The sequence below is a fragment of the Rhyacophila brunnea genome, unplaced genomic scaffold (genome assembly GCF_057557595.1).
Source record: "Rhyacophila brunnea isolate RB1 unplaced genomic scaffold, BYU_Rbru_1.0 scaffold_13, whole genome shotgun sequence".
Taxonomy (NCBI): domain Eukaryota; kingdom Metazoa; phylum Arthropoda; class Insecta; order Trichoptera; family Rhyacophilidae; genus Rhyacophila; species Rhyacophila brunnea.
Genome location: NW_028232785.1, coordinates 5,104,373 through 5,176,461, shown reverse-complemented (window position 1 = coordinate 5,176,461; position 72,089 = coordinate 5,104,373). Strand labels below are relative to the sequence as shown.

Sequence of the window (72,089 nt, the reverse complement as noted above, 5' to 3'; positions counted from 1 at the left end):
ACGGTATAGCTGTAATAAGCCAACACGCGCCCGTTGTCATGAGGTAACTGAATGTTATTCAATATCTGACAATAGCTGGGATTTGAGGTGGAGGGAAGTATAGGGAAACATAGAGCCACCATAATTGGCCCAACTAATTAATTTACATGGTAATCACCATATCAGTCATAAACAGCATTGAGCAGTGACATCCCTAGACAAAATGCCGCCCCTAGGCAGCGTCAAAATGCCGCCCCATTTTTTTATCATCCTTTCATTACTCCAGTATCTAAGAAATGTGTTGTATGAAGCATGGCCCCCTCATCCTGAAGCGGGCCCCATGTTAGGATCTTTGTCCCCCTCCCTACCTATTGTTAAGGATAAAAGCAGTGTGACGCTCTACAGTAATGTTTTCCAAATGGTGTACGCGTTAAAATTGATGTGTATATTTAGTGTTTTTTTGTATATTTTAATACATACACTTGAATTATGGAGTTTTTGAGTATCGCTACACAATTATAAATTGTATTGTGTAACTACATAATTTTAAATAATATCATTATTGAAGGAAAATAGACCCGCAGGCGAATTTTTTGCTTTTAGAGCAAATTTGTGATAAGTGTTTATCTCACTTATCGAGCCCGAGCCCCAGGTTAGAGCCCTGTCAGCCCCCCTCTTATGGGGGCCATGGTTTGGATACATTACTAATAAAATATATACCTACCACTAAGCTGAAACATACAAAATTAAATTTAGATATCAATAAATAAATAAGCGAATAAAAATAATATTAGTTAGACACTTACCCAAATCACCAGAGTCTGATATGCCATTTGGTTGATATGTCTGACACATTTGGTTTATATCATTTAGTAATACCTACGCAGATGTATTATTTTCACACCATTTTTTCTATACTATTATTGTACCCTACAACATGTAAACAAAATAATTTTCCTCATTATTTTTTAATATAAACCTAAATATAATCATAAATACACTATTAATTAATAGTCTCAACATTCAACCGTTGATGATTGAAATAAACTACAAATCCACACTATTATCAGCACAAAATATGTTTACAAAAAAACCGACTTAAAAGAAGGTATTGCACAGTATTGTATTCACAGCACGATAAATATGATATAATCTAGGTAGATACCTACTAGTGTACATTTTTATTACAATTAGCTGGTACTTAACGTAAATACCTATTATATGCACGAATACTAATTGATTATGTCAAATGTCAATAAGGATTAATAATCATTATGAATAGGTATCTATTTGCAATAAGTACATCCGGCAACTATTAAATCTCGCGAATGACTGGCAAAAATATTTGGATAAATTTAAAAATACGGTATGTACCTACCTATACCTATACCTGTAAATTCTCCTTGTTTCGTTACCAACGTTGATATATATAATATTATTTTCTTTTAATAACTATGGCGCGACATAATTATTGGCTTTTGCGCAGTATACCTACCACTGTTATGAAAGGAACTCTTTAATCTGAGTAAATGACATTATATTATTATGACTGATTTATTATTCGTTTGTGATGTTTTACATTTATAAAAATATTCACAATGTGTATAGGCGCCAAGTTTATTAGCATTTGTATACGAAACCGAGCAGTCAAAAATAAAATAAAAAAATCTCTAGCTGAGCGTGGTGACATCATACTAAAATCGCTGCGAGTACCGACAGGATAATAATAAAAAAAAGCATCCGGAACAAAACATCTCCAAAGCTCTGGTTATAATATAACTAAGTTTAGGTAGCTATTTCTATATAATACCAAATGATTCTCCTCGATTTGCCGCCCTTCGAGTATCTGCCGCCCCCAAGCGACGCTCAATCTGCCTACCCCCACGGGACGTCACTGGCATTGAGTGACCAAGGAACATATAATTAATGGGAACTGAAATGCCTAACGGGTGTGGAATAATAGGCAACCTATCTTGGATGTAGAGGAATATGGGATAAAGTTAAACACGTGTCAAGAATACGTAATTTTAAGCTTTTCCGTCGTTCTGACAACTGCTCTCGGTTTATGCACTGACGCTCATTCAAATTGCAACACACACTAAGTTTTCTCCACTTAGAGGTGTCCTGTCCTTATGGCGTCATCTGCATAAATATATTCATAATAATATTTTGTTCTATTTAAAATTAATTTATAATACGTATGAATTGAATTGACATTGAGAGTTCAAACATTAGCAGATTAGTATTGTTTGTAATATGCTTGTTACCATTATATTTTAATGAAGTTTGCCGTCAGATAACGACAGAAACCATGCCCACATGTCGATAAATATTGAATAGACCTACATGTCCTCATTGCAGAGTGTAAGTGCCGAGCACCCTCAAGTGTGTGGTCGAGCTTCACACGATTGTCGATCTTCTTAAAAATATTCTTGATTTTATAACATAATGTTTTGTTTTCAGAATATTGTTTCAGACCCGACAATAATAACTTCGATGACAGATACTCAGCTAATTGACATCAAGACTGAGCTTATTGAAGTCAATTATGAAGATCCGCAACAGGGTTGTTCTTATTCGGAACAAGTGAATCGGGTAAGTTCCTACTTTTATTTTAATTAATACTGATCGTGTGATGGGATGGAATGATTACCTATAGTGACGGAATGAACTGTAAAACATTCGAATATTTTGATATTGTTAGCTGTCACCAGTAGGTACCATAGAAATAATAAAACAATTTGCATTGGTACCTACTTAATAATTTTTAGATTTTTCGTGTCTTTTCTGCAATTAAGAGCAATACAATATCAACACCTATTTAGTATAGGTACTATTCGTAAAACATACCTGTTGTTGAAGTAGGCACCTACTTTACCAATAGGTATGTACTGGGTAAACTACCAGTGTACCGTTTTTAAAAAAATAATTTCTTTTTTGGTTTGGAACATGTTCAAACACGCGCGTTAACATGATCTTATTCCCTACTTCAATTATCGTTTGTCAAGTTATGGCTACGGCCTTGTTGTAGCTTACTCACTGGGTAATGCCAATAGAAATGGCGTATTTCAAAAAAATACTACCTTATTCTTAGGTAAATAATTATTGTAATGCAAACATTATTCGTAGGATGTTTATCACATTTGAATGGTCAAAGACATAGCTTATAATCAGTATCTTTAGAGTTATCTTCAAATGTGTTAATCGTGCTCATTTTTTGTATAAGGGCATTTTCGCCAAAGTTTGTACATTGCGTTTTTGGCATGTCCCATGACTTTGATTGATTTTTTCATAGTTATTATATTATAAAATGTTGGAAAGTTATGTACTTTTAACATGCAAATTTATTAATTTACTCTATTCAATCAGTTAAATACAACTATCTGACCTGTATATATTTTTAATTGATTATTTAGATCGAAAGGTAGTGCGTTTTTACCATGTCCCACCCATAAATTCAAATAAACAAAGTCTGATTTCGTCATTAATTTTGAGTGTGTAAAATTAAATTCGTAGTGTTTTCAACAGCTTACATTATATATTTTTGGAAAATATATAGTTTTTTCGTAAATTTGTACCAATATTGAAAAAAAATCACGTTTAAAGTGTGTCCCAGGATATTTGAAAAAGTGGAACTCCACATTCCGTTACCACGATTTTAGCATGAAGGCGAAAAATTTTCACTATAAATATGCTTTTTTTTAATGTAGCAACATTTTTGTATAACACTGATCGCCATGTACACTTTAAATTGTTGGTGTGTGTCGGTATCGCTATCGGAACAGGTTGCTTTCTGGGTTGGTCATTTAAGAAGTTCCACTACTGTTACCACGATTTATAAGGTAAGAAAACACATATTTCTATTTCACATACTACACATATGGAGCTTATCTTTCATACTACAGATATAATAAAACATATCGCAGGTTTAACAATAAAACTAAGCTAAATTTTGGCTTCAAACACTTCTGAAACAGAATCCGTTACTTCCACTCCGAAACTATATTGGTGGTAACGTATATGTGGAATGTAAAAGTAACGAAATGGCATGCATAAAGTTGGGTTTACAGTGTGTGTTTAGTTCTTCATAGATTATAAAAAAAATTATTTTGTCTGTTCGTATGAAAAACAAAAATATTTTCATTAAAAAATATAAAAAATAACCTGACTATAATATAATAATATAATAAAGATTAAAAAAGTATGTGATATGTCTGAATACGCAAAAATAGCGCACATAAAAGTATGGAGATAAAAAAAAAACAACAGAAGGAAAAGAAAAAACACCAGACTGAAATAATTGCGAGACAGGCACTGGCTCTGTCATACTCTTTCTGTTATACGCCACCAAAATTTTAAAACTTCTCCATACATTTTAGGCATAGAAATTTATAAAAATGTATGAAAAAGTATTTTTTTGTCACGTTTAACAGAAATGTGTACTCGATTAGATTTAATACCTAGAACTGTAGGTATTCACGAAATGTCAGAAAAGTACGTCTTGATTACAATCAACCTGTATAGCTACATTTTATGTTGATGAATACAATTAAATTTCAAGACAACATAAAGTCGAACTTGGTTATTACGAGGAAGATGGGACCGACTGAATTTGCTTGTTATAAGCGTTACTCGTTATATCAGAGAATAGGTATTTTTAAATGAGCATGTCACATTACACAAAAAGCCGAAAATAAAAAATTTGGAAACCATCGTAAAAATCCCCGAAACGAGCATGGCATTCATAAACTACAAAAGAAGTTGTTTATTGTAATTAACGCTGGTAGGTACCTACGGACTTCACAAACCTTGGATTTTTCAACCATATGCGTGGATACTTTTTTATTATTGTCGGTGAAACACCAATAAGGTAGGTACTTAGACACTTTACTAGTGTCATAAACGTAATCCGACCCCGGCGGCATCCTGTCCAATCGGATTTTATTGCTTAGGGTCGAAATGTTTTAAAACGGTCGACACATTAACAGTATTTTAGCTCGGTATATCCGATAAGTTGCTCGTTATAACAGTGAAAGAATTAAATGTATGGCGAAAATCATAAACCAATTGTCAACAAATGTTTCGTTATTACATCCGAGATCTCGCTATGTCAGAGATCGTAATAACCGAGTTTGACTATAATTATTTTCGTAAAAGTTATATACTCCGTGCCGCGCTAGGAACTCGCGTCTGAATCCCTTGCTGATTTTTTTTTTCATATATTGTTAATTTGCTTAAAAATATTTTTTATCTGAGTTACAAATAATATAAATGCCAAATAAAGTTATGGTAATGTATAGTGTGTCAAAATTATTACCTACCTTATTTTACAAGTATTGTGAAATTTATTATAAAATATGTCTATTTTAGTGATTAAGTTTGATTTGTTTTGTTATTTTGACGCACGTTGAATATTTATCTGTCTATCAAAAAATTCAAATAAATTTCATAAAACAAAAATTTGTTTTTATGGTAACATGTAACTTAAGCTTTACAAATTACACTCCGTTACCATTTCGTTCCATTCCGAAAATGTCCCCAAAAAAGTTGAACGTTAACTATTTTTCATTTGATTATTAAATAACGAAACTTATTTATTTTTCCAATAAAATTTAGTAAAAGTGATTATTGTCTTTAAAAAAATAGCAGAACGAACATTGATTGGTTTTTTCAAATACTAAAGGAAAAATGCTCTGCCATTATAGACATAGGGTAACGGAGGGGAACGAAATGTGCCCAAGAATTAAAATTCAATAATATTTTTTGACTATTTGTAGTTTTATTTTGAAGTGTATGGTTTTTTTAATCTAATAGAGCTCTTTTAAGTGATAAAAAGTGTTTCATTCATGTTTTAAAAGCTAAGTTTCGTAGTCACGGAACGGAAACTTATTATGCCCAATTTCATAATAAAAATGATATAAATATTGTATTAATCAATATTTTGCTGAAAAATTGCTATCACCAATTCAGCAATAGAACAAGGAATCTGCTAGCTATATAAAAATGGTTAATTTGAGTGAAAAAATAATATTACCCAAATTTCAAACATGTACAAACTTTGGCGAAAATGCCCATAATAAAATGCCTAATTCTTAACAAATTTGGGATCACAAAGAATATAAAATATAATTTTTTATCGTAAATATTTCACTAAGTAGGTATATACTGTTAACATTAATTTTACTAATGGTTTTGTAAATGCGTTTAAAAATTAATAAATATAAAAAATCTTAACATCACTTCACATGGACTTAATGAAATATGACTATATTCTAAAACGTTAGAGTGAGAGATTTAAAAGAATACTATTTTATGAAAAATACTTTATACAGTCATCAAATGCCTCAAATAAATATAAAGGATAATAAGGCTTCAGAATTATATAAATAGATTATCTACAACGTTTAAGATAGGGTTTTGCTCTGAACATCACATAAAAGCTCCATTTTGACCTACGCTGAACATGTGGGCTATTAAGTGATATTATTAATTATTATTTAATAGGCAGGTGATGTAGTATATATCAAACGTGGTACATAAGACTATTAAATTTTACTAATTTTCAATTGAGATGCTTTTAACTGAAAGCGGAATTATAACACACTTCAAACAACTCATCATTACGAAGTCAAATAACAGGTTGAAAAGGTGCGGGTAAAAGGTTGCGTACTAATTCGTATACTTAATTTAAAGAAGTTGATTTAACGAAAAGTATGTAGCTGATACAAAACCTCTAAGCAAACATAAGAATTTAAATCCCGGTTTCTCTTTTTTTATGATGTATACCTGTAATTCAATAACTAACAAAATATTCCATAAATTTAAACGAGATAGTGTGACATACACTCAAGCAAAGTACCTACTAGTCTGCTGCTTAAATAATCTATAGGTCGGCAGCGAATATATTTAGCTAGGAATAGGATGCTCTGATAAACATATGGACGACTAATGTTTTTTTTTATATATCCTCACAAGCTGAAATCAATATATTATCTTGTCAGATTCCCTATTATTATATTTATATTTTAAGTCTTAATAATATATTTAAATCCCATGCGAATTGACTTGAAATAAAAATACTGATCAACATAAGTACCCATTTTCCTCTAAATTTTATTCACCATGCTTGTCAAGATTCCTATGTGTATTATTAGGATGTTTGATTTTTTCTATATTATTCTCTCATACAGCTAAGTCATTTGCTTACATGTTAATGCGATATTTCATCTTCTTTTAGTTGATTTCTGCAACCACTGCCGTGACCTATTCCGGTAGTCTCGGATTGTCAGAGAGAGACGCACAAGAGCCATACGACGAAATACAGATTGACTATCAAAACATTAAAAAAGAATTGGGCATAAATGAAACGATTACTAATATAGTCAGTCACACTGCTAAACGTAAGCATATCCAATCTTACGTCACAGATCCCAAATTATTAGTAGCTGTTATAAAGTTGGAGAAAAAATTATTTAATAAGGAAAATTTTGTGTGCAGTTTTTGTTTTGATATTTTTGCTTCGCTATCTCAATTGAAGCTTCACAAAACGTGTCGTAAAAAATCAAAGGCGGAGACCGTTAATTATGTAAGCATGCGATCCGAATTCAAAAATCAAAACAAAATGGCTCAATCTGGTAAAAAAGCATTTAAATGTAATCAATGTGATTACTACAGCATTCATTCTCGCAATTTTCAACTACACAAAATGAATCACTCCCGTGTAAGGCCATTTAAGTGTGACCAATGTAACCACTCGTCTAAAACATCTAGTGGAATGAAAATGCACAAAATGACTCATTCTGGTGAAAAGCCATTAAAATGTGACCAATGTAATTACTCATGTATAAGATCTAGTAGCATGAAATTACACAAAATGACTCACACTCGTGTAAGGCCATTTAAGTGTGACAAATGTAACCACTCTTCTAAAACATCTGCTGGAATGAAAATACACAAAATGACTCATTCTTGTGAAAAGCCATTTAAATGTGACCAATGCAATTATTCTTGTGTCACATCTAGTGTTTTGAAAAAACACAAAATGACTCATTCTTGTGAAAGGCCATTGAAATGTGATCAATGTAATTACTCTTGTATAACATCTAGTAATATGAAAATACACAAAATGGCCCATTCCGATGAAAAGCCATTACAATGTGACCAATGTTATTACTCTTGTAGAACATCTAATAAAATGAAAAGACACAAAATGACTCATTCTGGTATAAAGCCCTTGAAATGTGACCAATGTAATTACTCGTGTTTAAGATCTGATAGTATGAAAATACATAAAATGACTCATTCTGGTGAAAAGCCATTTAAATGTGACCAATGCAATTTTTCTTGTGTCACATCTAGTGTTTTGAAAAGACACAAAATGGCGCATTCTGTTGAAAAGCCATTTAAATGTGACCAATGCAATTATTCTTGTGTCACATCTAGTGTTTTGAAAAGACACAAAATGGCTCATTCTGTTGAAAAGCCATTTAAATGTGACCAATGCAATTATTCTTGTGTCACATCTAGTGTTTTGAAAAACCACAAAATGATTCATTCCACTGAAAGGCTAATTAAATGTGATCAATGTAAGTACTCTTGTATAAGATCTAGTAATATGAAATTTCACAAAATGACTCATTCTGGTGAAAAACCATTTAAATGTGTCTTCTGTGAATACTCTTGTATACAATCTGGTGATATGAAAAAACACAAAATGACTCATTCTGGTGAAAAGCCACTGAAATGTGACCAATGCAATTACTCATGTATAAGGTCTGGTAGTATGAAAATACACAAAATGACTCATACTGGTGAAAAGCCGTTTAAATGTAACCAATGTGAATACTCTTGTAAAGAATCTGGTAATATGAAAAAACACAAAATTACTCATTCTGGTGAAAAGCTATTTAAATGTGACAAATGTAACCACTCTTCTAAAACATCTGCTGGAATGAAAATACACAAAATGACTCATTCTTGTGAAAAGCCATTTAAATGTGACCAATGCAATTATTCTTGTGTCACATCTAGTGTTTTGAAAAAACACAAAATGACTCATTCTTGTGAAAGGCCATTGAAATGTGATCAATGTAATTACTCTTGTATAACATCTAGTAATATGAAAATACACAAAATGACCCATTCCGATGAAAAGCCATTACAATGTGACCAATGTTATTACTCTTGTAGAACATCTAATAAAATGAAAAGACACAAAATGACTCATTCTGGTATAAAGCCCTTGAAATGTGACCAATGTAATTACTCGTGTTTAAGATCTGATAGTATGAAAATACATAAAATGACTCATTCTGGTGAAAAGCCATTTAAATGTGACCAATGCAATTTTTCTTGTGTCACATCTAGTGTTATGAAAAGACACAAAATGGCTCATTCTGTTGAAAAGCCATTTAAATGTGACCAATGCAATTATTCTTGTGTCACATCTAGTGTTTTGAAAAGACACAAAATGGCTCATTCTGTTGAAAATCCATTTAAATGTGACCAATGCAATTATTCTTGTGTCACATCTAGTGTTTTGAAAAACCACAAAATGATTCATTCTTGTGAAAGGCTATTTAAATGTGATCAATGTAAGTACTCTTGTATAAGATCTAGTAATATGAAATTTCACAAAATGACTCATTCTGGTGAAAAACCATTTAAATGTGTCTTCTGTGAATACTCTTGTATACAATCTGGTGATATGAAAAAACACAAAATGACTCATTCTGGTGAAAAGCCACTGAAATGTGACCAATGCAATTACTCATGTATAAGGTCTGGTAGTATGAAAATACACAAAATGACTCATACTGGTGAAAAGCCGTTTAAATGTAACCAATGTGAATACTCTTGTAAAGAATCTGGTAATATGAAAAAACACAAAATTACTCATTCTGGTGAAAAGCTATTTAAATGTGACAAATGTAACCACTCTTCTAAAACATCTGCTGAAATGAAAATACACAAAATGACTCATTCTGGTGAAAAGCCATTTAAATGTGACCAATGCAATTACTCATGTATAAGGTCTGGTAGTATGAAAATACACAAAATGACTCATTTTGGTGAAAAACCATTTAAATGTGACCAATGCAATTATTCTTGTGTCACATCTAGTGTTTTGAAAAAACACAAAATGACTCATTTCGATAAAAGGATTTGATTAAGGGGTACATGGGCAAAACAGAAATTTTCACACTTATCTGAAAAATGAATTAAGTCAGCGCCATCTTTAGATTAATAAAGCCAGAGCATAACATTTTGCAGAAGCAACGAGTTATCCACTGTTTAGATGTCAACATGAGATCCCAAATTGCTTGACATATTAATTCGCCCTTTCTCGTTTCAAGTTGAATTATAAAATATCTTGAATCTAATATATTAATTAGGTATCAGTGTTATTAATAAATAAAAAAACATTCCTGTATTCATCAGCTGTCAATGTCAGACTAGTATTTTACACAAAAACTGGTGGTTATATCGATTTTCAAAAAATATGTAGCATTGATATATGCATTACATTTGTAGAAGATGTATTAATTCCAATGTATTATTTATCATTTAACTCATCTATCCAACCCAAACCATTCCCTGTGGAAAGACAGCTGGTACTATCGATTTGTAATAGCATACAAATGTGTTCATAGTTAAACAAGTTGGTAATTGTAACATCCCTAGAGTTCATTGGGATTTTTACTAAAATCTTGAGGCTGAATAAAAGAAAGTTTGATGGTTTTATAAATGTTTGATTACCTATTATGTATTTTTCATATACACACATTATTGTGTTATTAATCTTACAGTTCCAAGGTTTTATTGTTCATTTTATTTTCTGTTGTGATAATCACAGGCTTAAGCGTGCCTAAGCTTTTGTAAATATTTGTTTTCTCACTGTAGTAAATTCTAGTCAAGTTGTCGTCTGATTGACATGTTTCTAATTTATTAAAACTACCATGAAAAAAGGTGCTGAACTCCGTCCCACCGCGTTAATTGACAAATAAGCCATGCCACTACCTACCTATAATTTATAATTACATGCCAATAAAATTGAGCTCACGCTCCCTACCTATAACAACATGTACCGTGGAACGCTCATTTAGCAAGCTAAGGACATGGACAATGTTAACTATGCGCGAAGTTCGACTAGCTGGCTTGTGTATGATGAGTTTACATAGAAAAAGAAATATTATGGACAACGAAGACGCAGCTATATGTAAGTTCGCACAGCAGCCCCATAGATTGCAATTATTATTTAATAATGAATAAATAAATGAATTATAAATACATAAGTACTTATAATATTCTGAAAAATGTTTTAATTAAAATTGTTTTTCTACTCGTAAAATGTTTTTTTATGTGTAGAACTTGCTCCGATAAGTACAATTGTAATATTTACATATTATTCAATAATTATTTAAAAAAAAAAACAACTCTGAACCAAAGGTGGTGCATTTGCTCCACGCTGCCGGCGCCCATGGCTGTGTTACCCTGTTGTTTAAGAAGGCCCGATCTTTGTGTGATTGAACTGACTGTTATCACATAGCTTTTTGTACGAGGTTTAATAGTCAGTTAAAAGCTAAGAATTAAGTATAGGTGCCGGCTATCAGGTATTAGAAGGACTCAAACCCCCAGGCCGTAGGTGCTTTGAGTGTCATACGGCCGCCTTAAAGCCCCGCTCCTCCGAAACCTCCTCCCACAAGTCGAAACATAATTTAATAAATGATGTACTGGGCGCCAGCTCCTAGGTCTAATAAGGAAGGAATTTGGATACTAGGAGCGAAATAAAAGTAAAGGTTAAATTCAATTAAAGAAGTTATATTATCGCCGGAGTTGGACATTGGATTTTACAGGTTAGAAAAAGAACTTTACGTAACGGATCAAACTGACTGGCAAGAAACAAAGAAAACCTGGCAATCTTGCGATAGGTCTAATAAATATTAGGACAAAACATGGAACGATACAGCTTACTATTGTCCGATGGCTAATGTCGATGGAATCTCTCCTATTTAGTTACGCGAACGCCATTTCTTCTTGCGGCGGACCGTCATTGTTAACGGCCCCCCAAGACGTCCGTCCTCCACCGTGGTCACTAACGTAAGCCCCCCCACACCAGCCTCTCTTCGTCTTAATTGATTATTGATTGTCCATTTCCGCACAAATTCGCTTGTCATCCACAAAACAATCACAAACATCCGTCGCCAGCCGCCATCTTGCTCACCCCTCCTTCTCGGTGTTGCCAGCGTAAAAACTTCGCTTGGCTTAGTGTGTCGTGTTAAAATAACATGACATTGTCCCCTTGGTTGGGAAAAAGAAATCCAGACCAAGGTTTGGATTTCGCCTCGCGGCCTGCGATGGACTATGGGCAGCCAGGAGCGGTATGTCGAGGGTCGAAAAAGACGGAGAAATGGGGCTCGCACTCTGATTTTATAGCGGCAGAGTCGGCGTTGAGTAGACGTAGTGGTGCATAGGTAAGGCGGTCCGGTACTAGTCGTGAAGGTCTAGTAGTCATCACTGGTCTTCCCTACCTACTTCGTTCCACTAGCTACCGCGAAAAGGCGATATGAAGATACAATAAATTTTGAGTTTGATCCGTGCAAAAAAAAAATAATAGAATATCCACATTCAACATTACAAAATCATTACATAATCATATACAAATAAATAAACATAAAACTGAAACGAGACTAATAACAACAATAAAAGACAAATACAACCCCTATTATTTAAATTATAATCCAAGCTGAGGGCTTAGGCGTGTAGCAAAAAAACAGATTTAGCAAATTTTGAAAGAAAAAGGAATGAATTTAAATTGATTAATTAATTTTGAATGAATTTTCATTTGATCGATTTTTAAGAAAGGATAAATTTTAAATCATTTATTAGCATTGACCATAAAAAGTTGGTAGATTAATAATGCACATGGGATAATAATAATATAATAATATACACTGGGGTGAGCTATATATCACCACAACATTTTATGTATAAAAGAGACAGTATGTAAAAATAGAGCATTCTACCAACCTGGTTCAATCACAGAATAATAATGTATAAACAATAATTGCCAATTTGGTTTTGCGTGAGGGCTGGTCTGTCGGAAAGTAATAAATACTGTGCGTCAAGCGCCGTCCGAATATTTAAAGGAAAACTACTAAAACATGACTACAAAATACTAGGCAGATGACCAATCCGACCGAACTGACAACGTGGTTAATAACCAATCGCTGTGACGTGGTTTCTCTGTTGAGCCTGTAAAAAAACAAATGACGTGAGATGGAATTCCAAGCCACGATCCGGGTCCCAAGCAGCGCTCCAAAAAATAAAATGACGCGAACAAGGAGAAAACTAAGCTAGAAAGAAATTCCTAGTACAAAATGTAAAATTAAAAATTAATCGACGACTTTAGTATACTAATTTAAAATCTACAATGGTGTAGCAAAACATCGTCCGTTCCAGAATATACGGCTCCGCTTCAAACTACTCTACTATATTACATTATGTACAATATATCACACTTATAACTACTTAGAAATACTCCGCCGCAGATTCTGGACTAACTCAATCCCGCCAAACCCGAGACCTCCGGTGATATACGTTTCTTCCGGTGGCGTGTTCCAGCCCCAGGTACGCGAGTTCTGAGTCCGGAACCCATCAGAAACGGACCTCCCAGATACAGAAAAAAAAACAATTCTACGGAGCACCACAAGAAAGCGAACAAAGGCAAGGAACCCATGATCACATCGGAAGCTAAATGTAATTAAAATGAACCACACACAGGTTGCAAAAAAATAAAAAATTGATTAAAAGGCTAACGAGTACGTATTACAACGACCACTTTCCTGTAATAGGAAATAAAAAAAACAAAAGGAATGGCTTCTCTCACTTCGGTTCAGGCACCTTCTCCAACAAAACTGCATAAAAAAAATCCAACCCAGTAAGACCGGGTTTCGAGGTAGGAATCAACATCCGCATTCGGTAGAGCATCGCGTTGAATCCATACCTCCCACCATACAACCAGAAAGAAGCAACGGAATCTCAGGCAGCTGGATTCCGTTACCAGTGGAGGCTTAGCCGGAAACGCCTACAGTTCCGACCAGCGCTACCAAATAATTAATAATCAAGATACTGCTAGAGAGAAAAATAAGGGGTACCCTACCAGATCACCTTCAGTTCTGGTAGCGGTACAGATCCCTAGCAGATGGACAAAACAAAACATCGAACACCATCCATCTAGCCTGAACCGAATTAAGTTAAGATAAAAAAGAATAAGAAAACAATGCCAAACTCTAATGTATATGATAAAATAAAAAACCAAATAGCAAACAAAACCGTCACGCAAAAACAAGTACAAAGGCAGCTGGTAAAAATAATAAGTAATTGTTATTATAAATATATCACTATGTAGCTAAACTGACAGGCCCTTCCAAACGCCAAGGCAGCGGTTGCGCCTTCCGGGGTCACTGTAACACTCATCCTGGCTTTATGGTAGTATTTAGAACTATGCTTGTTTACCAAAAAATGGTCCAGGTGCTGTTTGTGTGGTATGAATTTGAGTAGGCCTCCTTCCCGAAAGGTCTGCAACCACCACCTTTGCGATGGACGTTCACCGGAACAAGGGTGTATTGCCATGTGCAGGAAAGAAGTCAGTAGCTGAAATGAAATTAATACGATGAATAATGGTTCTACCTTTACAAAATAAGAGCGTTAAAAACGACTGATATTAATATGATTGTATATATATGTAAAAATTATGTTGTAAATATTAATTCATTCTTGTAAAATTCGAGCTTGTAAAAGGAGCAAAAAATCAAAATCAAAAAATAATATTAGGGGTGTATATATAACAAACAATACAAAATAAAACAGCATTCTAATTCCTTTAAAACAAAAACAAATAATAATAATAAATGATAATTATATAATTTATAAACCAGTTATGATATTGAATAATGAGATCGGAGTGGAAAAACTTTATAGAGCAAAATAAGGTAAGATGAAACAATTCATTAGTTTGTGATATAATAGATCTCATAATTGTAATTATATTATATGTATCAAATCATGTATCAAATAGGTATTTATATAATAGTTGATTGGCTAGCAGAGCCAAGAGATACCCTCCAACCAACAATGAAAAAGAAAGGAAATTTGTACTCTTCTACTAGTATACCACCATGCCAATAGATTTCAAACAACATTAGATTAAAATAAAGTAAAACTCCAATAATAAAAAAAATTATAGCAGGGTAAAAAATTAAATGAAAATTAATTAATAGGATTCTAAATTTACAGTGACTCCTGCGTTTGAAATTAGAAGTTAATTAATATGAAAAAAAATAAAAGAAACCACTAGGTTAATTTACAAAACAAGAAAAGGTGTGACCAATGATTAAATGTATCTAAACGAAAGTTACTTTAAAATGAATGAATTAAAATCCAAGAATAATCAAAATAATAATGGAATAATAATAATTGGCAAATTTATAGTTATAATATGCTGGAAGTATCAGAAAACACCATAGTGGTTAGCAGAAGTGCATAAGGCCTATCCTACAGAATGAGATTACTCATAAGGAAGCTATTGTTTTAAAATGTCTTTAACGTGAAATCTACCGAGAGGTTTTCCCTGCATATCAGCTAACAAGTACACGGTAGGAGAGATTTTCTCGACAACGCGGTTCTCTAAGAATCGCGGTGCGAGTTTATGTGAGAAATAAGTCGCTGCGTTCGACTGAACGAAATTTCTCCTCCACACCGTATCTCCTGGTGAGAATTGTACATGTTTACGTCTGAGATTATAACGCTGCGCATTGGTTTTAAAGTTTTCCAGTAATTGTTCCTGGACTATATCAAAAATTTCCGGTAAGTTTGAAATCATATCCGGAAATTGAGAATGATCAGCGCTAGGCGGAAGAGTTAAATTAACATTGGGTGGGCTGTCTCTTGGAAAGTGATATCGGCCGTCTAATATCATTTCCCTGCCATGCATGAGATAAAAGGGAGTAAATTTAGTGGAAAGATTAACAGTTGAATTCAGAGCCGCTTGCACATGGGGTAGGCAATTTGCCCATAAGCGATGTTCTCTGCCGACTAAAATAGCTAAAGAAGTATTAACTGATTGATTGCATCTCTCCACAGTATTAGCTTGCGGAGCATAGAACGCTGTATAGCATATATGTCATTTGAAATAAAATATTTACTATGTCTTTTTAATTTTATTTATTTATTTACTCGTTGACTGAGGAGTCGTAGCTTTGGGAGTAGAATTACAATGCGACAGAGCTTGGGGTGTACTATTTGCATAATATGGTCTAAGTGATGGCCTGGGTCCAAAACTTGCATTCCAAGCTGAGGCTTGCAATATCATTTCCCCTAATGATTTAGAAGGAGTAATTCCTCTTTTTAATAACGCTATTTCTAATTTTGATTTGTTCCATGTCTCTTCGAAATCGAAAGGCGTGTTAATTAATTCCGACGCGTCGAGATCCATGTTGTTTTTCAACATTACCAGGTTATATAAGAAGGTTAAATAAGAAAAAAAACTGAAACGAGAACAGCTATAATTCTAGAGGACGTACCTTAACTTTTGATTGCAATACCCTCTACCTATTCATTGAATTACTAAATGAAATAATAAATAAGTTTACCGTTCAAAAGGAAGTGAAAACCACTAAAAAAAAGAAAAGACTGAACTATTTGTTCACTACACGCAAACAATGGGTCCAGCAGAATTTGCGTGAGTGAACGTGTCCGCTCTTCACTCTGGCCCAGAGAGTGCTGTGAAAGGGGGTGTGTGGTATAATAAGTAGTAAGATGTCGACCTAACGCGGATGTAAACGAAGAACGGAAGATATCAACAACCGTTGGAGACTAAGAACTAAACAGAGAATCCGACGTTCGCTGCCGTCCAGCGTTATTGGCGAAAGGTCGTGTGTTTAATGACGTGTATGTAGTGTACCTGACGCTAACTGGCTTAAATGAAACAATTAAAAACCGTTGTTCCGGGCAATTTCTCATTCCCTTCGGCTAGCGTCTCCCCCCAAATCGAAATTTGGTTGTCAATTACAAGCAGGCGAATAATTACAAGCCCCTTGTTATCAATTGTAATCACAATAGAAAAAGGAGTGGCAATCACTCGAGTAGTAATGATTACATCATCCGGAATGAAGCTGCTAAAAGCAACAAGTACCAATACCAGAACAACACTAGTGAAATTTAGATAAAAATTTGGTATTGATAATATATTGAATAATGCTTACTAAAACGTGTGTAAATAAAAATAGGCGTAAAAAAAATCTAGCAAGGGCCAAGAAAAAAATATAATTTGGAAGTACCTAAGTGAACCGACAAAATTTGCTACTGATTAACTCGTCTACTAGTAAGAAGAACAGAGAAAAAAAAATTACCTCTCAGTGGCAATCACAACCGCCTAACGATATAAAAATCCCTAAACAACACCAATACCCAGCAATAAATAACGATAAAACAAATAGGAATTAGAATGCATTACAAATAAAACGACTATCACGTTGTTAATGAATAGTTTTTGTCGACTAGTACAAAACCGGAATATATAAAAATGTTACAGAAAAATTCACTAAAAAAAAACCACATTGAATCAAAAAATAATTATTCGTGGACGCATTCTCGCATATAAATGTGTAAAATTGGTTCAAAAATTGATTAAATAAATAATGATTATATAAATAATTGTCGATTAAAAATTAACGTGAGTTACGTACAACATTCGTGATAGATAAAAACATAAAACAGAAGCCAATAAAAAAAAATTTAACTCGCCAGAGTAATAAATTAAATATAAATGTATAGACGTTTCTAAAATAGTCAATAAATATTTCTATTAAATAAATTATAAGTCTTCAATAATTTTCCAATAAATTATTTCTTCAAATTTAAATCAATAGTAAATACATTGGCAACAAAGTTTCACTTTGATTAATATGTTAATTGGAAATAATCCTTTTTTACAATCCCCGCCACATGTGACTCCTAGTGTATTGTCACCCTGGGTAAAAAATTCTAACCAAAGATATTGAATTAACTAAGCTTGATTTGCAATAATTAACGTCCGAAAGAAAAGGAATGAATTTAAATTGATTAATTAATTTTGAATGAATTAAGTATGATTTGATAAACTAGACAAATATATGTTACTCTCGTTACTAAATGACGACAATAATTTCCGTGGCAAAATAATTTTTTACAAAAAAAATATTACATGTTTAGTAAAAAGTACATATCTTTAGTATTCTCCAGGGAATCTGCGTCTCCATGTGGTTATCCCAAGGGATTGCAGAGCTGGTTTTCCTTATGTTTCAGAAGTGTGTTGTAATTCCGTGTTTTTGTCAATTTTATCCTGCCGAACTTCCTTTTGTGATTCCTGGCTTATTTGTTCACAGCAGCATGACGAATTTTGTCACAGCAGTATAACGATTATTTCACAGATTGTTTCACATATTATTCCACAGCAGCATGACGATTCCCGATTGTATTCTGAAACATGGGCGGAAAACCAGATTAGCGATATCTCAACAAGTTAAAGGTACAGGAAGCCAAGCGATGGTAAAAATTTATAAAATAGCAGCAATAAGATGGTGGTTATTCAGTTGGAAATACCTTTAGTTTGTAGAATATGAGCTCCCTCCCATCCACGTTCTTGCTGCTAGGAACCTGACAAGGTCCAATGAAGTATGAAGGATTTCCAAACCGTTTCCAATTTAGATTGAGATAAATAAACTTTGTTGCGAAAAAAATAATGACCAAAATAACGAATAACTGTTAATTTTAAATGAAATATTTTAATTCAAGCGAAGAGAAAAAATTAAAGCGTCTATACTTGTGGACGTCTGGCGAGTTAATGATGTTTTTTTCTAGCCGATATTCAACAATTTTTAATCTATACGTAATTAAGTAGCGCCTGCGCTTATGCAACCCGCATTGCACACAGGACAAGGTGGTGGTATTCAAAATGGCCGCGAGGTCGAGATACGAAAAAAAATCAAATAGGTTGGCTTCACTGCACAAAAAACACAAAACACGAAAATAAAAAAAAATCGCCTATCGACCGAGATTGCCAGAGTGATATATGGGATGATAGATAATCCAAACAATGTATGAAAATGATCCGGAGAAATGAAATAACGCACGCATGGTACTTGTTTAGAGAGAGCAGTGATAAAAACGAAAAAAAGAAACATAAAAGAAACTGTCACTAAAACACTGTTGGCGCCAATTGTCACGTAGGTTTAGTGTCACGGTTTATAAAGGAGATATATATATATATAGGCCGGCTAGCCAATAAAAGAGACTACTACCTTCCGGTCGTGGGTTTTTTGAGTACCAACGGCCGTTCTCAAATTTCATTCCTCCGGAACAATCCATTCTAAAGGCAAACTAAATGTATATTACCCAGAACAAATGCTGGTATGTGGGCGCCAGCCCCTAGATCTGAAAAGGCTATGAAGTTGGGAGTCTAGGAGCGAAATAAAAGCTTATGTTAATTTCATGATAATCAGGTATATTGTCGAGAAAGGTTTGACAGATAAATTACAGGTTAGGAAAATGAACAATTGAAGCTAGCGGATCAAACCCTGTCTAGCGGAAATCAAGACACTCTGACAATCCCGCGAGAGGGATTAATAAATAAATGGACGAATGGAACGATACAGCTTACGGTATTCCAGGTCTGCGTGGTAGAACCAAGTTCCGACGCCGACAAGCCTTTGTCTGGGCGTTATGATGACGTCGGAAAGCCATCACTCATTCGGGCGGACCGAAATGGCCACCGGCCCACTTCTCCACAACCGTCCTGCCTGGTGCCCCACACGTAAGTCCTTGTCACCAGCCTCTGGTCTTCTTAATCGTTTCTTAATCTCTCTCCGAGATTTATTTTGTGTAATATCAAGTAACTGGAATGCGTACTGGAGTATTCACAAATATCCCATTTATATGGCTTTTTACCAGAATGAAACGTTTTGTGTATTTTCATCAAATTAGATGTGATACATGAGTAATTACATTGGGAACATTTAAATGGCTTTTCAGCAGAATGAGTCATTTTGTGTCTTTTCATATTACTAGATTTTTTACAAGAGTAATTACAATGGTCACAGTTAAATGGCTTTTCACCAAAATGTGTCATATGTGTGTAATTACAATGGACACTGTAACGATCTTTATCCAACATAAATTAAAAATACGTTACTTAACGCTGGCCACACCTGGCAGTTAAGAATATATGCAACCGATATGTTGCAAGCCTGAGAAATATGAAACGCTTACGTTGGTACGTATGCGTCGTGAACGTCATAACGCCGATCAACAGGGAGTTCTACAACCAACATCGCCGTAGAAGGACGTTTCGAAGAAAGGATCTTCACATTCGTCGTTTGGACCGATCGAAAACGGTCATGGCGGTATTTTAACAGTATCATTATTATACGATATGGTTTAATTCTTTTGTCTCTACTATTAAATACCCCACACGATATCTATCTCGTAGAGAATAGGCCTAGTTATATGTTCGTTATTCCTGGTTCGCATCTATGTTTATATTTCACCGACGATGTTTTTTTTAACTTTTGTTCTAATAAACCTTTTGATTTGGACATGGTTCCTAGCATAAACATTCTTTTATTTTTTTTAAAGTTGCCTGACTATTCCCATTGTGTTTTTTCCAGTAGAATAGATCAGGCATTGCGCCCTAATTATCACTAGTTACATTCCATTGTGCACAAGTTGAACTGAAGGTAGGCAGCGTAGAAAATCCGCTCTCACGACCCGTTATCATATTTTTGATTTCTATAAAGTCTCATGTGCTCTATTTTCCATACTCAGGAACTGAGTTAATCCGTCGAAATGGGGAATTTGTGGTAATATTCTTTCTATCGCTTTATAATCTTATATCACAAGGCTGTGATTTTATACGCTACATTCTTTTCATTAGACACTAAGGCCCTTAGCCGTTACAGTGGCATTATCACCATTTTGATTTACCAAAATGAGTCATTTTGTGTAATTTCAACGAATTATGTGTTATACAAGAGTAATCACATTGGTCACATTTAAATGGCTTTTCACCAGAATGAGTCATTTTGTGTATTTTAATATTACCAGATGTTATACACGAGTAATCACATTGGTCACATTTAAATGGCTTTTCACCAGAATGAGTCATTTTGTGTATTTTCTTATTACCAGCTGTTATACACGAGAAATCACAACGGTTACATTTAAATGGCTTTTCACCAGAATGAGTCATTTTGTGTATTTTCATATTACCAGCTGTTGTACACGAGTATACACAACGGTCACATTTAAATGGCTTTTCACCAGAATGAATCATTTTGTGTATTTTCATATTACTAGATGTTATACACGAGTAATCACAACGGTCACATTTAAATGGCTTTTCACCAGAATGAGTCATTTTGTGTATTTTCATCGCACTAGATGTTAAACAAGAGTATTTACATTGGTCACATTTAAATGGCTTTTCACCGGAATGAGTCATTTTGTGTATTTTCATATTACTAGATCTTATACATGAGTAATTACATTGGTCACATTTCAATGGCTTTTCGCCAGAATGAGTCATTTTGTGTGTTTTCATCCGGTTAGATCTTATACATGAGTAATTACATTGGTCACATTTAAATGGCTTTACATCAGAATGATTTACTATGTTTTCATTCTTGAAATCAGATCGACTGCTTTTGTACTTTTCCATTTTATGCGCTATTGATTTTTTATGACAAGCTTTGTGAAGCTTCAATAGAGATAACGATGCGAAAAAATCAAAACAAAAACTGCACGCAAAATTTATGTCATTGAATGTTTTTTTTTTCCAACTTTATGACAGCTACTAATAGTTTTTGATCTGTGACGTAAGATTGGATATGCTTATGTTTAGCAGTGCGACTGACTATATTTGTATTGGTTTCATATAACCCCATCTCTTTTTTAACGTCTTGATGGTCAATCTGTATTTCATCGTATGGCCCATGCACCTCTAAGATCCTCTCTGACACTTCGAGACTACCGAAATAGGTCACTGCAGTGGTTACAGGAATCAACTAAAAGAAGGTGAAGTATCACATTATTATAGGCAGACGACATAGGTATAATATTTAAAGAGAGAAGAGAGAATAATATTTAAAAATCAAACATCTTTCAAATCAACTCTTTGTACTCTCTTGGCCAGACATTCTGGCCCGAACAATTCTAGTAGGGAGCCCAGCTGCACAGCAGGTATACATTTACTCCCCGATTTATCAAAAGTGAAAACAAATTCTATAAAATGTTATTGCCGACAAATTTAACTACATTATAACACGCAGGATAAATCATCAAATTTACGTTAGTATCAACCGTTGGGTTGAATAAATTCTTGGAAAAATTGATGTACCTATCTATCCAACTGATTAAATATTTGCAATTTTCAAATAATTTTGAGATAGTCCATCGTATAAGGGGCGGATTTGTAATGCCTTTCCTACTTACAGTGACCATATTTGTTTGTATTAAAGAACTAATATTTTTCTCATATATATGATATTCTTAATACATACAATAATTTGAACATGACGTGTCATATTATCAGTATCATTAAATTAGCTTATATCGAATGGGTAATCAAACACCCAATATATAACGGGGTATAAGAACGCTTTTGATTGCTTATCTTAATCGTTCCATTATTATTTACATTGTCATTTGAACACCCCATTATTTTTGTATGAAATAAGTATATTGTGTTGAGTTACACTTTTCTTATCAATCTAAATATCTAAGAATGCACTGCATCATATGATTATTTAATATAATCTCATTACCCTTTCAACTTCAGCATTGTCTCGACCGTAAATAACTGCATCTAGTAACGGTTAAAATAACATAACATAATCAACACAAAATAAGCTATTATACTTATATTACATTCTAATAAAACCAGTTTATTTATTATAAATTCGTATTTAATGAAGTTCATCTCGCCGTTCCAAAACAGTAGGTACCTATTAATAATTATAAATATCTACAGTAAATAACGTGATTAAGAAAATAATTAAATAACAATCATCATGGAAAACGTCAATTAAAATTTCGATAGTGATCATTTCGATACAAGTGACGACGAAGATTTGTATACATTTTATAGTATCAATTTTGATGATGTCGAACGCGTACTTATTCAAAATTTAGGAAATATCGGAAATAGTCGTAGAGACGCGGATAGTGGAAATGTCATTATCGGAACCAGCAATGATAGTTCTTTCAGCGAACAAACTAAAGAAGATAGTTTGATCGGGAGGGCCGTTAATTATCATAATGATACAGATAGTGAAAGCGGTATTATCCCGCCCAAAAGAAGGCGAAGTGCATATCTCAGCGATGATAGTGATGAAGAAGATAAGACCTTCAACACCTATTAAACCAACACGCGACAATCCAGCACCCAATAATCCAGCTTCACCAATAAAACACCCAATAATCCTACGACATCATGTAACTCAACGAAAACATGGTAGGTACTCATTGTCTACTACCATTTTACATCATAAAATAGAATAGTTGGGCCGAATACACCAACAAATTGTTTGGAGCCCATAGACTATTTTCAGTCGGGTTAACAAACCGGCACTTCATGTTGGCGTATGCTTTGAAAAAATTCATACTTTGAAAATATATTCTGATTAACGCAAGTTACATTGGTTTAAAGGTTTAAATCGCAAACTATTTTTATTGTTATAACAAAATTTAAAATAAATATCATTAATTAAATACATTGTAAATATTATGTGTTAAACACCATGTACAGTGATCATAACTAGTGGAATCGCTTGTTTATACTTTCTATCCAAAGGTAGGCCCCTTTTACGTAAGAAACCTATTCACAAATTAATACCAGACGTCATCTTGAATATTACAGCCAGTTAATAGTTTGCGTACGAACGAAATTGCAATGAGTCACAGGATAATTAAAAAGAAACCGCTCCAAGAATTTAAGTATCATTTACGGTTATGTTACCTGTGTTCTGAACTATTCACATAATATATGGGTAATATATGATACTATACAATAATATATTAAAAGCATACGTATTACTTTAAGTAAATTTAAGTCCTATATCGCATTTTTTTGCAAATCGTAACAAAAAACCATTTCGTCAATAATGGTTATACGAATTGTCTAACACGATGACCTAAATCTAATGAAGTTTTTTTTTATATATCAAATTTGGAAAAATGAGTTTTTCTTGTATATTCAGGTACAACAGACAAATTCATTGACATTTTTCCCTCGCTGGATAAGTATTAGTTATTATTTAATATAAACATCACAAGTTTTCTAACTTTAAACTTCTACAAGAAAGAAAGAATTTTGATCAGAAAAGCTAATACGTTTTGAAAAAATTGACCAGAGTGAAAAAGGATTTACTAAATATATTATGTAGGAATTTTGACCATCTGGGAGGATCAATTTTAAAAGAAAAAGGTGTACAATATGATATAAGTTGATAAGTGATATCAGTATTAGTAGATTGTTTTAAATTAATAGATTGTTATATACCTCATTTCCTGGGTTGCATTCGGAATAAGAGCAACTAGGTTGAGGGTAAGCATCATTGCTTTGCCTTACATCCTCTTGAACAAACTCATTCTCTGAGTCAATGAGCTCGAAATCAGTCTCCGATTTTAAATTGGAAGGGTATTTTGAAGCGATCTAAAAAATACTTACATTGAATTTATAAATATAAAAGTATATCAGTGTCTTCTTCTGAAAATATAATATAGTGTATCAAAAATTTGTGTATGTAAAATAGTTGTAGTGTATCAAAATATTTTTGCCATCTATTAAAAAGTTACACCTCAATAGAGATGTCACAAAAAAATCAATAAAAATTCAGCATACCTACCATAAAGTTAGTCAAGAAAGAAATGCAACAAACGAGAAAATTCTGTGATCGCATAATCATTTCGTTAGTACAAAAATATATTATTATAATCCTTACACGGCATAGGAAAATTAGCTTTAAATGATGTTTGAATATATTTTCTTTAGTAGGTAAGATGTTTGGCAAGAAGTGAGTTCCGGCACCTTTGTTTTTAAAAAAAGCCCTGGTAACTAGCTATCATAACACTCGCCTAAAAGAGATTTCTTATCCCGTTTCACACGTAAGTAGGTACCACCTAAGTAATGCTGTGAAAATCTAGGGACTTCCTCAATAATTTTACTTGCACGATCATATAAAATGTTTCGGTAGGTACTTTCGTATTGAACACAAGACCAAACTTTATATCGTAATTCGCTGCTTTCTACAGATAAAACAATAATACCAAATACCTGATATGAAACATTGCTCCTAAATAATAAATGTGCAGAACAAAACATTGCTATAGAAACGCACAGCACTGGGATTAATATGCAACACATTTATGAGACGTAACTTTTCAGAAATCTAGTATCCGAAAACAAAGCACCGAAGGAGCTGAAATCTTAACATGTGATATATTATTATGTACGGTTTTGTTCGTTACGACAAATTTATATAATACATATTCTTACAAAATACGCCGTATTCAATGATATACTAATACGGGAGTCAAATAGACATGATCACTAACAAGCGCGATGTATGTATATTACACAATATTGTATAAGTATGTCAGCACCTGATTTATTGGCTCGCATTTTGAATATGAGCAGCCAGGTTGCGGATCACTGTCTTCTTTCAAATCAACTCGAAGAGGGTCAGTCTCAGTTTTAACATTGGCAAGGCTGGTTACAGGGCTCTGAAACACAAGACAAGGTGTTTTATATAACGTGTTTACACCTATATTATTATACGTTGAGCCCAAACACACGGTCTCTGTATGTGACATAGGTATTATCACGGTTTGATACTGTCTAGCTTTTATGAATAAACGTGCAACAGCTGTCTTCCGATGAATGAGAGTACTTAGCCTGCAGCCATAGAGACGTAGAACCTATAGGTAGGTATTTGGTCAAACAATCGTTATTACGTAAGTGTCAACACAACCGTGTATAAGTATTATTGCATGTTTCAGTTAGTAAAGTCCAATATTTCACGCAACTGTTTTATTTGCATCTGTAAGAAACCATTTCAACTTAGAATGAATAATAAGTATGGAAAACCTAACCTCAATAGTGCTGTTGGCATCGAAAGCATTCTCTTGCTTTATACAAATGTTTGTAAGCGGATTGTTTGGATAGATTATTGGCACATCGAACCATTGCTGCACTTCCGCATCATCTTCAAAAGCATCTAGTTCACGTTTTATATCCATTTTACGAAGTTTAATACACGAAAAAATTTCTCGGTAAGTAGATTGACAGCGACGTGACAATAGACAATTGAACTTTATTCATCTCTCGGCCATAGACAAAACGTCGGTATTGTCACTGTGACAACTTCACAGGCGTACAAACTTATATTCTATAGAATGGCCTAAAATGGAACTACGAACAACGATAGGACGCCTTTTTGAAAATTTTATTTGAATGTCAGATTTTGCCAGTTACGAGGCTTTGTTTAGTTTGCTTTGACAATGACTTCCCATCCCATTCTGCAGATAAGTTTCTATTTCTGAATGCTGTTGACGAAAATATGAAAAAATCTTTACCTACCTACAACTACATCATAGATAATATTATTATTATGATATCAGATAAGTACCTACTTTTGTACAAAATAAATCATAGCAATTTATGCGTAGGTACTGACAAGGCCATAAAAATGCACGTCTTCAGCTGGCATTTATTGCAATAAATTTGTGACGTCACAACTTTTCGGTCCGACCTTAAATATCGATTTTTACTTAAAAATACGTAGCCTACCTCTAAACAAAGCTATAACAATTATGTAATGAGTCCCATAGTACAGTCTGAGCGGCTCATAGCCACTCAGAGTGAACTATGGATGATTTCTTTCAGATAGACCAAACGGTCTTGTAGGTAAGTAAAAAAATGTAAGTAATTAAGAAGTCTAGAGCTTAAGGTTAAATATAAACCATTGCATGTAAATAACTTATGCAATATCAATAGCTAAATGTTGTAAACTAAAGCTAATTTATAACTATAATCTTCTTTGCATTATATAAAATCATTTTACGTACATATACGTAATATTTTTAATCCGCGCGAGAGAGGATAAAAATAATCAATAACGTAATTGATCTATTTTGGGCAATGTAAAATCTTTAGTAGCATGACATTTTATAGCATTCAATTGGTCGAATGCGAAGACATTCTCGACCAATGGGCATCAGTATAAAATTAAACAAGAATGTCATCATTTAACTGGACTATGATTCGCCAGAAATGTTGTCATTTTTTTTCGATGGCGTCCAGGATCTTAAATTAAAATTTTTATTTTGGGAGTGGGAAAGAATAATCCGCAGGGGAAGGTTGTGTTGGTGCCTCGTCCAAAAATAACTTGAAAATATTCACTCGGGAAGAAAGCTGAGATTTAACCGCGTAAATAGTGTGCATTCAATGCATTTATTAGTTTTCTGTGAGAAAGCCCTTGCTACGAATTGAATTCGAGAGGCACTTAAAGTGTAGGTAACGAAATTGTAATTATCTCGATTATTCCGCGTTTGATGTAAACAATTGCATCACTTTACGATGACATCATTCATCATCAGCCGCGTATGACAACCGGTTTGCAGTACCCTTACGAGGATTTAAGTGCTAAAATCAATAACCCTCAATCTAGAGGTCCTCATGAATATGTGTGACGTGTGTAATTAAATAAGTATTAAAATAAATACGTAGGTATATAATAAAATTAAGTAACTAAAATAAGTTTATAAAATAATTAAGTAATTATTTGAAGCTAAAATAAATTGTGTAATTGTTAATAAACATTTGAATATTATAATAAATCTATTTACTGAAATTAATTTAAATAAACAATTAAATCAGTATTATCGAAGAAGTTATTTTTTTTTTATTTAAAACAATAACCCGCGATGTATTCTACGGAAAACATCTGATTCAAAGACAAGTGACAGGAGATCAGCTGTCGTTGGTGATTACGTAAATATTTACGAAAGTAAATTTGATTTGAAGGTCAATTAGATAATTAATGACCTAAACGTCAACCTACTACTAGGTGACGATTCTAAGCAATAAAAAGTTAAATAATATTGTCACAGTGCATTCATATAGTGTCGGACAAGAACTTTAGGTGACCACCCTCTCCCAAATAAGATTGAGCTAGCTAAGCAAAGGTTCTCAATCGGTCTAAGGGCAGGGCCGGTTGAAGATTAAATGCCTTTGAGATTATTCCGGGACCGGGGTGTATGTCAGTAGGTACCATAAATTATTAAACAATAAGTTGGTTCATGGCGATGTTGTTGACATTTATATTTCAGACATTTGTTATGTGACATAATATAAGTACCTATTGGGGTCAAAAGAATGACACTCAAATGGATAAGAATGAGAAAAAAAAACATTGAACGTGGTCACTCCGGTCATATCAATGATGCCGAATTAAAGTACCTATTTAACAAGTTTTACAACTGAAAAAGTTTGACAGTTCAACCAACCACAGATAGGTGTGCTTTGATATTATATTTCCTAACCTTAAGTTTAAGAATAATTTACTCATTATAATGACGTTGTGATAATAATATTATCCTTCGGGATAGGTATTATTTTTTAAAATATCATTCACCTACCCATATAATACCTTCCCAGGTACCTATTTACTGTATTGTTAACCAAAATGATCAAAAGTCAATTATTGCATAATATGATTGCTTTCTGCTGCTCAGGTGGATAGATGAATAATTATTATCATTTGGTAATTACATAAATCTATCAACGAGCGAAAAACTCTTTTAAAATGTCTAAATCCGAATGAATTTCACTGACATGGGACAATTATTATCAAAAAATTTAGCATTCTAGATCCAATCCAATTATTTTGGACATAAGTAGACTAGAAAGATTATATCTGGAAAGCGGCAGGTGGAGATGAATCAAAGGAAGTTTAGTTTTGTATTTAATTTTTATAATATTGCGAAAGTGGCCACACGGTTAACTATTTTTGTCTATGGCGAAAGGCTTACGTCAAGTCACGCCTACCACGTTCTGTGTGCCACGATCAACTTGAAGACCAATTATTTGTATGCATAAAATGGATATTAAACGCGAACGAGAAGACTCCGAACCTATTGCAGAAGGGAAGCAATGGTTTGAGGTACCTGTGAATCATGGTCCAAACAGCCAGCTGCTAACCTACATAAAGCAAGAGGACACCGACGAGGCCGGATGCTCTTTTGAGGTTAGTTTTTCATAACGGATTGTTGTACATCGTAGTATTGTTTGTTTTAACACGTGTGTCGTCAGACGTTATTAACAGTGTGTGTATTTTGTGTAATAAAAACTGCGTGCAAATTGCGACAATGTTCCGAGCGGCCTACGTCACCCGTATTATATAACCCCACTTAATTTTGCTGCTAACACTGTCATAATATTTTTGTATTTACTGTACTATTATAATGTACTGTATAAATATTTGCTGTAATATTTTGTTTTTTAGAATATTGTATCAGACCCGACATCAATAACATTGAAAAGAGATACTGAGCTACTTGACATCAAGACTGAGTCTATTGAAGACGTCAAAACCCCATTCAATTGTGAAGATCAGCATCGGGGTTGTTCTTATTCAGAGCGAGTGAATCGGGTAGGTACTTTTATTTTAAATACTGACAGAAATACTGATCGTGTAAAAACTTTAAGAGATGGAATGAACCAACAACACTCGAATATATGAATAATCTGTAATACCAATGAAGACAAAATCTTCGATTGCTTATTTCTTTCTTTCGACCATGTTTGATCCCAATTGGATCATAATGTACGTCAGTATAAATAGTAAAACTGCTCAATTCTAATTGTTGTATATCCATTGATTTACCAACTGCCTTGATTCTACAACGCGAATAAATGAATGCCAATATTTTTTAATAAAAACAAAACGAACGTCTTGACCAATGTTGAATGTCCCAGTACGTACATATTTTTTATTTGCTATGGTTTTTAACTGCCATGGTTCTGGCCATTTGAATCCAATGTACACTGGACGTACCTACCTCTTAGTTGATACCTTTTCCATGCAACATGCAGTACTTTCATTTTACGCATGTTTATTCATGCGGTAGCTGCAGGCAAAATAAAGGCCCGCACATGATGTCTGTTCTAGAAAAATCTCTCAGATCAGATTTTCCAATACAGATATTACGTTGCACCCTTATCAAATAACTGATTTGTTTTTTTTTTAATGTAAATATAAATTTGTATTTTTTCAGGACGCCGCTAAACAATCTGAAATTAATTTGCTGGTAGTTGATTTCAAAGAGGAATATGTTGAAGACATAATAAGCCAAAGCATCCATGAGGATCCAAAACCTGGTTGCTCTTATTCGGAATACACAGTAGTAAATCAGGTGGGTACACAATATTCTAAGAAACTTGAACAATGCATGCAGGTAGTAATGGCATGGAAAAGTTTATGTCAGAGGATTTATTTCAACTTTGAAGTCACATATCGGGGCGAGTGAACATAAATGTAGATGATGTGGTTACTTCCACAAACGTGAAAGTTTATGTAATAATTATCAATATGTCACGTGCACTTTGTTATTATTAGGTGTCTACTGTTCTATTAATTGGCTGAACTACGGCTTCGGAGAATGTGAATACAAGATATTTTTTATCCTTTTCGCACGAGGTATATTATGGTAACTTCCGCAAACTTTAAAATGTATGTAATAATTTCACCACCTGTAAACTGTAGTCGTAATTACGTAAGACTGACAAAATTTAATGTGCGTTATTTTTATTTGGGATGTTAGTAGCCTACCTGCACCCTTCGCCACTGGCCCCCGATTACTAGTAATTTATAAAAATAGATTGGAGACTGGTGTTTTATTATAAATCCCCATAAGGTCAAGTGAAAACATGTAGCCAGATTCCGTATAAGTGTTATATTTAGGTCTTACGCATACCTTAGAAATCTGCATCAATAATATATGTATTGTTGGGAATATAAGCAATCGTCTATAATTATATATTTAGGATCCATGCGTAATTACTTCAAATAAACATACTGATATAACTTTTCAACACACCCATTCTTTCTCTAAATTCTTCCCTCTCTGTATAATATTCTTATATATCTTTAACTGCCCACATTCTCAGCGTAGGTCACAATGGAGTTTTAATGCTATTTTTAAAGCATAACTCTGGACATTCCTTAAACGTTGTAGATCAGTGGTTTCCAAACTTTATGTTACTACGCCTCCCTTTTAAAAAAACCTAATCTTGGACCCTCCCCTCCTTTATTTCATTAATTAATACAGACATCTTTTTAAATAGCCAAAAATGTACTACTAAATGCAACAAAGAAAAAAAATTAATTATAAATAATTACAAGATAAAAAGAACTTATTATATACAACGTTTTTAAATTCTGTTAAACCATATAAACTTGACTTGACTGGCTTAAACGATCAAAAAAATTTGTACTTGACATGTCATATTGATTTCCATAGTAACGCACGTATATATATAAATAATTTTGTTGCTAGGACCCCAGCCCCTAACAACCAATAATGGTGTCGAAATAACTTTTTTATACAAAATAGAATTAACTGAAAATGAATTCAATTCAACTTAAAGATGGCTAAAAGAATTTAAAAAAATGCATTGACATTGTGTTCTGATATATTCTAAAAGTTTCACATGTCTAGTATTACCAAATACAACCCTTCTCCATAAAAAGGTCTCGAATGCCGTATCAGGAATTTAACATCAATATTAAAATACCCCTGAAAAAGTTAAAAAGCCCTGCACTACAAACAAAAAATTTGAACATTTTTGCCAAACAAAGGCGCTACCTCGGTATCCTTTTCAAACCAAGACCATGGGTACCTGCTCGCCCCAAGATAACAAATAATATTCAACCTTGAGATAGTTCCGAACGCATCGCTTTAGAAATCTCTCATCTAACCCGCCCCGCACCTCTCGCATACCGAGCCAGCCCTTAGATTTGTGATTGAGATAATGGCAAGACAGTGCAAATTCTTGGGCGAGGGAGGACGGTGGATAGTGCCACGCGCTATGGTCGACGTGGCCGCGCGGCTTTCATCAATACAAAAATGCAGGCCGCGCTTGTTCCCAGTTCTTTTTAATTCTGTGACCCCTTTTACCATTTTAAGTCAATAACGATACATATAACTACCCTTGAAATGAATCACGTGTCCAAAAAAGTGCTTGGGCGTCGATGCCGCCGGTGTGACCAAACACGTGCTCAAAAATATCGACAATAATGTGTGTAATCTAAGATCCTTGTTGTAGCCTATATTGTAAATTTATCGATGTTTGCCTATGTGTTAGCTTAAATAAATTGCTTTTCTGCGCAAAACTGTCAAATCAAAAATGTGTTTTATCAAAATTATATCCTGTCCTGATGTTACACATAACCTCGAACCTGAAGTGATACCGGATCAGGACACTTACCTAGATGCACATGAGTTCCCTTTCCCCCGGTATCATTAGCTAGTCGGGAAGTTAGTTAAAATCGATTGCAAGATTTTACCGGACAAATAAGATTACGAGTTAAGAAAAACGTTGTTAAATAAATAAGATTTTACTAAGTATATTTATCTCTACATTAATTTGTTTTTCATGCGATGGATCTGCTAGTTTCTTAGCACTAAGTGCACTTTTTCTACTAAACGGGGTCGATATTTGGATTTCATTGCAGCTAATGCAGAAAATCCCGTTTCGCATAAAAATATGATAATACGAATGATATAGCCGTACCTACTTTACTTACAACTTGCATTGATTTCTTGACAAAGTATTATATAACTTCTTCACTTCGATTCAATCAAAATTGAACTAGGGGTTTTGTTTAATTCTATATTTTTTTTCCTTTTCAATAGTACTCAATCCAATTTCATCAAATCATCACTCAAATTCAAATTGGTATAATATGTTGATTGGCATATGCAGATTTGATTCAGCAATCATCATAATATTGGTATCACATCAAATTGCAATGCACAACCACATATTATATTTAAAATATTTAACAGTACTACTTTATACTTTATGCAGTTATCAAATATTTAAAATAAATATATAGGAATATAAGTCTTCAAAATTATATAAATAGATTATCTACAACGTTTATGGAATGTCTAGGATCATGCTTTGAAAATAGCATAAAAACTCTATTTTGACTTACAAGGCGCACGTCCTCGCTTAAGGTGTGTGATTTTTTTAATATTAATTTCTGTTATACATACATATAATGTTGTTTAATGCAAAATACTCCACTTTCTTTTAGTTGATTCCTGCAACTACCGCCATGCCATATTCCGTAAGTCACGGATTGCCAAAGAGGCTCTTAGAAGTACAAGAGCCATACGATGAAATACAGATTGACTATCAAGACATTAAAAAAGAATTAGGGCTTAAGCATACACAATCTAACGTTACGGATCCCAAATTATTTGTAGCCGAAATAAAGCTAGAAAAAAAATCGTTTAACAAGGTAAATTTTGTGTGCAGTTTTTGTTTTGATTTTTTTGCATCGTTATCTCTATTGAAGCTTCACAAAGCGTGTCATAAAAAATCAATAGCGGATAAAATGATAAATTTCAAAAGCATTCGATACGATGCCAAGAATCTAAATATAACAAATCATTCCGATGAAAAGCCATTTAAATGTGACCAATGTAATTACTCTTGTATCCAACCTCGTCATATGAAAATACACAAAATGACTCATTCCGGTAAAAAGCAATTTAAATGTAACCAATGTAATTACGCTTCTATAAAATCTAGTGATCTTAAAGTACACAAAATGAGTCATTCTGGTGAAAAGCCATTTAAATGTGACCAATGCAATTACTCATCTTTTAGATCTAGTCGGATGAAAATGCACAACATGACTCATTCTGGTGAAAAGCCATTTAAATGTGACCAATGTAATTACTCTTCTTTACAATCTAGTGATCTTAAAATACACAAAATGACTCATTCTGGTGAAAAGCCATTTAAATGTGACCAGTGTAATTACTCTTGTATAAGATCTGGTGATATGAAAAAACACAAAATGACTCATTCTGGTAACAGGCCACTTAAATGTGCGCAATGTGATTATTCGTGTATACTATCTTATAACATGAAAACACACAAAATGACTCATTCTGGTGAAAAATCATTTAAATGTGATCAATGTGAATACTCGTGTATACTATCTGCTTACATGAAAAAACACAAAATGACTCATTCTGGTGAAAAGCCATTTAAATGTGACCAATGTAATTATTCATCTATAACGTTTAGTAGCATGAAAAAACATAGAATGACTCATTCTGGTGAAAAGCCATTCAAATGTGACCAGTGTAGTTACTCATGTATCCAATATAATGTTATGAAAAAACACAAAATGACTCATTCCGGTGAAAAACCAATAAAATGTGATCAGTGTGATTACTCTTGTATATATTCTAGCAGCCTTAAAAGACACAGGATGTCGCATTCTGGTGAAAATCCATTTTAATGTGATCAATGTAGTTACTCATTTTGGTGAAGTCCTGTTAAAATTTAATCTATGAGATTACACGTGTTATCAATCTTAACCTGAAAATTTCTGAAATTGTTGTCGAATATAAGTACTAATGTGTACTTACAATATTTTATTTTTTAATTATTCTAATACTTCTGTACATAATACGGTAACTTGAAATCACTAAAATTAAAAATATCACATTCTGGTGAAAAACTTCTTATTTTTTTTTTTGCCTCATCTATAACAGCAGGTTATTTGAAATAATATAACAAAAGAACATTATTTATTTAACATTTTTAAAAATATATTTATAATATATATATTATATAAAAATATAATATATTGAAAAATATATAGTAGAGGAACATTTTTCGTCTTGAATCCTTTAAATTAGTATTTCGGTATATTTGGCGAAGATTATAGTATTTTACATTTTTCGCGAAACAAAATTATAGTATTGTTCTATAATTATAGTACGGTTGGCATCACTGATTAACGCTGTCAAATTGTAAGTATACGCCATAGTGGTTTTAATAATGCTATGCGAACGCTGACGAGGAATAGCCACTCGAGCCGAGTGGACCCACCATACTCTCACGAAAGTGTGTCTGCATTAAATTGGGTTGTGATTTTTTGTGTGGAAACAGAGAGTCACTACATTGGTCATTCTTCAAACATCCATAAGGTACCTATGTACTCTACAACAGTATTCACGAGTAGCCAATGACATTATTAATGGACAGCGCAGTCAATACAGTAGCTGGAAAGTAAATTCGCGCATAGTGACATTCGCACATGCATAGGTAGACGTCAAGCAATTTCCATTATGCGATATCACGCATCGGAAATTTATAGGAATATCACCTGTATTGTAATGGTGTTAGAACAGTGTTTCTAGTGTAAATGTTCATTTGAGCGAACCCTTTTTGAACCGAACCATTCAGCAGACCGACAAAAAGCATTAGGAATTTATAGCAATACCACCTTTATTGTAATGGCGTTAGAACAGATTATACCATTCGGCAGAAACGACAAAAAAGTGTCATTTTTTCCAGATGCTTCGTCCATATTAATGTCATTGCGAGTAGCCGTTTTAAAATAGAATGACAACAGGCAAAGTGCTAACAAAACCAACATCACATTGATTAACAATGCCACATGGCAATTCATATGTATTTATAGTAATATAATTAAAAATAGAACAATATATTGGGTAATAATGTTCTCAAAGGGAACGAAACCGGTCGTTAGACAATCATGTGGACCAATTAAATTACTAGATACCTACTTATATTGTTTTAGTACTATCACAAGAACATTTGCGTAATTTAAATTCAAAACGAACGTTCCAAACTTATCTTATCTAAATCAATTAATAGAGCGTACCATTACTGGCGACTTATTTACAATAATTATAATTGGTAAAGTATTCAAGAGTTTCCTTCCACAGCCGTTGAAAAATTACCCTTTCTATTTCCGAAGTGACAACATATTTCTTCCGGAAACGCATTTTTTCCTGTTTACTTAAAGTATGTATCATGCAACCTGCATCAAACAAACGAAATCGGACGGTTGGGTTTGGGACCGTTTGGTAAATGTCCACGGAAACGCTTTTCTGACAACTAATTAGTGTTGCCAATGCTTAAAATTAATTCAATCATTTATTTCCATAAAACGGCAACTCTACGTCACAACACCATTACCAAACAAAACAAAAACCTGTCAAAAATTAACTTTGAAACGTCAACCGGCAGTCCTTCAGCGCGTCCGAATAATAATTATTGTACAACACTACAACGAAGCCTAACAACAGTTAACGCGATCAAACAGAAATTGAGACGAAGTTTACGTAGATTCAAAATGGAACAAGGTAAGTTGTTTCAGACTATTTAAAACAAATACCAAAGTGTTGTACCCACGCGTATAAAAGTCAGTTCTGCGGAACTGTCTATATTGTCGTGATAATAAATAATTTGGCGTGGTCGCGGTGTTACAGATATCTTTGGCTAATACTATATCGATGTATATCTCTTACTCGTCCCAAGATAATCAATATTCATGAGTGAGATGTTATGGACACCACGTGGATTTCTTGCAGCATCTCGTTCCCTACTAAACATAGCATGGGTTGGTGTTTACAAAGTGCTTGGTATTTTCACAACCTTTAAATACGCAGAATTGATTTTCACACAAAAAAGTGACAACCATGAATGTCTCAAACATTATAGTTAATACTCGCAAAATTTCAGCTGCCTAATAACATTACAAAATATTCAGTTTACACAGCAATGATAAACAATCTACCCTATTTTGCTTTCATGTATAAAACGCATTTTTGAATGGCTACCTTCATACTGATTATTAATGTGTATACATTTTGTTTCAGAAATACCTTTGTGCGGATTGGAGTACCGCAGCACCATTGTGCAATTGACAATCTTATGTTTGTGATCATTTGAGCCGCGTTGACTCGGACCGAGTGCCATCCAAGCGCACTCGTATGAGACAGCTTTATACAAATTACTCCTATCCAAGCTAACTTGGATAGGAGTAATTTGTATAAAGCTGTCTCATACGAATGCGCTTGGATGGCACTCGGTCCAAGTGTACTTGGACCGTGTGAACGTGGCTTTACCAACTGATTTTTTATATTTCCTATGTATGGTTGTATTTGTCCGACACAGTAATGTGTCACATAATGTTCCTTTGCTATTTTATATTTAAAAATAATATTTCCATTAACATCAAGTTTACTTTTGATCTGTGCTATAGTTTTTGTGATAGTTAAGTTGATTTGTTAAATACTTATGTGACCTTTTCCATTATTGTAATTAAAATTCCAATGCCCATTTTTAATCTAATAAAAATATTAAAATCATTCTACATTTTCTTTTTTAAGCATTACCATGACAATATACTTTCCATCATTAATTCACTTTATTTTAAAATTTGATTGAACTGTATTGGCAAGATTTGAAATTAAAACTAATTGAATAAGTTTTAGAATTTATGAAAACTAGTCTCGGAATTAGAATTTATGCCCAACATCATGATGTAATCTCAGTAAACTAGCACTAGAAAATCTGGTGGTGCCGGATGGTAACTACGGAATGGTACTTATGGAAAATTGTAAAAAAAACAAGTTTTAACATATTATGATTTTATTTCAATTAAGTAATATGTAATTTTAAAAGAGCAGTCTAGTTTTATTGTTATATCACAATGGTATCCTGAGATACAACGCGAATCTTCTATATCTTTCCAGATCAGCCAGTGGGTAAGTAGCTGTAAGGCATGGCTAAGTCTATCATTGCATCTTCCTCGACCATTTCTGATAGATATTGTTTTATTTATATTCATAGCATATTCTGTTTCTTCTTAATTCCACGAGTCCCTTCTCCAGCAGTTTTTAGCGTATATGGCACTATGCCAGTGGCTGAAATCACACTTGGCTTTGTGGGATTTTGAACCTGAATTGTGTGGTTGTATTCCAGTGAATTATTTTTATATGATATTATATTCGTTAAATAATAGGCACTTACAACACCGAAACAAAAATTATGTAGGTACTGATTTCCACACCACCCTGGAGGTATAATACTATGGTGCGTTTTTTTTTACTTTGTGGTTTCCCCAGGAGGCATATTCCACAGCGTTTTATATTTAAAATTATGGTCAATATCAGTAATATATATGTACACAGGAAAAGAAGTCTTCTACATATTTTTCGAAGCTCAGTATAAAGTTGACTGAACTTCGAAAACAGATGTTTGCGATGGATACTGGTATGACTGTAGGAGCAACGAGGAGGTATAACGCACCAAGCAGCCTCTCATCGCACTGAGAGTGAAGAGGCGACATTGGAACTGGCTCAGCCATGTGCTGCGGATGCCAGAAGAGAATTTCAACCTGGCTTGCCTGTTCTTCAAGGCAACTGGATTCCGGCGTCCTGGAAGGCCGCTAAATACTATCTATAGAGTATGTATGCCGGGGTTACGGGATGCTGGTTTGACCTGGAACGATGCAAGAAAACTGGCAAACGACAGGGAATCTTGGGCGCGCCTCATGGTGTCTATATGCTCCAACTAAGGGATGGATATGGCCGAAGAAGAAGAAGTAATACTTTTGTTATACTTATTATGTTGAAACTATTGCTAACCTTAGCAAAAATAAGAATATACAATGTATGTAAATATAACTACCAACCTATATCTAACCATTAAACAAAATAGAAAACATATATTTACAGTGAAGTGCTTGTGGAAACAAATATAGTAACTAATAAAGACTAGGTAGGTACCTAAATAAAATTGAAAAAACTAGACTAACTAAAACTAATAACCTATATCTAACCATTAAACAAAATATTAAAGACAAGTTACACTAGGTAAGAGGTACTTGGAAAATACCAGGTAGGACTCCATTCAGTTAACACTTTTTGCTCACAAGGCGGCTCTCGTGGTGCAGTGGGTAAGGCGCTGGCCTTCCACCCGAGAGTTCTGGGTTCGATTCCCGGTCATGACAAAAACACTTACGTGTTTTTCTCAAAACCTGGGTGTTTGTGATTGTTCAAAATTACTAACAACCACCTTGTACGAAAAAGCAAGGACATGGTTATTAATAATTTAAAAAAAAAAAAAAAAAAAAAAAAACACTTTGCTCCCACAAAATCTATATTTGATGAAGTAACAAAATATACCTACTACCGGCGAACAACAAATAGATACCATAGCAAAAAGTTACAGATAAAAACATGATAGGTAGGTACTTAACTGAAATATTGAACTCTGTCTATACGTATACTAAAAGCATTAAAAATTTTATGGAAAGGTCCTGGATGCAAGAAGTTGAGCTATCTCATTTCGTCTATCTGCGCCAGCTGTACTGTTATTGCGGGATAAATAGGATGAACCTGCTTCAATACTATCTCCAGTAGGTGAATCAATATCCCACTCAAACTGGTCATTTAAAGACATATTGTGTAAAACACAACATGCTCGAATAAAGTGAGTAATTAAAACAATGTTTCTAAGTTTTAAGTGGTAGAGTTGTCTAAATTTTTGTTTCAGTAGACCAAATGCGTGCTCAATTTTGATTCTACTTTTACTGAGTTTGGTATTATAATTAATTTGTGTTTGATTTAGTACTCCCCTGGCTTTATAAGGTGTCAGCAAATTCCTGAGAATTTTTGAAGAAGATATATATTGGACATTTTAATACTTACCGTAAGAGTTGATGTTTGACATTCATTGATGCAAATCATTAAAGGTGACGGGAAGTCCCATTTATGGACCTGTATGGGATATTGAAAAACCGTTGTTATCGAAGGGCTATGATTTGTATTATACTTGTACATTAAGTTAGATAAAAGTACACGTGGAAATGTAAGTTTTCCAAATACCTAAGTTATTTTTCAGTTATGGGCGACATTACCAATTTTGGCCGTGTACACTTAATTTATATTGTTAATATTGGCTTTCCACAACAATGCATTATTTTGTGTATTTTTATATCACCAGGAAAACATGAGAAATTACAATAGTCATATCTAAATAGTTTTTAACCGTAATGAGTCTTTTTGTGTATTTTCATACTTGTTGATGAGTGATAACAATGGAAACAAATAAAAGGCTTTTTACCAGAATAAGCCATTTTGTGTACTTACATGGTGCCACATGCTATATACGAATAATTAATAACAAGCTCATATTGAAACGGCTTTTCAACAGAATGAGTCATTTTGTGTATTTTCATATCACCAGATCGAATATCGAAAGATCGTAATCTGCTGACGATGCCAATTTTAACGAGTTTTAATGAGTCTTTTTGTGTGTTTTCATGTTGCTGGATGTTATACACGAGAAATCACATTGGTCACATTTATATGGCTTTTCACCAGAATGAGTCATTTTGTATGATTTCATCGTACCGGATTGTATACAAGAATAATCACATTTTTCACATTTAAATGGTTTTTCACCAGAATGAGTCATTTTGTGCCTTTTCATATTACAAGATGTTATACAAGAGTAATTACATTGGTCACATTTAAAAGGCATTTCACCAGAATGAGTCATTTTGTGCCTTTTCATATTACCAGATTCTTTACAAGAGTAATTACATTGATCACATTTAAAAGGCGTTTCATCACAATGAGTCATTTTGTGCCTTTTCATATTACAAGATTTTATACGCGAGTAATTAAATTGGTCACATTTAAATGGCTTTTCATCAGAATGAGTCATTTTGTGCCTTTTCATATTACAAGATGTTATACAAGAGTAATTACATTGGTCACATTTAAATGGCTTTTCATCAGAATGATTCATTTTATGATTTTTCATGTTACCAGATGTTATAGAAGAGTAATTGCACTGATCACATTTAAATGGCTTTTCACCAGAATGAGTCATTTTGTGTTGTTTCATATTACCAGATTCTTTACAAGAGTAATGACATTGGTCACATTTAAATGGTTTTTCACCAGAATGAGTCATTTTGTGCCTTTTCATACTACAAGATGTTATACAAGAGTAATTACATTGGTCACATTTAAATGGCTTTTGACCAGAATGAATCATTTTGTGTATTTTCATATTACCAGATTCTTTACAAGAGTTATTACATTGGTCACATTTAAAAGGTGTTTCACCAGAATGAGTCATTTTGTGCCTTTTCATATCACAAGATTTGATACACGAGTAATTACATTGGTCACATTTAAATGGCTTTTCACCAGAATGAGTCATTTTGTGACATTTCATAACAGCAGATGTTATACAAGAGTAATTACATTGGTCACATTTAAATGGCTTTTCACCAGAATGAATCATTTTGTGTATTTTCATTACTCCGTATCGTTTACAAGAGTAATCACAGTGGTCACATTTAAATGGTTTTTTATCAGAATGGGTCATTTTGTTTTGATTCTTGAATTCGGATCGCATGCTTACATAATTATTAGTCTCCTCTATTGATTTTTTATGACACGTCCTGTGAAGCTTCAATTGAGAAAGCGAAGCAAAAAAATCAAAACAAAAACTGCACACAAAATTTTCCTTATTAAATGATTTTTTCTCCAACTTTATAACAGCTACTAATAGTTCGGGATTTGTGGGGGTAGATTGTATATGCTCACGTTTAGCCGTATGACCGACTATATTAGTAATCGTTTCATATACGCCAAATTCTTTTTTAATGTCTTGATAGTCAATCTGTATTTCATCGCATGGCTCTTGTACTTCTCTCTCTGACAATCCGAGACTACCGGAATAGGTCACGGCAGTGGTTGCAGAAATCAACTAAAAGAAGGTGAAATATCGAATTAAAATAAAAAATCTCAATTATAAACATAGGAATCTTGACAAGCATGGTGGATAAAATCAGGGGAAAATGGATACTTATGTGGATCAGTATTTTTATTACAGTCAATTCACATGGGATTTAAATATATTATTAAGACTAAAAATATAACTCTAATAATATGGAATCTGACTAGATATTATATTCATTTGACCTTGTGAGGAATTATACAAAAACATTATTCATCCATATATGTTTACCAGAGCATCCTATTCCTAGCTAAATATATTCGCTGCCGACCTATATATATTATGTAAGCAGCAGACTAGTATTTATAGAATATTTTGTAAGTAATCAAATTACAGGACATCATAAAAAAGAGATACCGTGATTAGAATTCTTATGTTTGCTTAGAGGTTTTGTATCAGCTACATACTTTTCTTTGTTGAAATCAACTTCCTGAAATTTAGTATACGATTTAGTTTGCATTTCTTTACCCGCACCTTTCCAACCTGTTACTAGACTTCGTAATGATGAGTTGTTTGAAGTGTGTGATAATTCCACTTTCAGTTAAAAGCATCTAAATGGAAAATCAGTAAAATTTAATAGTCTTACGTACCGCGTTAGAAATACACTGCATCACCTTTCTATTAAATAATAAATAATAATATCACTTAAGCCATGTCATTGTCAAATTTTTGCATTCCTATTTGGAAACTGACCTTTATGAATTAGATTCATGGCAGTTGAGAAAGTTTATATAATGACCGCATGTTGGAGTATCAGAGAAATAGGAAACTATTAAATTGGCACTCACAGTGTGTTGAATAAGGTAAGTGAGTTCTACTAAGTTTTTTTAGTTAAAATCGATTTAAATCGTCAGTTTTTTTCGCACAGGTAAATTTAATTCGGTAGCTTATTCTTCTTCTTCTTCGGCCATATCCGCCCCATAATTGGAGCAAATGGGCACCATGCGGGGCCTCCAAGAATCCCTGTCGCTCGCCAGTCTTATTGCTTCGTTCCAGGGCAAACCATCTTTCCGTAGCTCCGCCGTACTCTATATATAGTATTAGTATAGGACGCCTTAATCCGGTCGGCTTGAAAAACAGGCAATCCAGGTGGCGGTTCTCATCTAGCATCCGCAGCACGTAGCCGAACCAGGTCCAATATCGCTTTTTCACTCTCATCGTGATGAGAGGCTGCTTGGTAGGTTCTCCTATCTCCTAAATTTATACCTACGCACATCCAGTATCCGTCGCAAAAATCTGTTTTCAAAGCTCAGTATACGGTTGCTCTGAGCATTCGTAAGGTGCCATGATTCGCTACCGTAAAGCTGCACCGTCAGAATGCAAGCATCCAATAGGCAGCATTTGATATGATGATCCCAGACATTCAGCATCGAGTTAAATGTTTCTCCAGCCATTCCCATTCGGATATCGAGCCTTTTTTCAGAGTTAACACCGTTAAAATCGTATGTGGATTATTTTAAATGAAGAGATTGTTATAATACCTGATTTCCTGGGTTGCATTTAGAATAACAGCAACTAGATTGCTCATAATTGCTTTGGCGAACATTCGCTTGAACAATCTCATTGTCTGAGTCAATCCGCTCGAAATATTTTTCCGATTTTACATTGCTAAGGTATTTTGAAGAGATCTAAAAAGTAAATAAACTTTATACTTAAATACAAAATCATACCAGTTTATACATAAAACAATATATTATAGTCTGCCTGAAGCAAATCCGGTGAGGGCATTTTGAGCACGAAGTAAAATATATTCACTGAATGACTTGTGATGTGAGATGGAAGTGAACCTTGTCGGTTCTAGTGTGTATTTGTTATGTGACTAACGTGGACAAATACTTTAACAATTAATATACGCATGCGAGATTTCACCAGCACGTTTTTTTCTCTGCCACCTCCTATGCAGTCGTATACCATGGCTTAACGAACGTTAAGCTACCTTCAATGTTTCGTTGAGTATCACAGGCGCAATTTCCTTGAGCTCGGTTGGCGAGCTCTAACTAGAGTGCTAGATTATTATTACAGCCAATTAACGTCGAGAAAAAACATTCTCGGTTGTAGATACCAAGTCACAATGGTTGACCGGTCTTATTGGTTGGAAACTCTTACCCTTTAACTGACATATGGGCCACTGCCATAGGATGCGTTTTGCATCTTGCAATTCCCCATATATAAAGTTATCGTAAATCATTATGCAGCAGACGCTCGATTATCCAGACTATTTCAATATGAAAATAGTTCGGAAATCGAAAACTATTTTTCAATATTTTTATTCTTAAAATCTTACGAAAATTATAAACATACATAAAAAAATTCTTTAGAAAATATTAGGCTATATCAATTTTACGATGTTTTCGGGAGCAGATACAACAGCCTTCGGTGATTGAGGTAATCGCGAAGAAACGCCTACGTGGCTGGGACATGTGTTCCGGATGCCACCAGAGTGCGACTTTACGTACCCTTGTGGCACAGCCTCAAGAGTTCCGCTGCTCACCGTGCAGCGGTGCTACTAAAGCGATCTACGCAGGGCTCAAAATAGCCGGAGCGTACCAGAGCGCCGTTCCTGTTCGTAAATTCGGTAAAATTAACGCTCCGTCTCGTAGAAAAAAATAATTTGACCGTCTGAGCTAGATAGGCCATATATTAGAAAATCTAATACACTTATTTTTGTAAAGTACGCATAAAATTTGATAATTATGTAAATATCTTAAGAAAATTGTACAGAATTGAAAATTGTCGAGCGCTCCGGTTCGCAAACTTTTCCATTTCGCGCGCTGGATCTACGTGCTACAAGTCTGGCATGGCTGGAGGTGCGAGAGTTGGCGATGGACCGATGAAAGTGGCGCCCCAATACTGGGTCGTGACAAAGTGAAAGAAAAAGAAGAATTAAATTTGCAAAATTCAATGCAATATTACTTTCAGCAACTCGACAATGATGTATTCCGGCAATTTCTGAAAAAAAGATATTGTAACAACCAAATATTCGCTGATGTATTAACGATTCGTAAATGAAAGATGCCTCAGCAGAAATACGGAATGACTATATAAGTAAATCGGTCTGTATCATGAAACTACTGATATATGTGGGTGATAAATAGCCAATTTAAAGATTAAATTGAAAGATAACAACTGCACCCTCTACTCCACGTTTGGTTATCTGTGAGGGGCGAGAAAAAACAAATCATTGAACTATTTCACGATTCAAAATGAGTCCATAAAATATTTGTTTTTCGAATCTAGCGCGGATGAAAAAAGATGTGTTTTTGTTTCTGATGCTAAAACTGGTCAAGTGATTCAAGTGTTTACTCGAAATTACTGCACATAACTCTTTTGGCTGATGGACTGGAACGATTTGTTGATAAAATTTTGAGTCACGTTACAGAACCTAACAACCTTTCGCGCCAAAGTGCGCGTACCTATCAGCCAAGTTTTAATATTTTTTAATAAACTAGGAAGTCTATGTATAAACAAATAAAACAAAGTTTAATTCCTAATAATGTCAAAGAATCCATAACATCACGACAATTATTACATAAACTGTCAGATATTATGTTTTTGATACCTGCTTTCATGACCTATATCTCATATGAAAAAAAAGACACACTATGATCATGTACCCGAATCTGTGGTGTTTAAATCAAAACAAACCTACATCGATGCATTGTTCAAGTTTCATAGAATATTGTGTAGATACCTACTTGATATACTGGTTTCCATTCAGAATTAAAGCAACCGGGGTTTGATTCCTCATGAATGCTTTGGTTTATTGTGTCGTCAACATACTCCACTTTGAAATCAACTCGCTGAAAAAACAATAATTAATAAATATATTTTAAATAAAACAAATCGGTTATCAGATAAAGGTGCACCGTACTATCGGTATTGGCAGGTCTGGTAGGAGATTTATTTATAACAGACATCATGTGCGGGCCTTTATTTCGACTGTAGTCACTGCATGATGAAACATGCTCGAAGCGAGAGTACTGGCTGATGCATGGATAGGGAAGGTAACGGCTAATGGCCCGAACCATGGTAGATAAAAACCATAGCAAACACAATGTTTACGTACCTACTAAAACATTCAACAGTGTCAAGTTGTTCACTTTGAAGAATCGGAACGGTTGGTTGTTCAATGGGATATACAAGGTTGGATTTGAGCTGTTTTATGTTATCTTAGCACTTTACTAAACGGCGTTGAATTATTTATCGTGCATTTGTTGACAATGGTTGCATTTAAAGTAGGTAGCATTCTCTCACAACTTATTCTATCACTCCTCCACTGCTATCTGAATACTTTACCCAGTAGGCACCAGTGGCGCACCCAGGGGGGGAGGCAGGGAGCTTTGCCCTCCCCCCAAATATGAAAATCATCAAAATGATTTTACACATTGAAATCGAAAGCCGATAAACTATACCTTGGGCTTAGACAAACAACACGGCAAAAAATGATTTGTAATTCTCCAGCACCATTAGTAAAATTTCTTAGATTTTAATTTCCAACACAAAATTTTCGAAACACTAATGTCAGGTTTTTTTAGAAACCCATTCCCTAATGAAATTCTCGGTGTCCACCCGAATTCCGGAGTGGTATAGGTCATGCTGGGGAGGGTTGGCAGGGCTCTAACCTGGGGGCCCGGGCTGTGGGGGGCCTGGCGTGTCGGGTTGACCAGATAAGTGAGACATCATTAATTAGCTTTAATAGTAAAAAAAGTCGCCTGCGGCGCTATTATACTCCATGACTATGAACATTTTAATTTATATAATTGTCCAATATATTTTCTAATTATTATGTGTCGATACTCGACAGCTCCATTATTAAAGTAGATGTATTGAAAATAGCCAATAATTCACTGTATAAGTACCCTCAATTTGAACTAAAACACAATTTGAAAAACGTTAATGTAGTATTTCACACTGCCTTTAATCTAAGCGGTGGATAGGGGGCCCGTCAAATACCCTAGCCCAGTGGTCGGCAAACTAATTAGTCAATAGAGCCAAATATCAACAGTACAACGATTGAGATTTCTTTTGAGAGCCAAATTTCTTAAACTTAAATTATATACACTGCTAATTTACGTCCTAATTAAGTTATAGGTAGGTACACTGAATAAAACTGAATATCATACGTAATAATGATCTTATTTATTAATAAAAATTTAATTGTAAGTCAGGTATCCATAAAATTGAATCATGACAATGACTGACAAACTCAATGTGAATAATGGCCTTGCATCTCCTTGTAAAGTTTGGGTAAGTCAGGTTCGTATGTTGTTGATTTAATTTTAAGCACGATTCCAGGTTCTCATTAATAAATCGATTTCTTAATTTACTCTTGATTTCCTCTCTTGGAAATCTTTTAACTAACCACAAAACTTGCAATATTAACATTGTTGACAGATTTTATTCAGTACCTAATTAAATACAGAACTTTATTTTTATTGACTCTTCTCCTCAGCTGCTTTCTTCCTTGCATCATCGACAGAATATTTAGCGCAAAATTACGAGTTTTTAGTAGTAGCTTTCTAAATTTCAATCCGCCAATTTTTCCCGACACATAAATACATTTCGGTAAGCCATTTAAGTTTTGAATAAACGCGAAGACTCGGTCTAATCAACATTACATTTACGGTTATCCTCTTCCATTTTCTTTGCTTCTTCTTTGTAGCCATGTCAAATATGGCAGACAGCATCTGTGGCAGAGCCGCACTCAAGGAGCCAAAGAGCCGCAGTTTGCCGACCACTGCCCTAGCCAGAGGGCCCGTTTCAGGATGTGGGGGCCATGGTGTAGGTACACCAAGTGCAATAGACAAAATACCTATAAACGAGATATTAGGCTGTGTTGTATTGAGTAGGTTGTGTATAATTTAAATGCAATAATACTTTTTTGTCCATTTTCGATTAATATGTAGGAACCTCAATATTGAAAAACCAAAAATCTACGATAAACATTCGGCGAAAAGAACGACTACACCCACTACGGTGGTGGTGTAAATCAAAAGAACATTTTTTTCGGTGGAATTCGGCATAAATATTGTAGCTCTCTAGACCAGTGTTCCCCAAACTTTCGACATCTGTGTACCCCTTCTATAATTTTCGTAACACTGAGTACTCCTCGTCAAAGAAAAATGCATATAAGTACTTTAATAACAATCGAAATATATTTATATATTCCTTTTGTAGTACATAAACAAAATAATAATAAACGAAAAATAAAATTCATTCATAATAAAATATAAATAAAAGTTATATTATAAAAAATAACATTCATTGGTTATTAATTTTAATCTGAGGTGCGGTTCCACACCCAAAAGGCTGTTCCTTTTTTTTTACGTAATGTCTACAAATGCTGAAAAAGCAACGTCACATAGATATGAAGTTGGAAAAGGCAAGATGTATTTCACGAATGTCTCTGTTAAAACTGGATACACATGTTGCATTTGCAACCTAAATGATGTTTAAGTACACTCCTTATATTTATTTTGCAAGAATCTGTCTGAAGCTAATAATTCCAACAATTGCTCTTCTTCCGCATGCGATAAACCTTCTAGCATGGATATTGTACTAATGCTTGTTGCACCAGGCGAAGCCATAATCCGGTGCAGCGCATACCACCACCAAACTCTTTCCGTACCCCAGGGGGTACGCGTACCACACTTTAGGAAACACTGCTCTAGACCAAGCGGGTAGCACAGTCAATATTATTTAAGTAATATTTTAGCATACTAGGTACACATGTTCAGCATGGTCGCTGTTCACTTCCAATCCGCCAGTCGCAGATGACACGCTCAACGGGGACCGCCACTATGCCTCCAATTTAATAAAAACTAGGAGAAACTGTACAAATATATCGCCGTGTATTGTGAAAAGATGTAAAAATATTTATATGAAGAAGAAAAAGAGCCTATGGGACTAATTTACATTCTCCTCCTTGGGCCCCCCCAATAATAAATCCTGGGTGCGCCACTGGTAGGCACCTATTGTTGAAGTACCTACTTTAACAATAGGTATGTTTTACGAATAGTATACTTAATAGGTAGTTATATGGTACCTACTGGTGACAGTTAACAATATCAAAATATTCGAATGTTTTACAGTTCTTTCCGTCACTATAATCATTCCACTCCATCCAACGATCAGTATTAGTAGGTAGGTACTTACCCGATTCACTTGTTCCGAATAAGAACAACCCTGTTGTGGATCTTCATAAATGTCTTCAATAAGCTCAGTCTTGATATCAATTAGCTGAGTATCTGTCGTCAATGATAGTATCGTTGGGTCTGAAACAATATTCTGAAAAACAAAACATTATATTATAAAATCAAGAATATTTTTAAGAAGACCGTCAATCACGTGAAGCTCGACCACACACTTGAGGGGTCTCAGCTCTTACACTCTGCAATGAGGACATGTGGGTCTATTCAATATTTATCGCCCGCTAGAGTGATAAAGTGATAAATATTATCAAACTTAGGTAGGTAGATATTACACAATTACAACCAACGTAGTGTAACTGGGCATTTTCGCCAAAGTTTGTACATTGCGTTTTTGGCATGTCCCATGACTTTGATTGATTTTTTCATAGTTATTATATTATAAAATGTTGGAAAGTTATGTACTTTTAACATGCAAATTTATTAATTTACTCTATTCAATCAGTTAAATACAACTATCTGACCTGTATATATTTTTAATTGATTATTTAGATCGAAAGGTAGTGCGTTTTTACCATGTCCCACCCATAAATTCAAATAAACAAAGTCTGATTTCGTCATTAATTTTGAGTGTGTAAAATTAAATTCGTAGTGTTTTCAACAGCTTACATTATATATTTTTGGAAAATATATAGTTTTTTCGTAAATTTGTACCAATATTGAAAAAAAATCACGTTTAAAGTGTGTCCCAGGATATTTGAAAAAGTGGAACTCCACATTCCGTTACCACGATTTTAGCATGAAGGCGAAAAATTTTCACTATAAATATGTTTTTTTTTAATGTAGCAACATTTTTGTATAACACTGATCGCCATGTACACTTTAAATTGTTGGTGTGTGTCGGTATCGCTATCGGAACAGGTTGCTTTCTGGGTTGGTCATTTAAGAAGTTCCACTACTGTTACCACGATTTATAAGGTAAGAAAACACATATTTCTATTTCACATACTACACATATGGAGCTTATCTTTCATACTACAGATATAATAAAACATATCGCAGGTTTAACAATAAAACTAAGCTAAATTTTGGCTTCAAACACTTCTGAAACAGAATCCGTTACTTCCACTCCGAAACTATATTGGTGGTAACGTATATGTGGAATGTAAAAGTAACGAAATGGCATGCATAAAGTTGGGTTTACAGTGTGTGTTTAGTTCTTCATAGATTATAAAAAAAATTATTTTGTCTGTTCGTATGAAAAACAAAAATATTTTCATTAAAAAATATAAAAAATAACCTGACTATAATATAATAATATAATAAAGATTAAAAAAGTATGTGATATGTCTGAATACGCAAAAATAGCGCACATAAAAGTATGGAGATAAAAAAAAACAACAGAAGGAAAAGAAAAAACACCAGACTGAAATAATTGCGAGACAGGCACTGGCTCTGTCATACTCTTTCTGTTATACGCCACCAAAATTTTAAAACTTCTCCATACATTTTAGGCATAGAAATTTATAAAAATGTATGAAAAAGTATTTTTTTGTCACGTTTAACAGAAATGTGTACTCGATTAGATTTAATACCTAGAACTGTAGGTATTCACGAAATGTCAGAAAAGTACGTCTTGATTACAATCAACCTGTATAGCTACATTTTATGTTGATGAATACAATTAAATTTCAAGACAACATAAAGTCGAACTTGGTTATTACGAGGAAGATGGGACCGACTGAATTTGCTTGTTATAAGCGTTACTCGTTATATCAGAGAATAGGTATTTTTAAATGAGCATGTCACATTACACAAAAAGCCGAAAATAAAAAATTTGGAAACCATCGTAAAAATCCCCGAAACGAGCATGGCATTCATAAACTACAAAAGAAGTTGTTTATTGTAATTAACGCTGGTAGGTACCTACGGACTTCACAAACCTTGGATTTTTCAACCATATGCGTGGATACTTTTTTATTATTGTCGGTGAAACACCAATAAGGTAGGTACTTAGACACTTTACTAGTGTCATAAACGTAATCCGACCCCGGCGGCATCCTGTCCAATCGGATTTTATTGCTTAGGGTCGAAATGTTTTAAAACGGTCGACACATTAACAGTATTTTAGCTCGGTATATCCGATAAGTTGCTCGTTATAACAGTGAAAGAATTAAATGTATGGCGAAAATCATAAACCAATTGTCAACAAATGTTTCGTTATTACATCCGAGATCTCGCTATGTCAGAGATCGTAATAACCGAGTTTGACTATAATTATTTTCGTAAAAGTTATATACTCCGTGCCGCGCTAGGAACTCGCGTCTGAATCCCTTGCTGATTTTTTTTTTCATATATTGTTAATTTGCTTAAAAATATTTTTTATCTGAGTTACAAATAATATAAATGCCAAATAAAGTTATGGTAATGTATAGTGTGTCAAAATTATTACCTACCTTATTTTACAAGTATTGTGAAATTTATTATAAAATATGTCTATTTTAGTGATTAAGTTTGATTTGTTTTGTTATTTTGACGCACGTTGAATATTTATCTGTCTATCAAAAAATTCAAATAAATTTCATAAAACAAAAATTTGTTTTTATGGTAACATGTAACTTAAGCTTTACAAATTACACTCCGTTACCATTTCGTTCCATTCCGAAAATGTCCCCAAAAAAGTTGAACGTTAACTATTTTTCATTTGATTATTAAATAACGAAACTTATTTATTTTTCCAATAAAATTTAGTAAAAGTGATTATTGTCTTTAAAAAAATAGCAGAACGAACATTGATTGGTTTTTTCAAATACTAAAGGAAAAATGCTCTGCCATTATAGACATAGGGTAACGGAGGGGAACGAAATGTGCCCAAGAATTAAAATTCAATAATATTTTTTGACTATTTGTAGTTTTATTTTGAAGTGTATGGTTTTTTTAATCTAATAGAGCTCTTTTAAGTGATAAAAAGTGTTTCATTCATGTTTTAAAAGCTAAGTTTCGTAGTCACGGAACGGAAACTTATTATGCCCAATTTCATAATAAAAATGATATAAATATTGTATTAATCAATATTTTGCTGAAAAATTGCTATCACCAATTCAGCAATAGAACAAGGAATCTGCTAGCTATATAAAAATGGTTAATTTGAGTGAAAAAATAATATTACCCAAATTTCAAACATGTACAAACTTTGGCGAAAATGCCCAACTGTACAATAAGTGATAATACTTTGATACAAACCTACCCTAAGTTTCATAATATTTATTTTTTATCTGTCGATAAGTATAGAATAGACCCAATGGTGTGTATAGGTATCGTTATCTAACGCCAAACTTTAATAAGCACGAGTATTTTAAAATATAGTGACAACAAGCATATTTCAAACAATACTAATCTACGATAATGCTTGAATAATTGTCAACGTCAATTCATACCTTTTATAAATTAATTTAAAATAAAACAAAATAATATGATGAATATAGGTAATTTTGGAGATGTCATAATGACTCCTCTAAGTGGAGCAGACTGGTCCATACTCAATCATGTCGACCAATTCAATTGCTATATTGAATTAAACTCTAAAATAAGAATCCGTGATGTTAATTCAAAGCAAACGTACCAACGTTACCTTACCTATCTAAATAAATCGGTTTAACTATCGCTGGCGTCTCATTTACAGTTATTATACCTAATCGTTGAAAGTGTTAAATAGTTTCATTCTACCTACGGCTATTGATAAATTCCTAATTCGATTTCTAAAATAACCACATAAGTAATTCTTTCGGAAATAATATACTGTATTCCTGTTTACATAAATATATAGTTGGCGTTATCAGTTGTTGATTCACTGGAGAATGTTTACCATCAGAGAGAATAAAATAACCTTTGAAAAACTAACTTCGGCAGCGTGGCAGGGATCATCAGCATACTCTTGTTTGATGAAAGTATTTGACTCTGGATTATTTCCCTGTAAGGAGACTTTGAACCAATGTTGTTCATCTGCATCAGGTTCGAAGTCACCTGCTTCACGTTTAACGTCCATTTTATGATTTGAAAGCGTTCGTTTTCAAAGATTATCGAGTCACCAATGAAGTGTAAGCGATATTGACACCGGTATTTGACTTCCGTGATAGTAGGCCAGTGTTGCCATATTTTGAAAGTGGAATTATAGTACAGTGACTTCAAAATTATAGTATTTCGGCAAAAAATATAGTACGCGTTAAATGACCAATAATTTTCTGCATTTTCAAAAAATTTAACGTGGAGTAATTAACGTCTTGTTTTTTTTAGACAAAATTCAAATGCTAAGTCAGTGGTTTCCAAACTTTATGTTACTACGCCTCCCTTTTAAAAAATCTAATCTAGGCGCCTCGTCCCCCCCTTATTTCATTAAATAATACAGACACCTTTTTAAATAGTCAACAATGTACCTACTTAAGAATACAAAAATGAAAAAAAAAATAAACAAGGTTTTATTACTTATATTACATTATTTTTTGACGAATGTGCTTGTTTATTAGCACAATCAATTTCAATAGTAGTCAATCCAACCTTTTTTTGCTCTTAATAAAATAATGTGAAAAGTGCATTAGCAAACTAACCAAGAACTCAGTAAATAGATTTTTGTTTGCTTTAATATGACATGGCAAACTTTTTTCTTTGTAATTTTGATTTCCTAAGCTCCAATTTCTTATGAATGCCTTCACTTTGTCGTTTTAAATCAGAGAATGCATTAGTGGTCCTTGAATTGATTTACTCACTCATTTTTTTTTAAATTTCAACCAATTAGACAAGTTTAACAACAAAATTATCGTTCCTAAACAAATTTCAACATTATGAATAATTTTTTACGAGATAGCCATTGCGCTTCACAATAGTATATAAGTGAGGGATTATAAAATTAGTCTCCATATTTGCAGAAAGGTTTGCGAACAACCTTTTATAGGACTGTTTTTTGTGCCTAGCGGCCGTTTTATGAACTATGCATTTGCAAACTGCAAACCTGTGGCTACATTAATTGTGTTAAACTTTTTGCGCCTCTCTTTGCAATACTCCGCTCCTCCCAGTCTTCAATTAGTAATTAACGTCACCTTTTTTTAGACATAGAGATTATTTATTTTTTTGCTTCTCACGGATTATTTTGACGTTGTTTTTCTTCTATTGGCAACTTTTATTCCGATTTCTCAAAATTATAGTATTTTGGGCGTACTATACCTGTTTTATATCGTACATAGTACGCAGACGAAAATTATAGTACAAATACTATAATTATAGTACGGTTGGCAACACTGTAGTAGGCAATGATTTTTTGTGCCATAGACAGAGGATAACACTTTATAGTATTGCCACATTATATTATGTATTATTTTGATATGTTGCTTTTATAGTAAACTAAATAATATAATACCGATTATGCATCCTATCAATTATATTTTTATAAAGTTTAAAAATTATGGTACATCTGATGTCTGGTCAAATGTCAGGTAAGTATATAAAACGAAACCAAAGGCAATCTACAAATCGCTTATGGCTCAAATAGACCCTATGACGATTTTCATATATATGACGAAAAACCCGTTTCTTATATTGGCATCCTGTGTCACAGAGTGTAAATACGATGTCATAGACTGTCATATATAATATCAATCGATCTATGACAGCCTTCAATGTCATAGTTTTTCGGCTCAGTGTAAACACCTTGGTAATTTTGTGTGAGCGCTTGGCCGTAGTCATGGGGCGTCTTCGACGCGGAATAGGCGCGGGGACGGGCACGGGTAGAGTGTCCGTAGTAGCCCGCGCGCGTCCAGTCGTGTTCAGCGTCAAATCAGGGATAGGAAACCATAAACACAGAAAAGTTTTTACTGGAAAACTCCTATTTGAAATGGCAATACTTTGCAGCAAAATATGGGGCCAATGAAATCAATATGGAAAGCACTAATTTAACAGAAGAATTTTATAACTTATACAAGAAACTGCGGGAACAACCAGACAAGTTTTTCGAAAAAGAGTAACATGAGAAAATATTTGATTAAGTATATTCTAATTGATCTAAGTTTTTTTCTATTTTTTTTTTGAGTAATTTTTTGCGATCCGACTATCGCCTTTTGGCATCTTCAAACACCACCAATGGTGAATACACACTGTCATCTGATACAGTTAATTCCTGTTTATTCGGTAAATTTATATTTATGAATTTAAATTCAAATTCCATCAAGTACCCTTGGTCGATTTTATAATTTGATTATATATTGGATAATATGTAAGTTAAAGTTTAAAAAAGACTTTTCGGTTCATATGGTGTGAATGCAGGTGTAGAATGTACGCTTCATAACTTTGCACCCCGGCTCTAGGATGGAAATGATGTACCTACTTAATATATTTTATTTTTATTATGTTTATATTTTTTTATTAAGGAAAACAAACAGTTACATAGACTAAAAATATGTATAAAATAGACTAGAAAAAGATATTGAACAAGCAAAGTTTCCAAATAAATCATAATAGTCATAGTTAAACATATTATAATTTAAATACAGAGAAATTAGATAAAGAGATAAATGAGAAAGAATATTGAATAATTATAGACAAAAAAAAAACAGTTTTTATGTAGGTACCTACATTTATAAATATAAGTAAGATAAGTATACAATATTATATGTGCGTTAACACTCCCGTTGCCACGATGGTCTCGCAGTTTAGAAATGACCTAAAATCATAGATACCCCACTTATTATTATGTATATAAACGTCTACTTTTAGCTATTTGTAGATAAAATATTTAGGCATAAAAATAAAAATATGTAGGTAGTTGAATTGAATGTCTTATATGTAAAATTAATCATTTTTCGAAAGTCTAATCAATATTTTGATAAGACAGTGACAGGGCTATCTAGAAAGATATGCGTTAGAGAAACGCGCATAATAGTAATGTAAACATGAGACACTATTTTAAAATGTCATTTGTTAGTCAGAGATAGAAATGTATGTCTTTGTTCAACATAATTCTGTGAAAAATGCATTCAGTGATAGCCTCCCATAATATCGTCGCTATAGTACTTGTTTTCCGAATATCCATTTTTGTCAAAATTGACATTTTAATGCAGTTATATTTCTTTTGTCTAACTACACCGAAATCATTTATAAAAATTGTATATTTTCATGTAGAAACAGAGATATTTTTTTAAAAACTCCGAATACGCCATGTTTCGCAACGATTGCTTTGTGCTTATTTTCCGAATGTCAAATAGAATAGCTCGGTCTCACTCTCGCATATCGCTTTCATATAGCGCTGTCTACTTCTAATGTCGCTCACTTCATATGTGACTGATGTCTGTTTTTCGTCTTTCAAAGCGCGAGATTTTGACTACTATTGTGTTATTTTAAGTTTCTATCGTTTAAATAGTGAATTTATCAAATTTAAAGTTATCAATCTTGGCCGGTACATCACCAGTTCGCTCTGAACTTACAGCAGAGTTATGGAAGTAAGTATTTTAACCTAAATTACTGTATTTTGTACTGAGAAACAGAGATAATATCCCAACGGTCATACGAATTGTACAGTGTGACTCGGTAACTACTGTCTTAAAAAATAATTATTATTAATGTCTATAATCAAAACTTTTTCTGTTTTTAATTTACTTTATATCTATTCATGCTAAAATGTACGCGAATATTTAATCTCATTAATAATAAGATGTATGTTTATACCTATTTTTTTTTGGTGGATTTCCATTGAATAGTACATTTTATTGTATTTTCATTAAGTATAATTATAATACTATTGGCTATCCAATAGATATTTTAGTAAATGTACGATCTATTAAGATTAATTCTAGTTTCGTGAGTGAATATTTTATATAATAATATTAACTCAGGATAGAATATTCGCAATCAATGGTTATTAAATAACACATGCCCCTATTTTTTGTTCCATGTCAATAAAACATAATACCTAATATGCAATATATGGTTTGTAATAAGTTTAATTGTATCAAATTCGATTAAAATCCATAATGAAGCATTATTTGTGACCAATAAAAATATCATTGCCACCATTTTAATATAGAAATTAGGAAAATTTTACTACCTACATTATTATTACGTAAATCTATGGATACAGATTTTTTATAACTATAATTAGGTATATAATTTTATGTTGATTCCCAATTTTGTAAACAGAAAATGGTGAATGGCATATTTTATAATTACCTATGAAATTAGGTAAAAACGATCATTGATACAACTTGATCACCTATTTACAAAAAATCATGTACCTTTCAATAAATTTATTAAAAATTACGTAAATAAATATTAAGTTTTTAAGTTTGTACTTTTTGACCACACGGTATACCGTGGTCCATGCAACGATATGCTACGGTCTTACATTCCGAATGTCCTTGTTTTGTTCCGAAAATCCACTTTTCGGAGCCAGCGCTGAGAATGATCCGTATATCCACATTGCTTACTTGTAAATAAAACGTATTTTCTCTTAGTTTAATGAATTATACTAATATATTATTCATCAAATCTCTTCTTGGATAATGTGGCAATCATAAAAAGGAGACAGAGTGCTTGATATATAAACTGATATTTAAATATAAGACAGGGAACTTTGTTTTTCGATTCCTGAACAATCGACATTTGGTCTATTCGGAAAACAAGTACTATAGCGACGATATATCGAACCTTGAAGTTTACATTTTTCAAATACATCTGACGATAAACGCCAGAGCAACCTTTAACGCAATGTTATTAATGTTCATTTTTCCGTGTTAACTTCGCTACATGTGGCGTTTTTTCATAAACAATTGACAAAAAGGGTCCATTGCCATTGACCATAATTCTAGTAATAAAATAATAAAGTAATAAAATCTCTCTCCCCGGATTTAGAATACGGACCCTTGTTGCAAGGTTGTGTAAGGATTACATCAGTTTGTGGGACACAAGCAATTGAAAAAAATCTCGAGCCGGCTAAATAAAAACAGCACAGCATGTGGCGTGGCGTATTCACATGTTCTACATGTTTATACTATTATCATATTAGGCAATGCAATATGTTAAATATTGGCGAGGGTAATATTATTTCATTCTGTTTTAGAATTTTAGGAAAATAATACAATGCTATAAATTTCATAATATTGTTGTACCTACCCATTCAAATGTTGTATTCAAACCCAAATGTTAAACCCGTTTAAATAAATACCCTGCATTGAAATCAGACAGCTACAGAAAATGTAGGTATGTTCTAATGACTGGCATCAATAATAATATATTTGTATTTATTTATTATCGTTAACTGTAGCTTTGTAAATTGCGGTGCGGTGTAGTTAATACGATATTCTAAAATATCCTTTTTTTGACGATATTACTAATACCTACCTGTATTAGTTTTTTTTTTAATTATAAAAGATTATAAATGAGACATTATTTTGTTGGTCCATGGTTGAACCGTAATAAATTGTATTGTCGTCGTAAATCACTAATAATAGTTTTCATCCGAAAATAATAATGAGTCAGCAAATGCAATTCAAGTGCAACTAGGTAGTACACGTGGAGTTTCTTTTGTTTATGAAGTAGACACACAGTTGCAAAAAATATTTTATAGTGTTTGCAGTTACCTATGTTCAAACTTTTCCGTCGGAAAAATCGGTATAATATCTTTTAGTAGGTACAATGAATATTTACTTTTTTTTTTACATTTGTATCTCTTACTTTTATAAGTACCAATAATAAAATTATAAAGTAGGTACCTACTTACATACCTAATATGTAAATAAATAATCATAGTGAACCTGTTGTGTTTACATGATATTGTGTTATAATATTATATATTATTAACTATATAATATAATATGTCCATAAGATCGGTGGATTTTAGGTAGGTACAAGAAATTCATTTTAAGATTACTGAATCATTCTAATTTCATAAGTACTTACCAAATAATATTATTATATAAATAAATATGATCATACTCAATCTGATGTAGGTATATACATAATATTATACTATTATTTCTTAGTGGTGAAGTGTGGAGGTAGGCTGTCAAGATCCGACATAAATAGTGCATTGTGAGTCATACGTACCTATTTGTTTTTCTTGAACGAGTACTACAATAATTTACATAGTATGGTGTTGGATAGTTTTAAAAAATCAGATAAACCCAGCCAAAATAAAACCATAATAAGTAGTTTCAGTACGCTTTGGGCAATCCGACAATTTTGTGCACACTTTTTCATTCATACTTATTTCTTTTCGTTGAATATAAAATACATATTATTATTACACGTCATGTTGTTGGTATTTTTAACTCTTCAAGTGAAGCGCCTAGTTTCAGAAGCCCTAAAAAGGTTTTCATAAAATTTTGAGTTTGATATATATTTAGATATATGTTTGTGTCCACTATATATTGGACAAAATGTAAGCAATAAAACTTAATGTGTTCATTAACATATATCGAAGCCATTATTATTTCATAATATGCTTGGTATCTATTATTTTATGTGGCGAACGTAATAACGAACGCCTGCACACGTGCTAGTCTACCTTACAACACCCTCGTCCGCTTCGGATGAATTAGCCATCCCCACTCTTCGTGAAATGCCAGCGTGTGTTCGTTGTTCCATTTAAAACAGATCGAGGCACACCGTGGTTTGGTTACGACGTACATTTATCGATGTCCGATTATTATACACGATTATAAGATAATTGCATGTGATATACACAGAATAACATGTTAAACGATGACTAAATAGTATTTAAAAACATACTTTACCTTTTGAAGCAATCAATTAGCTTTTAAAATGCCTTAAAATGCCAAATTTCTATCGGAACACTGAGTGGACGGCATGGGAACGGACGTAATTTTTTTACCATGGTAAGGGAAAGGTTAAGAATTATTGAAATTTAAAGATATTATTTTTACATAATATATATTTATTTAGAACTACATATTATATTAATACAAGTGAATATTATTTGATATAATTTTATTAGACGTAATAAGGAAAAGAGGCGTATCAGTGTAGTAAAAAGTGCAACGTTATAAAACGTATACCTACTTTACATCACTTCGCACTATCTATGCTTTGTGAAAATAATACCACAAATACACCAGACGCGCGCGGTAAGCTCATGATGGTTTGAGACACCCGCTACTCGCTCGTTTACCGTGTCGGCGCCCGTCCATTCAGTGCGGACACCTCTATGCGCGCAGTATGGGAAGAGCCCGCCGCATGTACGATCTTGCCTGCGTCGAGCTAGACGCGCCAAAACAACACGCGCGAACACTCGTCCCCGCGCATTGTCTACGGACACGTCGAGACGTGTTCATACGTTTGAGTTTCCCGCCCCGCGCCCGCCAAACCACCACGGACGAGCACTGATACTCGTTCCTTGCTGTGACGTCTGTGTCAAACGTGTTATCACATATTATTGTTTATGGGTCATAAATCGTGCGGGAAGTGTTTTTTTCTGTCTTTTATTTCGAACGTCATCTTGAAAGTAGACACAGGTACACGGTAATAATTATTGTAATATAAACAGTACCTAATGAAATGGATATAACTGCTAAAATGAAATCGCAAAATCGTGGTTCAAATTCGTTTCCAATAGGACACGCGGACATGGTGGCAACCGAGGCCAATTTTGCGGCCTTTACTAAATTCGCCAGACCGTACGAGGGGTGGGACACTCTCGACTCCCCTTGCGACTCTTCAAATTAAAGTCACTTTGATAGTTGCCATATAAATTAATATCATGCATTCGCACTTCAGTGCAAGGTTGCATCACCAGTCCCGTGCGGCTCTGCTCGGGACAAAATGAGGGCTTAAATTCTTTGTACTGGCACACGTAAGGGTTATGTTAGCCGGCCGCGTATCGTCGCTATAGGATTTGTTTCCCGAATAGACCAAATGTCAATTTTACAGAAGACGAAAAACAAATTTCATTGTCGTTAGATGTATCAATCATTCTTTCTTTACTGTATGGTTGCAACATTATCTAAGAATAGATTCCAAGAATAATATACTGGTATAAATCATTAAATGCACAGAAAATGCGTTTTATTTACAAGTACTCACAGTGGATATTCGGGAAATTTTTAGCGCTCTCTCAGAATAGTGGATATTCGGGACAAAACAAGGACGTTCGGGATTTAAGACCGTAGCGTATTGCTGCACGGCCCACGGATTACTGAGTGGTCAAAAAGTACGCGCCTCAAATGTTATATTTATTTACACGATACTTGTTAATAATTACTTCTACTATTTAAATACTTAATGATCATAATTACACAAGTTCGTATGTGATAATAACATGCGGCAATCGCTTTTTCGGTTTTTTTCGGATTAAGTAATAAAATAGTTTTTGAGTAATTAACTATTTTTTTATTGAACGAATAATTCACAAGATTTAAGAATGTACCATTCTAATAATTGAAAATACATAATTTTTAAAATCACTTCTGAGAAAATATATTATAACCAATAGAAAATATCTTTTTGAAAAAAAGTAAGATACCCGGCAGGAATCGACCCTGCATCACCTGGGTTTACACCCCTGTCCACTAATTATCCACTATGCTACGAGGTGACATACTTATGACGACAAACTTTAACTATTAGCCTTTTAATACCTGCTCTTCAGCATTCTTCAAAATCAAGCGAGTATCGGCGATCGGTTTTTGTTTATTAAATAAAAGTAGGTGTCTACAACTTCAATTACTAACCGACGTCACAGATTTCTCCAATAATTGATGATGGTACTTACTCGTACTTGCTAACAATTTTATATTAATACTTTTTTCAAATAAAAAATCTATGTATATATATCTGTATATTATTATGTCTTTATATTTCTATAATTAACAATTAAACTTATTACAAACCACCAAATAATATTATATAATATTTACTATTGTAAGGAATAACAACACAAAATAATAGCATGTACCTATAAATTAATTACCATTGGCTGCTAATATTAGGTACCAATATCCTAAGTATATAATATTCACCAAATAAATAGTTACTAACATACATATTAAATTAAAATAACTATCAGCGCAAAATAAATGATAGCATCGCCTTTATTTTCATAGAAATACCTAGATTAAAAGTAAAATAAAGACAAACAATGTTTGATTAATAATAATTTGAAATAATATTTATTTTTTACGTCATACTAGTTGCTGGGTCACACTGTAGAATTCATATAACCGTTGGGATTTTGTGTCATTTATCTAAACAAAATGCAGTTATTTAGGTTAAAATACTCATTTCCATAACTCTACTATAAGTTCAGGGCGAACTGGTGATGTATCAGCTATGAATGATCCTTCAAATTTGATGAATTCACTATTAAAACAATAGTAACTTTAAAAACAATATCAATAAGACGAAATTTGAAAGAGGACTTCGGGCGGCCGAAAAATATGAAAGTGGGCGTGATTGTTTTAGAGCTAGATAGCGTGAATGTGGGAGCGAGATATACGGCGCCAGCGCGGTTTGATTGGCTAAAAGTCATATTCGGGAAATAAAAACTCAGCCAGAGATCTATTTCGACCAAAATTAGCTTGGATATTCAGGTACGAATCGTTGGACATTCGGGAGAACACCACGGAGTAATTGTAACTTAACATGGCGTATTCGGGTTTTTTAAAAAAATATCTCTGTTCCTAGATAAAAATATATTGTTTTTGTAAATGATTTCGGTAGAGTTCAATAAAAGAAATTGAACTGCATTAAAATGTCGATTTCGACAAAAATGGATATTCGGGAAACAAATCCTATAGCGACGGTATGACGTGGCTGCATATACATCACGGGAGCGGAGGTGGGAGTTTTACACACCAGGCCGTCATAGTTGCTAGCTGCGAGCTCGTTGTTTAGTACCTACTTACCTGAACAGTAATTGAAAATCCTAAAAGCATTGTTTTCTAGTCAAGCCCTCCGCAATAGGCGATTTTAGTGAGTCATGTTTTAGCAAGTGCATAGCCAACACGCCGCGAAAACGGCAGTCAGTCGATAAACCGACATTGTACCGACAACATCTACACGAAAATCGGAAAATATGCCGTCTTGTGCTATAAAACGATGTCAAAACACATCTAGGAACCAAAAAAAGGAACATGGGATTACTTTCCACTTGTAAGTACTTCATAAACAGTGATTATTCTATATTATTCTGTAATCTGAAATTATTTTCTTGCATGATTACATTTCGTCGAATCTATGTCGCGTACACGCCAGAATTCTGCAAGTGTGGGTAAAAATGTTGCCAGATTTGTGATTTTTGATTTCATCTGTTTTAAAATAATATTGCACATTTTACGATATTATACACATATTTGAATATTTCGTATTCAAGCTTATCTGTTGTATGAATAAATCAGCTACGGCTGCTGGTGTATAAAATATAGCGGTAGTTTTTAAATATCATTTATCACTTATTTATCGGATTCGTATCACCATAAGTATGTTGTTATAAGTTGTTTTTATTTTTTAGATTCCCTAGAGATGATGTTAATCAAAAAAGATGGATTGATATAACAAGAAGGTCGAGGCAAGATCCATATTGGTTTCCCGCAAAAGGAGCCACTGTATGCAGTAATCATTTTTTAAATGAATACTTATTCTTTACAAAGGGTGGGCTTCGTCGATTGTATAAAGATGCAATTCCAACTCAGGTTTGTTAATATGTATATTATTATGTTGTTCATACATGAAACCGAAATCTTAAAAACAAAGTATTTCCATACATAGACATAATTATTTAGCTTTATAATTAAAACTAATGTATTTTTTCAGAATTTATTCAGCATTGATGCCGGAACATCATATTCTGTCAATCAGGAAGAGACAGTTGCACATCACAATGATTCAGTCATTCGCATGGAGTCTGGATTCAATGACGAAATTCATCCTACTCATACAGAAGATGCAATTCCAACTCAGGTTTGTTAATATGTATATTATTATGTTGTTCATACATGAAACCGAAATCTTATAAACAAAGTATTTCCATACATAGACATAATTATTTAGCTTTATAATTAAAACTAATGTATTTTTTTCAGAATTTATTCAGCATTGATACCGGAACATCATATTCTGTCAATCAGGAAGAGACAGTTGCACATCACAGTGATTCAGTCATTCGCATGGAGTCTGGACTCAATGACGAAATTCATCCTACTCATGCAGAAGTGAATTAATATTGTCATCGGACTTGTATTATGTCTTTGATACACCCAGGAAGGTAAGACTGAGGAAGACGATAAGAAAAAAGGATCTGCTGCTAGGTAAGCGTGCCTCTAAAATTAAAAATTTGCAAGCTTAAGTTAAACGGTTAACGAAAAAAAATAATTCCCTTAAGCATATATTAAAAAAGTTAAAAAGTAAAAAATACATCGGAGATGAAGTTTTCCAGCTGTTAGGGACAAATCTTGTGGCATGTGATTTATTTATTTTTGGCTTCTCAGCGAATGGAAAGTTTTGTGTGTCATCATCACAATCGCAGTAGCTGAATCGCCCGCTTTTAAATTTGCCAACAAACAGCTCGTAAAGTAGCTCAATGTAATTGACGCTTTATATTTTTCTTTACTTATACTTCTAAGTAGGTAGGTACCTGCTACATAATTTATATAGCAAACATGTTTGAATCGTTAATTGAATGTATTATTTGATTAATAATAAATAAAATTTTATGAAAACATGTTTTTTTTATTTCTCCGAACACTATAGGAATGTATAAATATTAATCGTATTTTTGAGATTGTGTGTTACGTAAATATATTTCGTATTACCAAAATTCACTCTGCTAATATTTATTAATATAATATAAAAATAAATCGTTTGTAATATCATTCGAAATCTGGCAACACTACGCCAAGCAAATGTTCACGCACACTGTCACGTATTTCCGAAAAACCCTTGAAAGGGGCGTGAAGGTCGCATGGTGTGGGCGACCCAAGCGCGAGAAAAAATTCGTCATCTGTTCGGGAACAAACACTCATTATCGCTCTATCTATATTTTTCTATAATCTAAGTTTCTAGTATTTCCACTAACCAATCGAAAACCTCACGTACGGGGATGTTTGAGGTATCAAAATTTCCGTCCTCAAAAACTCTAACATATGCGTTAACCCCACTTGACGTAAGTCCCGTCATGGCCGAGCGGCACGAGTCACAAGTTCGTACCTTTAACAGGGCTGCCCGTGCGATTTCGGCTGATTTTATTGATATTGAATCACTTTTAATCGATGTCTCGAATTATTCTAGGATTCAAATTATTTTAATATTACGTTAAGCTTATCATTATGATTTTATACATTAACGCCCGTCTACATTCTACACACTGATAATACCTAATCATTGCAATTACATTGGACATTATTTCATAGTACCTACATCTCATCATATTTAATTTAATTTCATTACATCATTATCATTATTCGAAGTCCAATTCATGATTATCCTATGCTTATTGATTTAACATCAAAAAACCTATCGCTATTATAGAAATACCTATTATGAACATCTTATTTAATCGAATTTAATTACTGAGTTATATGTTTATTTGTCATACTAGAATCTACCTAATTTTGATTATTATTACGTCACCCCTATATTTATTCTTACCAACATTCTTCTTGGTCCTTATGACCGACTTACATCATCCACAGTTCACCCTGAGAAGTGGTGGGACCTGCCAGAGCAAACTGCGGGACTACTACATACATTTACACATTGCTCTGCTTTGTCGAGGGTCGTAGTCATATAACCTGTGGCACATTGACTACTAGAATCAGACCGAGCGGTTGGGTCGGCACTACTCCTTATGGGAGCATCCCGCAGGGGTCTACGAATTAGGTGCGCGACACTAACTCAACCTAACCACGATTTCCGCGCGGCTTAAGTATTGGCATATAGCGTTGTGGGTCCCAGGATCGAATCCTGGGTCTAGTAAGTATACATAATATGGTTTTTCAATTTTTGCTTGAGTCAGAGAATAGACCTAATAGGTTGAGCAAGTGGCTGACATCCATTTCTCGTAAAAACAAACGCTCTGTGGAGGCATATAATATGATCTTATGATCACTTCAGGAACAAATTATGAAATAAGTAGGTACGTTTGAAAATATTTTTGTCATGACTTTCTATTTTCTTGCTGGATGAATACAAAAATATTTTTATTCTTTTTTCAACATATGATAATCTGGAAACATATGCGTCATATTATAGGGTCTCGGTGCACCTGGGGTTACAATTTTTGTGTATGTAAAAAAGTTATATACAATTAAAATTTAAAAAAAAAGTTCATGGAATATATTTATTTTTAAAGAATATTCTCTAATCTTTACAATAGATTATTATATAAGTTTAGAACCAAATAAAAAGTATCACTGTCTGTCTGTCTGGTTCCAACGACTGTTAGCAGAAAAGAACCTTATATTTTTCTCATTGTATCTAGTCTTCTTGCAATTTTTTTAAAAGCATCTTGATGAAAAATTTACAGTGGATTTCAATACATGGCGACTCGTCTTAACCTATGTCTACATCTATTCACTTCATCACCCACATTCACTTCAACTTTTAAATTCTGGTTGTAAGCCGAGAAGTTTTGTGCATGCGTCAAGGAGAGACATTCATTTGGCTGTCTACATCTGTCCATCAAACCCTTCACTTCGTAGGGTTTAATCTATGGTCAAATCATAGATAACACACGTAAATGTGGAGTATATGTTTTAAATGCACTTTTTACTACACTTGCCTGATTACCTCGCATAAAATTTATCAAACACAATTCACCTGTGTTACTATGATAATGCTCTTTGGAGGATCAAGCTCAGTCCTTGAATTTTATTCTAAACCATTTGACATAAAGTCAAAAGCAGGATTTAATTTATTTCAGTATAAAAACCGACATATTCTTTTTCGTTTTTTTACGAAAACGGCAATTATTCTAAACAAGATAGTATAACGAGATAAACCAAAACACAGCATCGATTGCAAATTCACAGGTTTTTGCTTATACCATAAATCAAAAGATTCATCCACATTATAGGAAAATTATTTTATAGTTGAAAAAACGTGAATGTCTCATTATGTCAAAATGTGACGAAACAAATAGCTGCCTTTTTGCTTAAATTATACAGTAACAGTATGGCAATATATTAATTAAATTAAAATTTCGTACCCTGCGACCTTCTTCCTCAGTCGTGTTTGGATGAGAGATTCATCTAAACGTTGACAGTCCACGGCATGGTCATTATCTTGACCGCGTCACTGGCTTTAAAGATATGGTTAATTGTCGCAATACAGAAAATTTAATGTCTCATATGAATATCGGTTGTGTCACCCCGTTCAGCAGCAGGGCCAAAGCTTTTTGTATCGTACGATAGAGAGTTTTGTGTGATCTAATCTATCACACTAGTTTGATAATATTTCGACTGCACATTGTTCTGAAATCTCTAGTCTTGTAAAAACTAAGGAATATGTATGTGTCCTCATGGCAGGTGAATTTTCCTACTCATTTAGACTATTAACGTGTACATTGGTGGCTCTTGCACTGCGAACAATAAAATTGGCGGAGTTATTCTGACCTGTTTCATTGTTTATGGCCGATGTTGCGTCACCGCTTTGAAATACGTTGACTTCAAACATTTTAAAATATTATGAGAATAATATGCGGCACATTTTGCATTGGAGATGTCAGTGCAATGATTATATTAAAACTTGTTGATTGAGCAAATACAACGGTGTCACTTTTATATAGATTACTCTAAGACATGATTTATAGTATACCAAAAAAACTTAGTGATTTTTTTCGCGACTGTGAATCTTATTGTGTCTAATTAAAGAAGTTCTCCATATACATTTGAAATCACATAAGTTGCACTGAAAAGGTGCTTCACCGCTATGGAGCATTTTGTGCTTCTCCAAAGTACAAGACGATGCACAGCAAAAACCACACTCATTGCACGTAAACGGTTTTTTGCCACAAGGAACCCTATTATGTGACGTTAAGTGAGAACGCCTTTTGCATTTGTAATCGCATGATTTACACTTAAATGGCTTTTCTCCAGTATGGGTCATAACATGTTCAATGAGATGACTGTTTCGGTAGGTTTTAAAATCACATTTATCGCACTTTATGGCTTTTTTGGTATGAATAATGCTGTGTTTCTTCAATTCGCCTACTGTTTTATATCTTAAATCGCAAACATTGCATTTAAAAGGTTTCACGCTAACATGAACCACCATATGTATCTTTAAACTACCTTTAGATCGAGATTTATAATTACATAAGTTGCATGCATGAGGTTTTTCCCCACTATGAATCAGTTTGTGTATCTTAAATGAAACAGAATTTCTGCATTTATAATCACATATGTTGCATGCGAAAGGCTTTTCCCCACTATGAATCAGTTTGTGGTTTTCTAATCTAGCGGAATCTCTGCATTCATAACCACATATTTTGCACATGAATAGTTTTTCTCCACTGTGAATCATGCCATGTTTCTTCATGTTACTGATGTTTATTGTACCATAACCACATATATTGCACAGAAATGGGATTTCACCACTGTGGATCATTATATGTTTTTTTAAAACGAGAGCGTTTGACGTATTATATCCGCATTCACTGCACGCAAACAATTTCATCTTGTGATTATTGTTATTTTTGCCAGACAAAGACTCGTCGTGAACCAATTTGTGTTCCTTCAAAATGTCTTCAGAGTCGAAAAAGGCATAGCACACATGACATACAAAATTTCTTACGTAGAATGTATTTTTTTCCAACTTCAGACACACTTTCTTTTCGGTAGTCAGAGCTAATAATTCCTTTTTACTATCATTTTCGTGGATTTCAATATCATAATACGGTAGCGAGGGGTCAGTTATAGATTGATCAGGTGTTCTGCACGGACTTAGATGTACACTTGTAGAGTTGTTGGGTGTATTTAATGTTTCGTATACATTAGTTTTACTATTTTGATCAAATGTTGTAGTAGTGACATCGCCAACAGGAGAAATTTGCAGGAGAGCACATTTTTGCAAATCCGTTTCCTTTTTAATGTCCTGGTGATGTATGTCAATTTCATCGTAGGGCATTTCGGACTGTATCCCAGAAGTATCAGTTTCTCTGTGCAGATATTGATATGTTTGTTCATGCTTAATGTTTAATTTCTTTGAATGTACATCATTACAATAATAAATTCCATTGGAATCGGTGATTCGTTCCCAGTTTAAAGTAAATTGATTCTTTAGATAATCATGAACAGCTTCAATGCAAACGGAAGAAGTGTGACAAGTTATATGTACTTCCAAAATGTTTTTGATTGAAAAGAATCTGTAGCAAAAGTTGCATACGTAATATCTGTCATAAAATAAAATTCTCTTCAATACAAGGCGAGCTTCCTTCCTATTCGATGTATTCAACTCTTGATATACATCGATAACGTCATGTCTAGAGATAGATCCATTGTCCACAGTTATACGATCATCTCGTTTATATTCCATAATCCGCAATGCATTAGCGTTGTCAAAACGTGATGAAATATGGATGAGATCACTTTCATCAGATGGTATAGTAGGCCATATATTGTAAACCTGGAACGAAAAGAATACAAAATGAATAAAAATTGAAAAGTATCTAAGCAGGTTTTTCAAAACAATTTTCTCGTTATGAATAGAGCCAACTCCAGATTTTGTTAACTAAAAACCTCACAGTTAAGATAATATACTTTTAAAAATTCTGAAAATAATACACATGCAATAATTGTATCACTAAAACTTGCGCCGATTGCCACGGTTTTGGTATCCTTAATTATTTTTAATGCATAGCTTTAAAAGGACTGATTTAATTCTATCCCGTCTTATCGAAAACATGTATTTTCTTTTTTAAATCTAACGCACTGGGAATAAGCATTTTATTTATTTAAAGTCCATAGATTTCCAAACTTATTGGATCTACCGCTTTCATTTCGAAAAAAATCCTGAAAATCTATGTTTATTAAACATTAACCGAACAAACAAAAAGATGTGATGTCAAATTGACGTCTGTTTATCTATATCTGTATATTTCTACTAACGGAACAAGACAAAAATTTTAAATAAGATGTCGCGATGCATAGAATATAAAATTATTTAAGTTAGTAAGGAAATATAGTACGAAAACAAACTCAATACAAAACCTATTTTATAATACCTAATACAGTTTAGGATTACATTATCTAGATAGGTTGATAAAAATAAGACTATTGTTTACCTTGTTTGCTGGTTTGCATTCCGAATTAGAGCAAAAGGCTTGAGAGTTTTCATAATTGAATGTGTGTTTTGTGTCTTTAAGACACTCATCTTCTAAGTCAATTCGTTCAAAATCAATCTCGGTTTTTATATTGATATGCTCCGATTCAGGCATCTGAAAAACAAAACATATTTTAAGAATGTTATGGCATTTTTAATAACGTCATAGATAAGACACATTGTAACAGAAGCCCGATGATCCTTTCTTCCCATTGTCTATTTTCATATTGGCTCAATTCTGCTCCCGCTGCATCAAAGCTGATTGACCAGTTGAAAATTATCAAAGATCGCTTCATCCTTTGACACTTTACCTGTCATCTGATAATTCTAAATGTAGCCAAGTCAGCGTAATTCTTTATGGCGTAGTGTCAAATAAATTACACTTTACAAAACCATTCTAACTATCAAAATTTCGCATTGGTGACAAACCAGTTCGTGTGAATTAAATGCTTGTGTACCCTATAACCTTTAATTCTACAAGATTTCATGGTCCACAACTCTAAAAATTAAGATTAATAGATAAGTTTCTAAAAAAAACTAACCTCAAAAGTACTACTGGCGGTTTGAGCATTCTCATGCACTATATAAGAAGATTCGTCCGGGTTGTTAGAATGAAATATTGGTGCACTCAACAAACGCTGTCCTTTTGAATCCGACTCGAAGTCACCCGGTTCGTGTTTCACTTCCATTTTGCTTGACACTAATGCATAAACGTGCGTCACCACGCTGTGTTGTACCATAGACAATAATATATTTATGGGTAGTATTGCCACTTATAATAACGAGACAACTATTTCTTTTAAATAGGTAGTAATCAAGGCCTGAACAAAAACGATGCATGAGTGCGAGTGAGAAAGTATTCGGCACCCTTACGATCTCTTTGACACGCGCTAGAGTAAGATAAAAGGTCTACATTTGTGTAAGCTATTTTCCAAAAATATCGCCATCAAATCGGGGCAAAACGCTTCACACAGCGTCGATAACTTGCGAGCTCGTGTTGCTAAAATTGATATTTTTGTGTTAAACATAAAGTCAGTGGTAAATATTTTTAGTTAATTAAGTAGAAAAGATGGTTCTGTGTGTTGTCTTAAAATGTGGTAGCCGTACTGATAAGCAAGAAGATGGTATAACGTTTCATAGGTAAGTTGATACATGTTCGTGATAATTTATTTGTATTTTATTATATATTTTAATATCAGTGACCTAGTGTTTTTTTGAAATAACTTAAATTATAGATATCTTTATCTAATGGTTGCATTTTGACCGCTTAAAAATACTATATAACGTAAAAAAATTGAAAATTATATTTTAATTCTGAGCGTCTAGTGCGAGCACTTTGGGCGAGCACTAGCGAAATGGTCTATGGTCTCGAACATTTGTAGACGAATGCGTTTGCTCGCTCACAAACCAAACGCAAGGCAAGCGACTTCATTTAGCAATGCAACGGGTGGCGTCTAGATGTATCTATAGTCTAAGGTAGTAATAATATTATTATCATTTAATTTTACATATTTTAGTCAGCAGGGTCAGTAACTATGAAAAATAACCGTCTCCAACTAACATAATAATATGAAAACAATGTTAAATGATTGGGCACCTTACTAACATCTTAGATGAAATTAAAAATGGCGTATTTAGCTATGAGAATTGCATTTTAATTTTGTTGACAA

General features: G+C 33.5%; 3 protein-coding genes and 2 long non-coding RNA genes across 5 annotated transcripts; 2 read left to right on the top strand and 3 right to left on the bottom strand.

Moving 5' to 3' along the window:
* Window positions 1-20,593: 20,593 nt before the first annotated feature.
* On the bottom strand, window positions 20,594-26,313 carry LOC147076233 (uncharacterized). The gene is made up of 4 exons (XM_085940344.1): window positions 26,167-26,313; window positions 25,678-25,797; window positions 24,575-24,727; window positions 20,594-22,079 (listed from the first exon to the last, which is right to left on the bottom strand). The coding sequence occupies exons 1-4, from the start codon at window positions 26,311-26,313 to the stop codon at window positions 21,831-21,833; spliced, it is 669 nt and encodes a 222-aa protein (XP_085796470.1). The 3' UTR covers window positions 20,594-21,830.
* Window positions 26,314-29,116: 2,803 nt separating this feature from the next.
* LOC147076232 (uncharacterized) lies at window positions 29,117-31,442 on the top strand. The gene is made up of 3 exons (XM_085941274.1): window positions 29,117-29,321; window positions 29,580-29,726; window positions 30,352-31,442. The coding sequence occupies exons 1-3, from the start codon at window positions 29,166-29,168 to the stop codon at window positions 30,601-30,603; spliced, it is 555 nt and encodes a 184-aa protein (XP_085797400.1). The 5' UTR covers window positions 29,117-29,165; the 3' UTR covers window positions 30,604-31,442.
* Window positions 31,443-39,287: 7,845 nt separating this feature from the next.
* LOC147076231 (uncharacterized) lies at window positions 39,288-53,250 on the bottom strand. Its single transcript, XR_015069570.1, has 5 exons — window positions 53,009-53,250; window positions 49,115-49,246; window positions 45,655-45,759; window positions 43,441-43,587; window positions 39,288-41,929 (listed from the first exon to the last, which is right to left on the bottom strand). It is a non-coding gene; the product is annotated as an uncharacterized LOC147076231 (long non-coding RNA).
* A 9,870-nt stretch (window positions 53,251-63,120) lies between these two features.
* Window positions 63,121-64,409, top strand: LOC147076230 (uncharacterized). The gene is made up of 4 exons (XM_085941666.1): window positions 63,121-63,255; window positions 63,614-63,794; window positions 63,916-64,062; window positions 64,185-64,409. The coding sequence occupies exons 2-4, from the start codon at window positions 63,730-63,732 to the stop codon at window positions 64,315-64,317; spliced, it is 345 nt and encodes a 114-aa protein (XP_085797792.1). The 5' UTR covers window positions 63,121-63,255; window positions 63,614-63,729; the 3' UTR covers window positions 64,318-64,409.
* A 2,710-nt stretch (window positions 64,410-67,119) lies between these two features.
* On the bottom strand, window positions 67,120-71,100 carry LOC147076229 (uncharacterized). The gene is made up of 3 exons (XR_015069885.1): window positions 70,962-71,100; window positions 70,382-70,534; window positions 67,120-69,723 (listed from the first exon to the last, which is right to left on the bottom strand). It is a non-coding gene; the product is annotated as an uncharacterized LOC147076229 (long non-coding RNA).
* Window positions 71,101-72,089: the final 989 nt, after the last annotated feature.

Excerpts from the sequence above, each read along its gene's own strand:
- LOC147076233 (XM_085940344.1), bottom strand. The coding sequence starts at position 26,313 with ATGGATATAAAACGTGAACTAGATGCTTTTGAAGATGATGCGGAAGTG. Across the intron at positions 25,798-26,166 it reads ATGCCAACAGCACTATTGAG|AGCCCTGTAACCAGCCTTGC; the intron begins GTTAGGTTTTCC and ends CTTGTGTTTCAG. Across the intron at positions 22,080-24,574 it reads AATGCAACCCAGGAAATGAG|TTGATTCCTGTAACCACTGC; the intron begins GTATATAACAAT and ends ACCTTCTTTTAG.
- LOC147076232 (XM_085941274.1), top strand. The coding sequence starts at position 29,166 with ATGCATAAAATGGATATTAAACGCGAACGAGAAGACTCCGAACCTATT. Across the intron at positions 29,322-29,579 it reads AGGCCGGATGCTCTTTTGAG|AATATTGTATCAGACCCGAC; the intron begins GTTAGTTTTTCA and ends TTTGTTTTTTAG. Across the intron at positions 29,727-30,351 it reads ATTCAGAGCGAGTGAATCGG|GACGCCGCTAAACAATCTGA; the intron begins GTAGGTACTTTT and ends GTATTTTTTCAG.
- LOC147076230 (XM_085941666.1), top strand. The coding sequence starts at position 63,730 with ATGAATACTTATTCTTTACAAAGGGTGGGCTTCGTCGATTGTATAAAG. Across the intron at positions 63,795-63,915 it reads AAGATGCAATTCCAACTCAG|AATTTATTCAGCATTGATGC; the intron begins GTTTGTTAATAT and ends GTATTTTTTCAG. Across the intron at positions 64,063-64,184 it reads AAGATGCAATTCCAACTCAG|AATTTATTCAGCATTGATAC; the intron begins GTTTGTTAATAT and ends TATTTTTTTCAG.